General features: G+C 42.1%; 2 long non-coding RNA genes across 2 annotated transcripts; both read left to right on the top strand.

The window, feature by feature from the left end:
• Positions 1 to 11632: 11632 nt before the first annotated feature.
• LOC308482138 lies at positions 11633 to 28079 on the top strand. Its single transcript, XR_013989076.1, has 2 exons — positions 11633 to 11677; positions 27865 to 28079. It is a non-coding gene; the product is annotated as an uncharacterized lncRNA (long non-coding RNA).
• Positions 28080 to 30580: 2501 nt separating this feature from the next.
• LOC308482108 lies at positions 30581 to 40996 on the top strand. Its single transcript, XR_013989032.1, has 5 exons — positions 30581 to 30705; positions 30976 to 31098; positions 36203 to 36872; positions 38399 to 38747; positions 40418 to 40996. It is a non-coding gene; the product is annotated as an uncharacterized lncRNA (long non-coding RNA).
• Positions 40997 to 72089: the final 31093 nt, after the last annotated feature.

Genomic DNA, 72089 nt, shown 5'->3' with positions numbered 1-72089 from the left:
CCCAGCATGTACAGAGCTCTTGTGCATGGCCATCATACTGAAAAAAATTGAACTACCATCCCCATTCTATCATCTTGCAAATCTCGTTTTTAGTAAGATTGTTATTAAATTTCAAGTTAAGCTGAGTTCTTTAAATAACAGCAACCCACCTCTCTCTGTCTCTGTCTCCCACCCCTGTATTAGTCTCCCAGGCCCTCATGAATAAAGCTTCCTAATTTGTAACTTACCATTTGATTGCTTTCCTCTCTACTGCATAACTATTACGCTTCCAACCAAAGCCTCTATATCCAGAGTCATTAGTGATTGCTGGGTATTATCTGTGAAATTCTCAAGGAAGTCATCAATCTTTATTGTGCAACTCTTTTTAATCAGTCCACTTGTTTTCTAACAAGAAAGAAACAAAAACGCTAGTTCAGTATAATGACCAATCTTATGCACTGCCCCCTTTCCTGTAGCCACCACACCTGCCTTTAAGTTACACTTCTTAAGCCATATGGGTTTGGGTTTTTTTGTGCTACTTAATGAGAACTATTTTTTTTAGAAAAAAGCATTGAGGAAGTCATTGTTTAAATGCCACAGGTTTCCCACTACTGCTGTAAAAGAAGGCCCTAAACACAAAAGTGCATGCTAGAGCAGTGATGGAGAACTGGCATCCCTCCAGATGTTACTGGACTTCAACTCTGTTTATTCTGGAAAATTGGTCCAGCAAGATCTGGAGGACCACATGTCCCACACGGCTCAAGTTTCGAGTCTTTCTAATGCACTCTGTTCGAAGGCATTTTGGAAACTGCAGCTAGTAAAAAAACAACAAGGCAGACTGATTTAATATCTTACATTAGCTGCAGATAAAACACATGCCACCTGTTCTTCATGAGTTCTGGTGGTTGCTGATTGGTTTCTAAATTCAAGGTGTTGGTACTCAGTTCAAAAGCTCTTTATGGTCTAGGCACAAGATACCAGGGACAGTTTCTCCTTCCTTACATAACTTCCCAAATGGGAATGAAAACTGTTTGGAAATTCCACCATCCATTAGAATGCTGCCCCAAGATGACTTTTTTGGGGGTTCCCCCTTCAGTTTTAGAATCAGCTTCCTAACAGAAGCTTGCTGCTTTTACGTATGCAGTGTCTTCCTTTGCAGATTGTATTTTTACAATGTGTTCTTTTTTTTTTTAAGTCGGCTCAGATTTCAGCTTGTGTGTCCATCATCCGTTTTCTTCTTCAGAGTCCTATGATTTTACCTGTACTGTATAAATTTAAATTTTCCTTGTTTTGAGAACCGTTGGGATTGAAAACCAGGATTCAAATAAATGAATGAAACTGAATCCAAGTGGAGGTTAATGGGGGGTTTAAAATAGTGCAAAACATTTGACATGAGAGTTAAATGGTTTTCCTAAGGTAAAGATGGGGAACTTGTGAACCTTAAATTGTTAAAGAGCATCTTTCCCATCAACCCCAACCAGAATGGCCAATGGCCAGTAATGATGGCAGTTGATGATGGCAACATCTGGAGGGCACAAGATTTCCGATTCCTGCCTTATGGGCTCAGAGTGCACATGGAAGGAGGTTTGATCTGGTCATCTCTGTAGACCAAGGGATGCTCTTCCAACCTGGCGTGGGCAGATTTTCCAAGCAAGTAGAGAAAAATGGTATCATCTTTAGAGGACCAGGGCTATTTCTGCACATCCATTAATTGTCAGGAGAACACTGAAGTCAAATTACAGCTTATAAGGGTATGACCTGCAATCAACTCAATCACACAATAACAGTAAGATGTAAAAATAGCTAACACCAATTCAGGAAGACACACACTCTTTCCCCCTCTGTAGATTCTAAAGCGTTGGTAAAAGTGATTGCGCTCTTTCACAGCATTGGTTTTATGTCCTTCACGTTCATTGTAGATTTATTGGATACCTTATTTGGGTCACTTTTTCTTCCCGATTTATGAGCCTGCTGGTAAAGGATCAAGGGTGCAGATATATATTGCTAGATATGAATGTTATTAAGGTTCAAGGGGGCAGATATGCATTGCTATTATATTAATGCTACTAAAACCAATTGTACAAAATAGTCCATTTCACATTCTAGTAGATAGAATGGGAGAGCATGGAAATACCATTAATACCAAAATGTCATTTTTTAAAATGTATTGAACTTTTCCCCCTATAGTATTCCAATCTGTGTGAGTTTTATTTTGGGCAGGACGTGTGTACATGTTTCACTAAAGTGTTTGGAGATACACAAAAATAAGTGTGGTATGGGACGCAAGTAAGGCAGTAATGAGGGGCCTTTTTATTCAACAAAATGTGTGGAAAAGAAATAACAAAGAAAAAAGGATAAAAGAGATTCTGAGACAGATTATGGACAATGAACAAAAATTGATTAAAAAACCGAACAATGAAAGGATAATGCAGGAAATAAAGTCCATCCAAACTCAATTTGCTATGTTAATAAATAAAGAGGTTGAGTGGAACATCAAAAGGTTAAGACAGAAAAACTTTGAATTCGCCAATAAGTCAGGAAGATGGCTTGCTTGGCAAGTTAAAAGGAGGAACGAACAAAATACAATCAGCAAAATACAAATAAACGGAGAAGAAACAACTGACCCGAAAGGAATTAGAAAAGGATTCGTGGATTTTTATGAGCAACTATATAGGAATAAAGAAAGGAACAATAAAAAAAAAATAGAAAGATATTTAAAAGAAAAGATGGTGAGGAAGATTTCGATAGATCAAAAGGAACAGCTAAATGCCCCAATATATAGAGAAGAGGTAGAAGAAGTGATAAAAGAATTGAAAAGAGGGAAAGCACCGGGCCCAGACGGGTTTACATCGAGTTATTATAAAGAAATGAAAGACACATTGATGACTCCGTTAATTGACGTGATGAATAACATCCTAAAGGAAAGAGATATCCCAGGCACATGGAAGGAGGCATTTATCACAATAATTCCAAAGCAAGATTCGGATCTAACCCAAGTTAAGAATTACAGACCCATCTCTTTATTAAATACGGACTATAAGATATTTGCCGGAATCCTAGCCAAAAGACTAAAAAAGATACTAACAAAAATTATACACGAAGACCAAGCGGGTTTTTTACCGGGCAGGCAAATAAGAAATAACACAAGAAGTATAGTTAATCTAATTGAATATCTTTCTGATAGATGTGATAAACCAGCCAGCCTAATCTTCGTAGATGCGGAGAAAGCCTTCGATAATGTAGTCTGGGATTTCATGTTGAAAAATTTGGAAATTATGGAGGTGGGCCAAGAGTTTTTAAATGGTATAAAGGCAATTTATACAGAACAGAAGGCGAGACTGATAATTAATAATGTCATCACTGAAGATATAAAAATATCCAAAGGAACAAGACAGGGATGTCCGCTTTCGCCGTTGCTCTTTATTGTGGTTTTGGAAGTCTTACTAAATGCAATAAGACAAAATAAACAAATTAAAGGGGTAACATTAGGTTCAAATGAGTACAAAGTTAAAGCCTACGCAGATGATGTGGTCTTAACAGTGGAAGAACCTATAGAGAGTATAAGGGAGATTTTGGAAGAGATGGAGAAATTTGGGAAGTTAGCAGGATTTAAATTGAATAAGAGTAAGACAAAAATGATTGTTAAAAACTTAGATCAGGATAAGATTGAATTAGTACAGCAACGAACTGAAATTGAGGTTGTTAAAAAGGTTAAATACTTGGGACTCTGGCTTACCAACAAAAACATCGATTTATACCAAAATAACTACACCCCGGTTTGGAATGGAATTAAAAAAGATCTGGAGGTCTGGGCCAGGATGAAATTATCATTCTGGGGAAGAATATCTATGGTCAAAATGATGGTGCTCCCAAAGTTGTTATTTTTATTCCAAACGATACCCATAATAAAAGGTACAAAAAACTTTAAAGAATGGCAAAAGGTGATCTCTAGATACGTCTGGGAAGGAAAGAAGCCCAGAATTAAGTTTAAGTTATTAACAGATGTAACAGAAAGAGGGGGCTTCGCCCTACCAGACATGAGACTGTATTACGAAGCAGCATGTCTGTGTTGGATAAAAGAATGGGTAAAGTTGGAGAATAAAGAATTACTAGATCTGGAAGGGCACAATAACAGATTTGGGTGGCATGCGTATCTATGGAGGGATAAAAAGAGAGTGCATAAGGAATTTTGTAGCCACATCTTTAAAGGTCCACTAATAGAGGTCTGGGACAGATATAAAAATATATTAGAACCGAAAACCCCACATTGGCTATCCCCGTTGGAGATAATAAGTGTAAAGAAAGTTAACATGAGAGAAAAGTGGGGAAAGTATGGAGAAATGGTTACTAATGAAGGAGGGAAGTGGAAAGTAAAATCATACGATCAGGTTAAAGTATTCACATATGACTGGCTGCATTATTTTCAGATAAATGAAATGTTTAAAAAAGAGGTGAAGGAAAGGGGTTACGAGGAAAAGGAATCGGCATTCCAAAAAGAGATAATAAACAACGAATATAAAAACCTGTCAAAAATGTATAAAATATTGTTAGAGTGGAATACGAAGGATGAGGAAGTAAAATCAGTGATGGTACAATGGGCAAGGGATTTCGGCTACAACATTCAACTGGAGGATTGGGAAAAGTTATGGAGAGTGAACATAAAATTTACGGCATGCACGTTACTGAGGGAAAATGTGATGAAGATGCTCTACAGGTGGTATATGACACCTGTAAAACTGGCTAAGATGTATAAGGCAGATAACAAATGCTGGAAATGTAAACAAAAGGAAGGGACTTTCTATCATCAATGGTGGGAGTGTAAGAAAGTTAAAAGCTTTTGGGATGAAATTTATAACGAAATGAAAAAGATGTTAAGTTATACTTTTGTAAAAAAGCCAGAAGCCTTTTTATTAGGTATTGTGGGAAAGGATATCAGAAGAAAGGATTGCAAACTCTTCCAGTATGCGGTAACGGCAGCCAGAATTGTGATAGCTCAGAAGTGGAAGCAGGAAGAAATCCCAACGGTAGCAGAGTGGAGAGTAAAACTGACAGAATACGCCGAGTTGGATAAATTAACAGGGAAAATCAGATATATTAAGGATCAAAGGTTTATTGAGGACTGGGGGAAATTTGTGGGTTATCTGGAGAATAAATGTTTTGTAAATACAACGCTAGTGGGATTTAAAGAGGCACTGTAAAGAACTAATAAGTATTGTTTAATAGAAATAATGTATGAAGGGAGGAACGAATGGCAATATGAAAGAATGGAATGTGTTTTAAAGATATAAATACGAATGAATGTCAATGACGCTGAAGGAAGTTCAAAATGTACGAGATGTATTGAAATATGGATATAATGTATAAATAATGGGAAATCAATAAAATTTTAAAATGCAAAAAAGAAAAAAGAAAAAAAGAAAGAAAACTGTTTGGAAATTCCACCATCCATTAGAATGCTGCCCCAAGATGACTTTTTTGGGGGTTCCCCCTTCAGTTTTAGAATCAGCTTCCTAACAGAAGCTTGCTGCTTTTACGTATGCAGTGTCTTCCTTTGCAGATTGTATTTTTACAATGTGTTCTTTTTTTTTTTAAGTCGGCTCAGATTTCAGCTTTTGTGTCCATCATCCGTTTTCTTCTTCAGAGTCCTATGATTTTACCTGTACTGTATAAATTTAAATTTTCCTTGTTTTGAGAACCGTTGGGATTGAAAACCAGGATTCAAATAAATGAATGAAACTGAATCCAAGTGGAGGTTAATGGGGGGTTTAAAATAGTGCAAAACATTTGACATGAGAGTTAAATGGTTTTCCTAAGGTAAAGATGGGGAACTTGTGAACCTTAAATTGTTAAAGAGCATCTTTCCCATCAACCCCAACCAGAATGGCCAATGGCCAGTAATGATGGCAGTTGATGATGGCAACATCTGGAGGGCACAAGATTTCCGATTCCTGCCTTATGGGCTCAGAGTGCACATGGAAGGAGGTTTGATCTGGTCATCTCTGTAGACCAAGGGATGCTCTTCCAACCTGGCGTGGGCAGATTTTCCAAGCAAGTAGAGAAAAATGGTATCATCTTTAGAGGACCAGGGCTATTTCTGCACATCCATTAATTGTCAGGGGAACACTGAAGTCAAATTACAGCTTATAAGGGTATGACCTGCAATCAACTCAATCACACAATAACAGTAAGATGTAAAAATAGCTAACACCAATTCAGGAAGACACACACTCTTTCCCCCTCTGTAGATTCTAAAGCGTTGGTAAAAGTGATTGCGCTCTTTCACAGCATTGGTTTTATGTCCTTCACGTTCATTGTAGATTTATTGGATACCTTATTTGGGTCACTTTTTCTTCCCGATTTATGAGCCTGCTGGTAAAGGATCAAGGGTGCAGATATATATTGCTAGATATGAATGTTATTAAGGTTCAAGGGGGCAGATATGCATTGCTATTATATTAATGCTACTAAAACCAATTGTACAAAATAGTCCATTTCACATTCTAGTAGATAGAATGGGAGAGCATGGAAATACCATTAATACCAAAATGTCATTTTTTAAAACGTATTGAACTTTTCCCCCTATAGTATTCCAATCTGTGTGAGTTTTATTTTGGGCAGGACGTGTGTACATGTTTCACTAAAGTGTTTGGAGATACACAAAACACTTTAGGTTGGGGGCTTGTGCCCATTTCAGTTGCCCCATTGAACCCAAACCCCTTTGATGTTATATACCTCAAACCATCTAGAGTCCAGTTCAATCATTCTCTCCCTACACCAAGGATGAGGAAGCCTTTGGCCTTCCAGATGCTACTCAACTCCATGTCAGGATGCTGTCAGCAGCTCCCGGCTGGTTGCCCTGGAAAGTATAAAGACAAGGAAAAGTTTCTTTTTTATTTCAATCTTTACAGAGAGAGGCTATAGAACCCAGCCTCGACTTCCGGGGTGGCGCCATCGGTAATGGCGGACTCCCTCTGATCTGAAGGGACCAGCTCCACGGGAAATGGGTCTTTTCCGCTACGGCGAAGCGGGGACCCTTTCAAAAATCACAGGCAGATGAAGCCTGTGACCATGGGACTCGGCGGGCACCTTTAGCACCCCCCCAACCCGCAAAGGAACCCACTAACGGGCTCCGGAGCGAAGAGGGGGAAGTGGCGCGGTGCTGAGAGTCAACTGCTTCTTCTGTGGAGCGAAGCCGCACAGCAGTTGCCGGAGAGCGCTGCCTTTTTCCTGGGACAATTTGGCTTTTAAAACAATCACCCGTGAGTACTTAAATTTCGGACAATTGGACTCTAAATAAGGACTTGCGAGTAGAAAGGAAAATTGGACTTAAAAGTTTATTTCAATTTGGCACCGAAACGGGAAGGTCTAAACAGGAAGTCAGCCTTCCGTTTCTTTGTAGATAGATTAAAGCAAAGGCATGGCAAACTAGAGTTCAGAAAATCGCTTGTAAAGGATTAACTTTCATCATTTAAAATTGTTAAACCCCCTTCGGAAGCAGGAGAAGAGGGGGGACTTTTTCCGGACTGTTTAAATCTGCAAAAGTGAGTGTAAAGCAAAGTAACTTTCCACCGTCTTGATCCTGGAGCGGGGTGTCAGGACTGACTTTTTTGAAGCTCATTGACCAGAGACAAACATTTTTGACAGATAGCTAAAAGAAGAGAAACATAGTGATTCCATTGTTCCCCTTCGCATTTTAAAGGAACAAATGTTGACAAAATATCTGAAAAAGGAAACTTTGTTGCTAGATCTGTTTTTAAAAGAAAAGAACAAATAGAAGTTTTTCCCCTAGAGGGAGCCTGTGAAACTGTAACCAATTCTGAATCGGGGAGCTCGCAGCTGTTACAGATTACGATCGTGGGAATAGACTTTTGACCTTGCAGGACAATGTATTCAGAAGCTCTGCTGTGTGCTGTCTGTAAAACAAGTCCCCTACTGGAACAGCTACATGAGAAGACAGACTTGATGACTGGTGCGATCAGAAATTTTGAACAGGCAGTTGGAAATTATATGGAGCCCACCCAGGAATTAAATCAGGAGTGTGCCCTGACAGAACAGATGAGGGAAGAGGATGTTGCTGAATCTTGGGTGCCAGAGATGGAGGGAGCTGTGGCCCAGCAGGAACATGAGCTTTTGGATTTGACAAATGAACTTTGAAAAAGCCAGATTTGGAAAGATAAAGTTTGGTTTGGTTTGGAAATGGGGGGTTGGATAGACCCCCCCTATGCAGGGATGTTTGGACTTTGCAAGTCTGGCAATGGGCCTTGAGATGTTTGGGGTTGTGGAGGCTCTTAATTCTGGAGGGACTTTGAAACATGTTTTTAAATACCACATGGAGTTTAGTGTGGAATATGGAAAAGGGACTGATTTGTCGAGAAGGGTCAAAAACATTGTTAAGCTGGAGTTCCCACGAGTGAAAGGAGCAGGAGACAAAGGAAAATACAGCTATACATTTGAAGAAGAGCCGCGGAAGGGACATGGAAGGGACTTAAGGGCCTCGGATATAAGATTACCAGGTTGATGCGCTAGATTGACTGTATAGAAAGGACTGACAAAACCCGGGACCAGGAGGAAGAGACGCTGGATGAAGATTGGATTGTTTTTTATTTTTATGTTAGGATTGCTTTATAAAATTGATGAATGTTAGAAAAATGTTGGAACGAAATTATTTGGCTTTAGCAAAAATGTTTAAAGAATTATGTAAGAATAATATGGTTATGAGAAATTGGTAAAAATAAGATTTAAGTTTTAAGCTTTAAGGTTTTTTATAGTAAGATAAGATTAAAATAGATTAAGGTAATGTAATGACAGAATATTATGAAATATGGAAAGGATTTGCTGCGACAATTAATAACTAGGATACAAAAAAAAGGGGGGGAGGAGGAGGAGGTCAAAGAAAGAAGTTAAGGATTTAAAAATATTGGATTTGTTTTTAAATGTTTGTGGTACATTTTTGTCTTTTGATCGTGTTGTGCTATTTTTTGATTCTGATTTTTATTAATTTGTATTGTTTGATGTGGTTTGCTTTTTCTTTGCTTTTTCTTTCTTTTTTTCTACTTTGTTTTCTTTTGTAATTCTAAAAAATTTTCAATAAATATCATTAAAAAATATATATATATCGAACCCAGCCTCTTGGATAACGGTGGTGTCCCAATTGAATCTTCACCCCCTATCTCTCCCACTTCTTCATTCGTCTCTTCCACAGATGCTCTCTGCCTTTGAGCTCTTTGCTCTCCTACTTTTAAGGCCAGGTTCTGAGCGATGGAGGGGCTGGAATGCTTTCTAATGACAACGTGTCAGCTGGGTGTTGTTCTGGCTCATCCATGATTTCCCAACTTTTCACCTCATCTGCCTCTGAGCTGCTACCTCCCTCAACCCCCTGTTGTAAATCTATACTGTCTTCCTCTTCCTCCTCCCTGGAAGTGTCAGGATGGGGAGGAGGTCTCCACCATTCCCCCTCTGCCCAGTCCTTAACAATTAGTTTTCTTTAACAGTGGAAGCAGGTTTTCAGAATATACACAGCTCTTCTCCAGGCTTTGATTATGAGAGCAAAAATTAAACATCCAATAGTCTCGATAAGAACTGGGTAGTGAGGTTGATGGTTACTTGGTTGCAGAAGTTTACTGGCCATTGCTGTTGGCATGGAGATAGTCTAGGTTGAATGCAAACATGTCATTCTGATGTCATGTGTGATGTCATAAAGAGGATATGCTTGAAGTCTTAGCAAAGCCAGAAACAGTTAACAGTCAGACTGCATCTCAGCCCTGTCAAGATGGATCTCCATAACAGCTGATGAATAGTTTTATTTGGGGGATATATTAACTTTTACTACTGGGAAAAAGTTTTAGATTGGTTTGCCAGTTTGTAACCCATCAAGTTGAGGCCAATAGATATACATTCACAGCTCTGTATACATCAAATAATCAACTTTATGTGTGACTTTGGGACGGATTCATACATACCACATTTCCTTTCTCAAGAAAAGTTGGAAGGTGTGTAATTTGAATGGCAATTGCTCTCTGCTCCCTGCTGTCAGGGTGCTGTCAGCAGATCCTGGCTAATTGCCCAGGAAAGTATAAAGACAAGGAAAAGTTTCATAGTCCTTTTTAATTTCAATCTTTACAGAGAGAGGCTATAGAACCCAACCTCTTGGATGACAGTGGTGTCCCAAGTAAATCTCCACTCCCCATCTCTCCCACTTCCTCATTTGTCACTTCTATGGGTGCCCTCTGTCTTTGAGCTCTTTGCTCTCCTACTTTTAAGGCTCACCGGGTTCTGGGAGATGGAGGGTCTGGAATGATTTCTAATGATAACACCTCAGCCAGGTGTTGTCTGCCTTTCTCATGATTTCCCAACTTCCCCCCTCATCTGCCTCCAAGCTGCAACCTTCCTTAACCCCTTGTTGTAAATCCTCCTCCTCCCTGGAAGGGTCAGGATGGGAAGGCGGTCTCCACCATTCCTCCTCTGCCTAGTCCCTGACACTCCAATATCATCACCCTTGATATATATAAACTGTGCGGCTGAGAGAAAAAGAAATTTCTTAATCCAAACCCCCTTTGGTTAGACTGTAGCAACATGAGACGTGTATATAAGACAATTTGCATATGGGGAATTATTCCATATAAATAACAACCCTAAATGCATCTGTGCAGCAGGTTCTATTGATTGCAGTGAGATTTACTCATGAGTAAGAGGATTTCAGCCTGAAACTAGTTAGTCAATTTTATTAGAAGCTATACAATCCAGTTTCCCGCCCCGACTGCAGTAGCACAGTCAGAAGGTGAATGACAGTGCTGGTATATTGCACTATAAATAAATAATAATGTTAATCTTAAAGAGAGGGGGAGAGTGGCAATTATAGCTTAGCCTTTACATTTAGCGTGCATAGCCTGTGGCATTTTAGAATCCATTGGTGTATGAAGGATAAATTGCATTCTAAAGCTGTTGTTCTTAGCTTATAATTTAGGCGAGAGTCACATATACGTTAAATAAAACGGAAAGGGGGGGAGCGTACATGCAGGACCAGATTAAAACAACTGGAGGCTCTGGGCTGGGAGACAATGGGAGGCCCAAACTTAATAGCATCTGACCGTGAGAAACAAAACTTTCTTCTTTTCTTTATCTACTCAACAAAAGTAGAACATTGCTGGGAAAAAAATTGTTTATAAATTTATAACCTTTACTATATTTGCAAAAGTATGGAATTATTGAAGACACATATAGGGGAATCATATCTTTGTTATGACATTATGTCATGTACGAAGTCGGAACAATTTCTTTCAAGCACTTTTGGATGCTAAACTATCAATTATATTATTAAAATCAGTTAAGTCACAGGTTATCATTTTCTGTGCAGAGAATGCTTAGTGCAGACAACCGATCTTGGAAATTGTTACTCTGGAAATTGATATCATGCCAGTACAGTTTGTAACCATTAAACACAGGAGCAATCTGGGTCCCCCCCCCAAAAAAAAAAAAATTCTCCTGGAATTTTATTTGTTACACACCTTGGGGGCTGAAATTTTCTTTTTCAGGTGACCTTGTTTGACTTACAGGTGGAAGTGCAAGAGTTAATTGACTAGACTAAGGTCAACATCCTTTGGATACTCTGGCTCAACATCACAACACCATTGTGAATCTGTTCCTTGGTTGCTTGCAGGTTCACCATGTTGAAGAAGGTTTATTTTTGCCCAGGAAAAATGTAAGTGCCGATTGCTTCCACCTGGCCAGATCTCCATGGTAGCTGCTGAACCTGTAACTGGTATCCGGCCAGGATGTGATTGTCTTGGCTATATAAGGAGGGCTAGACCAGCAACGTCTGTCTGCTGCTCAAAATTTCTGCTGTGTGATTCCTACCTCCTGGTTACTGCTGGACTATGTGTTGTGCATGGAACTACATTTGAACATGCAGTCTAGATGTGGACTTTGCTGTGAGTTTTGCTGTGCAGGACAGGAAGGTGCCAAGTCTCTATCTAAAGGAGTACAGTGGTATCTTGATTCTCAAATGCCTTGGTACTCAAACGCCTTGGTTCCAAAACACTGAAAACCCGGAAGTAAGTGTTCTGGTTTTCAAACGTTTTTCAGAAGCCAAACATCCAATGTGGCTGTCGGCTATTGTTTCTGGGGCGCCTGCACCAATCAGAAGCTGGGCCTTGTTTTTCGAACATTTCAGAAGTCAAACAGACTTCCAGAACAGATTAAATTTGGCACTTTTGTTTTTGCTATTTATCTTGCGTTTTTGTTTTTGAGGCTTTTTAGGTTAATTTGTTTTTGTGACTGTGTGGAACCCTGTTCAGCTACTGTTTGTTTGTTTGTTTGTTTGTTTGTTTGATTGAGTGACTGCAGAAATGGATAAAACCCCCTTCATCCAAACAATAACTATCATCAGTGCAGGTAATGAATTATTATTTTTTTAAAAAAATTATCATATACAATACTGTCTTATCTTGTCTTGTGAAATAAAATAAAATACTTCCTGCTTAAGTAGTTGCACGCATAGGCTGTTTTACCATCAAACATTGCTTTGAGTGAAGCCCGTTATTCTTTTCATACCTTTCAAAACTAGTTCATTGTGTTTGGACTTGGACTTGCAGTTATGCATCTTACCATCATTCTTCATTTTCCATAAAACTAAGACACTATTTCCCTGTATGAAAGCCTAGTTGTCCATCAGCACTTTTACTGTCCAAGTATTTTATCTGACTTGATTGACTTGCTACATCTCTCTCTCTCTCTCTCTCTCTCTCTCTCTCTCTCTCTCTCTCTCTCTCTCTGAAACATAAAAAATGACCTCTTCTCCATCCCTCTGGGAAGATCTGGTGAATCTGAAGCACACATGCATTAGCAATTCAGTCCATTACTTTCAATATTGCTTTTCGGGGGTGAACATTAATATCCTGTGAATAAAATAAATGAAGTCCCTTATTCTCTAGTTCAGTACTTAATGCTGTTTTTAAAAATTAAATAACTTTTGCACATGTGGTTCTTCTGCACTTACACAAATACCAACCGCAGGGAAAATGCAGTATATCATTCTAAATGAGAAAACATAAAAGGTACCTGGAATGCTAAGAACATTACTAAACAAGAAGGATTCTTCACAGTTCTCTTAAAGAGCCATGAATTTTAATCTATATATCCATATCAGTAAAGGGAAATTATGAAACTGATAAATTCATGCTGTCTTTTATCAGGGACGAAAAGGAGCCACGTTAGACAGCCATACATCTTCTGGAGTTGCCGGCAGTCTCATTAGTGTGCTGTGATATTCATTATATAGAACATCATAAAGATGAAAGCTTTTAAATGAGAAAGTAGCTTTCAGTTCTATCACCATAAAGCAACTATGATTTATTATTCAAATTGATATAAGTACTACGAAGGGTAAGTCAGGATGCTGACTTGCAAGGAGGACTTGAAGGTACTAAGCTAGAACCCAAACAGTTTGCTTGATTGACAGGAACATTGGTGCAATTCCAGGTCTTACTGTGCCATTAACACATTTGCTGACTGTGGCAAGCAATATATTCCCTGTCAAAGAAAAGAACAGGTGAACAACTGGCAATAAATCCCAGTATAAGGGAATACCCTATGACTGGTCTTTTAAAGGATAGAAGATCACAGAACATTCAATAAGAATAAACTCTGGAAAACCACATCACCATTAATATTTCTTTTGACCAAGGTGCATAGGACATCCTCATGATTCTCTTTCTCTCCAATACTGCTGTACCCATGCTGTGTTCTCGATTAAAAGAGAGCAGGGGACTTTATTATTAGGGCATTGTAAGATGTACGGTATGACAGACTCACATTATTGGAGAGGGACGCGGGCAGCGCTGTGGTCTAAGCCACCAAGCCTCTTGGGCTTGCCGATCGGAAGGTCGGGAGTTCGAATCCAGGGTGAGCTCCCGTTGCCTTGTCCCAGCTCCTGCCAACCCAGCAGTTCAAAAGCATACCAGCACATATAGATAAATAGGTGCCACTGCGGCACAAAGTTAAACGGCGTTTCCATGCTCTCTGACACTCATCATGGTGTACTGTTGTGCCAGAAGCAGTTTAGTCATGCTGGCCACATGACCCAGAAAGCTGTCTGTGGACAAACGCCGGCTCCCTCAGCCTGAAGCGAGATGAGCGCCGCACCCCATAGTCAAGTTTGACTGGACTTAACCATCCAGGGATCCTTCGACTTATTGGAGAAGTCATAACATAAAAATATCATGCAGAACTTTATATAGTAAAACCTTTCAAAGCATACGGAGGCTTACTTGCTAATATTGCTAATGCTGCAGTTTCTTCCATTCCTCTTAATTAAGGGCTATGCTTAATTAATGAAGGACAAGGGTTTATTTCTCTCTCTTGCCTTTGTACCAGGCTTTTATATCCCCCTCCCTGGATCCTCTTCATTAAGCCTCTGCTGATGCAGCAGTGCAGCTGATGATGTCATTAGCATGCATAAATGTGGACTGGGCTTGGGCCTAGTGAGATGTGCCACTGCCATCTTTTTGGAACCCACTGCTTGGGATGGGTACATCAGTTCATTTTGGTTCATCTCCATTTCTCATTTGCCTCCATACCCTCCAACATCCTGCTGATCAAAATTGGGACACTTGGGGGTTTTTTTATCCCAATCTCTGGCAGGAGCCAACTGATTTTGCTTAATTTTGTGCCCAACTATTTAAGGTTTACAATCTTGCCATTCTCTGGGTCTGATCACCTGAGCACCTGGTGGTGTTTAACGTTACATATTATGATGCTGTCTCTGTTACCTGCATCAGTCAACTTTCTGAAGGCACATCTTTCCCCCCGTCTTTCCTTGATTATTAAAAATAGACACTGTCTTGTGTACATTATAATGCTTTGTTGCATTTCTGTACCTTTCATTGCTGTTCTTAGTAGTTGGTATCGACGGTTTAATTGTCTATTTTGTGATATTTGTGCTTTTAAAATGTGCTATACACAACTTAGATATTATATATATATTAAGCGGTATCAAGATAGTCTTAAATAAAGGAATACATTATTATGATATCATTGATCTACATCATCAAGCCACAAATACATTTGAAGTTATTAAGGGGTCCCCTTTACTTTGAAATAGCCTTCTATATATTCCACCCCAGCGTTGAAGTGGTTTTGCTCACCAATACTTGGGGCATTTTGCCTAAATGGCTATGATGGTGCTCCATCTATGAACACCATCAGTCTAGTGTGATCCATCAGGAGCTGCTACATGGAGAGTCATGACATAGCAGACAGAGTGTTGGACTAGGACCTGGGAGACCATGGTTCAAATATCCACTTGGCTGTGAAGCTCACTGGGTGTCAGGAATGAGCCAGTTCCAAGCGAAGGTTTGCAGCCAACTGCAGCAAGCAGCCAGGAACAGAGAGTCTTTGATATTAGTCAGGCAGGGGAGAGCCGGCAGCTGCAGACTTCAGCTCTTCCTGACCTTGATATTCCAGCTGATAAGACAGTAGCTGAGAGCAGGCTAGAACGCAGTCAAAGCTCACCAGAAGCACAAATAGGCACGAAAGAATTCAGAGACAGCCTGTCGGAAAAGGAAGTGGTGGGAGACGATCCATTAATTCTGAGAAGTCGACGAATGGGAGGGTTGCAAGATAGGAAGCAAAACAAAAGACGTACGGTTCATAAGTTCAGTATCTTCTGTCGACCTCATAAGGAGTCTTCAGAAGGCTCATCTTGAGTAATGGTGCCAGAGGCTTTGTTAGAGCCGTCCGGAGCTATCTGTTTGTTTTTTGCAATAAAGCCATCCTTTTAACTAGCTATGCTTACTGTGTTATCAAGCTGGGAACCTGGACTCCTGACACTGGGTGACCATAGGCCAGGCATAGGCAAACTTGGCCCTCCAGATGTTTTGGGACTACAACTCCCATCATCCCTAGCTAACAGGACCAGTGGTCAGGGGTGATGGGAGTTGTAGTCCCAAAACATCTGGAGGGCTGAGTTTGCCTATGCCTGCCTTAGGCCAACCACTGCCTCTTAGCCTAAACTACCTCACAGTTGTTGTGGGCATTAAATGAGGGGGGAAACCATGTATGTTGCCTTGAGCTCCTTGGAGAAAAAGGGGGGATATAAATGTAACCAATCAATATTTTCAAGAAGTGTCAAGATGGGCAGGGTATAAATAATAAAATTATTATTATTATTATTATTATTATTATTATTATTATTGGGTTTCACAGATACCAATAAGAAGGTGATTCACCCTATGAAGGAAACAGGTCTCCACAATCTAACCTTGGTATAAAGAGGAGAAGCCCCATCACATCTTTCCGAATCTGGGCAGCTGAATTATACCAATGATGACTCAATATCAATCGGATTACATGAAACACATAGGCTCCAATATCACAGCTATGTTCAAAGAACAAAGCTGAAAGGAGGTTGAAAAACTGAAGGTCTGGCTGATTTCAACTGCAGGGGAGTGAACACAAATTAGGAATTGGTCCAATAAGATCTTTATAGCCACTCCTCGCCAAGTAATCAAGAGCTTATATGCTTAAAATCTCTGTTCCACTTCCCAATTAGAAAAGAGGTAATTTTATTCTAAATCTTACTCTAAAATTGGTTCATATTACAAAATCTCATTTTTGCAGCAGCACTATATGAATAGTAATATCACATTGCCACAACCTACAAAATCACAGTAGTTTTCCAGCACAGAAATATGGTTAACATTCCTCTTACCTAGGGTCACCTCTCTCACATATGCCATTTTCATACAAATTGCTTATAAAACAAGTGAGGGAATAAGTGAATTTTAACTAAACCCAACAGTAAAGTTTGCCCTCGCAAGAAAACTATAGCAAAAAGTCTGTAAGTGGGCAGGATCCATAACCCCTTGGTTCTCAAGCCTGAAATTTAATCAAATCCTGTCTTTTTTTAAAAAAAAAAAAGAGAGAGAGAAATCCTTTTGGGGGTATGGGGGAGGGTCTCAAATTTTAAAGCTGCCCAGCACAAAAATCCAATTTGGCAGATGATATCCATTGTGTGCCAAGGCTCCGTGACCTGCAGTTCCCTAGTGGATAATAAACACACGGACAAAAGTATTTAGGTTTATAGGTTCAAATAGGCCACAACTTTATTGGTTACAAATGTGTGTGGTTTGGCTTAGGCACTGGGTGAAGCCAGGCTATATCTCGACTCCCACCCATCTGCAGGGAGTCCATCTAAGCGTAAACCACCAGTAGGGGGATCCCTATGACTTACATCAAATAGGGTCACCCTGAGAGGTCCCTGTTGGGGTTGTGGCATGGCCCTAGCCCATGTCTGGGCATCAGACAGAATCCACACCCCTAGATCCCTTTAATATGATACCCTTATTAAGGAAGGGCAGGCGGAGACTACAACCTCCCCTCCATCCAAACAAAGGCTTACCCCATGCCTAACCTCACTCAAGTTGTGACAATTGCTACAAGGTAGGCGAAAACCCAATGGCTGGTGTCAATTTGCCAAGTGGGAAAAAACCCAACAATATGGCAGCCGTCAATTGTCCATAGCAAGGTCATATCAGAGCAAAGTATGAAAAGAGGGTGGGTGGGTTGGGAGATCCAGCGAAGGGTGCAAGACGAAGGCTCCACAACCACACTGCGGTTTAAGATTCCTGTGGCCACACCTCCCACCGGCGCTGATTGGGCAGCAGGGCTACCCCTGGGCAGGGTGATGGCGACGTGGCCTGGACAGTGATGCTGGCTTGTCAATCTCCACCCACCCCACACCGGATCACTGCAGGGGCCCTGACGCCTGGCTGCAACACCGCCCACCCAAAAACGTGAGCGGACCTGGTGCCGACAGAACTGTGGAAGGTACAAACCACAGAAAGAGCAGGGTGAATAATTGTTTCTGTACACTCATAGTTCTCTCTATAACAGAACAGGCAGCAATGATATGTATTGGTGACAATGTATTGTTGATGCTGTAAAGGCAGCTCAACAGCAAGGGTGAACCCAGAGTGATTCTACCTTACCTTTCCTAGGTATCTGTTATGCTCTAAGGGAGCAATCCTGAACACAAGAACCTGGCTTGGAAATCCACTCCACTTCCCAGTGGGGAGGAGTTGTGGTGGAACACGTGGCCACGCACTTCCCTCTGGGGGTGCGGGGACGAAGTCCCATGTACCCCGGAGGTTCCCAGCCATGTCATTCACCTGCCAGCCAATCCGCTGGTTGGGGGGGGGCATGGCCGGGCCCCATTTAAATAGAGCTGGAGAGCTTCCTTTTGGCTCACTTCCTTGTTTGCCTAAGCCAATACTGCTCACATTCTGTAACCAATAAAGTTGTGGCCTAAATTTGTCCAATAACATTAACCTAATATCTGTGTCCTTGTGTCTTATTCATCAACAAGGGGGTGGTCTCGGGGTCCCCACATGCAGAAAGCAGGCATAAATTAAGCCAACACAAAGTTACAACAGATCCAAATTCCATTGCAGAGAAAGGGTGCTGCTAGCTGATCTGGCCCACACCTGTCTGAGGGAATGCAAGCCTTTAAAATATAGTTTGACTTACACCACTCCTGTTGCTGGCTTCTCCTAAAACTTAAGTTCCCAGATCACGTGCTCATTACTTTTTAAAAAAGCAATGCAGAGGAGACACATTTTATGAGATGAATATGATAAGATGGAGATCAATCAAAGTGCAGACTCGAGAGTAGAACCTAATCTGATCCGTGAACTGGTTGAGATGGTGCAGATCAGGTGATTCTGCATTGCTTTTTGTCAAACTGGCACTCTGTCCCTACTGAGATTGCAAGCTAAATAAGCCATGACTGCATCATTCCAAATTGTGAAGATTGTCCATCACGCTAATAGCTGGGGAAAAAATGCTTTCTGTGATGAGGATGGAAAGAAAGGGGAAAGCAATTACTACTGCAGGAGACTGCACATCACATTGAAACATAGAAGCCCAGAGTTAAAGGAAGCAGTCATTCCAGAGGCCGTCAATGTAGCTATTCTTGTGCTCATAGTGAGGTGTGTGCTTAAGTACCTTTGTGATCTGTGGCCATAAATTGGACAAGAACTGTAGAATTACTGTCTTTGTTTAAATAGTTGATTGTTACTCAAAAAGCATTAACTGCATTTTTATGCTGATGGCAAAAGACTTTATAGAGATAATTAAAGAGAAGCTTCAATTTTCATTATCTCCTTAAGCATTCTCTTTCTGCAATCCAGATTAGATTTAATAGAGCTATTTGCATGCACATTTGATTGATTTGAAGTTTTCAACCTAGAAACAAATTGCCATTGTTAAAAGTTATTGACATGCATGTCCAATCATCAAAGAGCACCAAAGGAATGCTCTGGTTGAAGCTAATGGGCCAACCATTGGTGGGGAAGCTGTGAGGATTACACGTCTCCCTTCCATGGTTTCCCTCCATTTGCTGACCTATTGAAATACCATTAGCATTCTAACAAGACTCTCCCCCTCTGAGCTTTAAAGTCGAATCAATAGCTTTACTCCTGTACTAGTCACAGATTGACTCAACTAAGTAGTGCTAAAGGGATTTTCATTGAGCTTATGAATTGCTACACATTTCAGCAGAGGAACGGCCAGACTGGTTCCAGACATTATCACAATCAAATAAAAAACAAACTGATGGGTTCAAATCATTCTTGCCAGACTTGTGACACACCAACACAAATGTAGCCTGCTGGTTGAGTATTGTTGACTTGCCTGACTCTACCTCCACCCTTTTGCCCCCTCAAGGAGGCAGAATAATGGGAATCTTGTTGGGCCAGTCGTAAGCCATGCCTGTTTCTTTCCAGTTCAAAATATAATTTCCAAGGTCACCATCCTTCATCTGTTTACCTCCCACATTTCCTCTTCAGGGTCTTTCTTTTATGTTACCAATCAATCACCTCTGTCACTCTTGTTGGCAGTAGATCTAAGCCTCTGTCAGATCTCACAGCACATTTTAGAGTAGGGAGGGTGGTGTGGGGAAAGGAAGCAACAGACAACTGCCTGTTTTCTCATCTACTTCCCCATTGGCTCCCCTACTCGGACCTTTGACCCCAGTTTCCACAGAAAAGTGTAGTGCTGTGAAATGGTACATATGATCCCCCCATGGTATTTGATCTGTGTTAGTTCATGGATATATGAAAGTCACCTGAGGTCGTCCTCATCAGTCACCCTCATCAGCTGAGGAGCATGCATGTGTAGACTAACCCACAGACTAACAGGAGATAACTCTGGTTTGAAGGACATACAAAATGCAAGCCTCTTCCTGGAATCTTTCTTTCCCACTTATCACAGACATTTGAAGTTCTGGCTGTGATTACTCCTCTTGTGGTGAGGTCTTTCTTGACCTTCTGAGGAGTCTGTGGTCTAGTCATTGGAGACTGATGACAGAGTTGTCTCTTTGGAGTCCAGGGGATGAGAGGCAGGTGCTGGTGCCAGTGGATCCACATAGGGAAGATCTCCTCCTCCCTGGATCTACTTTGCATCTCAGAATTCCTGGTCAAGACAATGTGCAGGGTTCTAATTGCACAAGGAGCTGTACTCCTTGATACAGATGCTTGCTTGCTGATGTGTGGAGCAGCATAGATTTAAGGGAGGAAGTGTAGCTAGTGAGAGTGGTTCTGCTTTTGTCCTTTTCACACGAGAGAAAAATATCTAAACTAGGATTCAGTTGCCCTGATTATTTAAATATAGATAAAATAAAGATTTTTAAAAACAAACAGACATGATAAAATGTCATTTTTCTTAAGCAAAAAAGTTTTAGACACCAAAAACAGGATCCACATGAAACATTAAAAACATATCCAACACATATTTCAAGCACATGTCTATATTTTAAGGGTGTTGAGGAGGAAAGTACAGTTTCCAGGAAGGCATGTGCTTTACAGGAAGTTTACAGGAAGTCATGTGCTTTGGATATGCATTCAGTACAGTGGTGCCTCAGGTTACATATGCTTCAGGTTACATACACTTCAGGTTACAGACTCCACTAACCCAGAAATAGTGCTTCAGGTTAAGAACTTTGCTTCAGGATGAGAACAGAAATCGTGCTCTGGCGGTGCAGTGGCAGCGGGAAGCCCCATTAGCTAAAGTGGTGTTTCAGGTTAAGAACAGTTTCAGGTTAAGAACGAACCTCCGGAACGAATTAAGTACTTAACCCACGGTACCACTGTATATGGTGTGGATTCATCCCAACCTGGACAATGCCACTGACGTGTAGCATGCCAAGCCAATGGCTTCAAGTAGGACCTGAGCCAATGGCTTCAAGTCACAAGAAATCGAGTCCTCCTCACAGAGGGCATGCATTGCTGTGAGCTCATTAGGACTGACCTCACTGTTTGAGTGGGTGGGAGTGATTGGATAGCCACAACAACCCAATTGGTGGTCCCTCAGTTGCTGGGCAGATCTGGCCAATGAGGAGTTTTGTGTGTTAACCGAGGGACCTTTACATTCTGCTGCATGATGCATTGAGCTTCCTCTTTTCACCTTGTGCATTGGATCACCCACCCATCCTCCCTATACTTAGGGTCTTGCTAATACCTTGCTATGCCATCGTGGGTCATCTGCTGTTGGGACAGGGTCCCGGTAGGAATTTTCCCATTTGGCTGATTGACCGATGCCACTTGGGTTTCACCTACCACGTAGCAAATCGTCACAACTTTGTAAGCTTTGGTGTTTAGGCATTGGTTCAAGGTGGTCTGGAGCCTCCAATGCGCAAAAGTATTCTGTTAAAGGAATCCAGGGATTCGCCATGCTTTTCTCGACCCCTTTCGGAGGGTAGGGCCACACAAGAGTCCCTGGGAGCATTTGGGGTGAGCTTGAGTCTGATTCTGGACCATTGCTCCTTCACGGTGTTTACCTGTACTGATGATATGGTGGGGCCCAGTCGTCAGTGCTGCCTTGCAGGTGCAGCTAGTCAGGAACCAATGCCTAAACAAACCACTAATCAATAAAATATTGGCCAAAATTATGCCAATAACCTAAAACTAAATTCCATGTCAATTGTGTCTTTATTTATTGGGAAGCTCCTGGGGATTTTAACACGCAAAGGAAATTCCAACTAAACATGAGGAAGACCTTTCTGATGGTAAGAGCTGTTCAACAGTGGGACAGACTCCCTCAGAAGGTAGTGGACTCTCCTTCATTGGAGGTTTTTAAGTAGAGGTTTGGTGGCCATCTGTCATGGATGCTTTAGTTGAGATTCCTTCATTGGAACCCTTGAAGCCTCTTCCAACTCTTCAGTTCTATGATTCTATACTTCTAAGTATGATAATTTCCGATCCCATCCCAAACACCCCTTCAAGCACTGGGTTCCCTGCTGTCTTAAGTTACTCTGTCCACTCATCCTTACTGTTCCCTCTGAAACTACCTTCCTGGACATGAATGCAGAACACTGTTATTCATTTCCTTCAAAATCTTTTCCCGTTGCCAAAAAGCCAAGCTGCCGATCTGTCTTAAAAGCCGCTTGTTTCTTTGGCATCCGAAAATACTGCAAAGGAAAACACCAAGCCATTTTTGGCTGTCTGCATAGTTTCTTCCAAAACACACTCACACGCCGTTGTGGATCACAGAAATGCTGTATTTGGACTATATGGATGTTTAAATATTAAAAAGAGTCCCAGGGCACCTTGCAATAACCAAACGAAAAGTAATAAAATCCACACTACTGTGAAAGAAGTTATTAAAGGGTCACGGTCCTTCTGTATGCAGTCATAGCTACCTAATGCAAATACTGCAATTCTGTGTGTGTTTATGCAGTGTGGGGACTAGAGCTTACTCTCAGGAAAGTGTGCATATGACTGTAGCATGATTTTGGACTAAGGTTGTACAGTCATATATATATATGTTCTTCGGGTTAAGTACTTAATTCGTTCCGGAGGTCTGTTCTTAACCTGAAGCACCACTTTAGCTAGTGGGGCCTCCTGCTGCTGCCGTGCTGCTGGAGCACAATTTCTCTTCTCATCCTGAAGCAAAGTTCTTAACCCGAGGTACTATTTCTGGGTTAGCGAGGTCTGTAACCTGAAGCATCTGTAACTGAAGCGTATGTAACCCGAGGTACCACTGTATATTTCTTTTTTACTTCTGTTGAAAATTTATCTTTCTTTTAGTGGAATTCAGATTTTGGTGTAAGTGCTGCTATACTATGGCAAGGAATTGGTCAACTTTGGTTTATCTCAGCTTCTCATTTTTTCCCAATCCTAAATTCAGTTCTCCATGTTTCAAACAAGAGTTTCCGTTTTTAAAAAGACGCCCCCATGAAAATTCTTCCACATTTTAGTTGTGAATTTCTCCTAACACACACATTTTCCCAAAGCAACTTCCCCTGATATAATGTATTTTAATGTCATTTATTTGTGATGTGTGAGTCTTTGTGCCCACTTTAGCCTAGTATACGCATTTTTGTCCACGTTACTTAGCTGCAGAACTGCAATGCAAAAATCAGAGAAGTGTGAATTAGGTATGTTTTAAATGCAAACGGAATCCAGTTTCTTCTCCATTCCTAGCCATGGCCTTTTCTCAAGCTGCCCAGTAATGGTGGAATTCGCATGACGGAAGTCCCCACATTGGTTTCTTCTAAGAGAATTCCATTTAGGCTGCATATTAAAATGAAGAAACTTAATTCATAAATCCTTGACCAGAAGTGGCCCATCCCAATTTGCAAAGTGGGAACATGGTGCCCTCTGCCCTCTCTGTGCCCTCTGCCACCACACAATTCCACTGGAAAGTTCCCCGTCTTGCTGAACTCAGTGAGATGGGGGAAGCATTCTGCAAGGTGTGGAAATGGTGGGGCAGGTGGGTTCCCACCTCTTGCACTTCCACTACCTGAGGTGGACAAATACACAGACTAGAAATTTAACTATCATCCGGCTCTTGCATGTCTCTGAACAAGGCACTACACTGTGTCCAAAATGCAGCCTTTGGGAAATAATACATTAAGAAACGCAGATTTAACATATCTAAATACATAAAATATTTAGCCACATAAAGTACATTTAGAAATTCATAGACTGAGATATAAGAAAATACATATTTAAATACAAACGTTTAATGTGGGCATGGGAGAGACTTATGAATGAACTGACAGAAAGAATAAATTGGCAATCTGTCCATCCCTATGTTCTCCACAGTATTCCTCCTGTCAGAAACTGGAGTCACATTGTAATAGGCTCCTCTCCCAAGATCACAGACTTACAACATTACCAGGTAGCAGAGAAAGAAGCTGCCATTCAGCTAATTCTGTACTGCTAAAGCCAATGCTAAAAATGGTCCCTCAGTCTAATGGAGCAGACAAGATCTAATACGAGATGAATCTCTCTGATGCTATGCTTCCCAGAAAGGCTGAAACCTTCCAATCAATCAGGATTACACAGTTTAATAATGACCCCTGTATATTTCCTGGCAGTCTTTCATCCCATGCTAATAAGAAAATATGTTCATCAGATTTATAAAAACAACAACAACAAGCTATTAAGAAATATTGAAGGATTTTGTCTCCAGCAAAACAAGAAGCAATCGGTTAGCAGGCAATCAATAATTTATTGGAAGAAAATCCTAACCCCCCCCCCCAAAAAAAAATCCATAATGCGCTAGCTTGGATGTTGGCAATCTCTGCTCATTATGGTCCCAGGTTCTTATTTAATGTGTTTTTAGCAGTCTGACAAATTAATCACTGAGACCATATTTTTGACAATGCCATAATCACATTCAATACAAATGTGTCTTTTGGTCATAGCTGCATCCTCTCAACTATCTTTTGCAGGCAGCACATGAAAGTAATGACAAAAAGGGTTCTTATTCAGTGAAGTCATTTTTAGTTACTTTCTTTGTGGCCTAAGGGCTGGGGAGGGGAATCTGGTTCATTCAGTTAGCATTCATATAGATTGCTTGGATTTCTAATTTTCGGAAAACTCTGCTAATGTCAAAACATAACCAGGATGCCCTAATTAACCAAGCCTTGGATCTGATGCTATTATATTAGAATTCCCATCTATTTGATGCTGCAGATGATTGACCAGCCAATAAATTGATCTGAACAAATAGTGGAATAGAAGTGCCTAGTAGCAGTGATCCTCAAATCACACAACCAAAATATTAAAGGTAGTCCTGTTCAGAGCTTCAAAAGTCTGTTTTCAAAAGCAACTATTTCAAGTTTGACACATCCAAAAAGGAACTAATTCAAGTTCATGTTTACCCTGAGTTTGGTTCACTTTAGTTCACGGTTTAGTTCAGAACTTCATCTGAATGATATTTGGCAAATACCGTATTTTTCGCCCTATAGGGCGCACTGGCCCATAGGGCGCACCTAGTTTTTTTTGGGGGGGAGGGGGAATAAAGAAAAAAAAAATATTTCGCCCCCAGGCGCGTGGCTGGGGGAAGCCCGAGCTTGCCCCGACCCCAGCCCCCAGAACAGGCTGCTATCTGCAAGCCTTGGGAGCCCGGCAGGAACTCCCGCCCGGCTCCCCAGGCTTGCGGATATCTGCCCGAAGCCCGGGGTGCGCTCTGCTGCGCTCCCCGGGTTTCAGGCTGCAGGCTGCTGTCCGCAAGCCTTGGGAGCCCGGCGGGAACTCCCGCAGGCTCCCAAGGCTTGCGGATAGCTTCCTGAAGCCTGGAGAGCGAGAGGGGTCGGTATATAAAAAAATAAACAGCATATTATTTGCTTAAAAATATTAATGTAAAAAGTGTGAGTGGAAAATGTGTACAGTGGGATGGAACAGCACACAACAGGACAGGATGGACCTATGATCAAGTGCCGGCAAGGCCAAAATGAGAACTTTTGCTCTGCAAGTTTGCAATCACATACGAGAATAAGGCCTACATAAAGGCAATTGTGCCAAAATGTGTCAGTTGTACTGAACAGTAACACCGATCATGGTTTTGGCATCCTCGAGTCATATTTCTCCTTTTTCATTCTACCACATTTAGCCATGCAGCTAGGCCAGTATATCTATTAGTTGCTACAAGATTTTGTGTGTGGATAGAGTACTAAGGTTTTGATCTGAGAAACGTTGTTCAAGGTACTTACCAGTTTCCCCCCTTTTCTCCCAATAATACCATGTGTGATGTGATTGCATAGCATTTTGTGTCCCCCTTCAGTTTATATTATGCATTGTTGCTGGGGCAGAGGAGCACACAACCCAATCCCACCACACTGTGAGTTTACCTGACTAAATGTTATGGGAAGAGAAAGCAGAACTGGATGCTGGGCTGCTGCTTTCAGCAGGTGCCCCGTGGTCCTAAGAAAAAAATAATACAATGCAATCTTCTTCTCTTTGGCGATCACTCGTAGCCAAGTAAGATTGTCTTCCATAAACACGGTTTTAACAATGAGTCCATAAATGACTGTGGAGGCCAATTCTGGACCCACACGTCCTTCCACAGTGGGGACATTGGTTCCTGGGCAGGAGTTGATCACGGTGTGGATTTGCCAAGCATGCCTTCCTCATAACACCTTTCTCCCTTGCATTCTGAGTTTGAGTGTCTTGAAAGTCCAAGACACCTTTGGTAAAGGCTGTTCTCCAACTGGAGTGTTCGCAGGCTAGTGTTTCCCCATTGTCAGTGTTTATACTACATTTTATAGGGAAATCCCCTTTAAGAGTATTATAAGGAAAGTGGGAGCAATATGTAGATGCCAGAATCATTATCTTTTACATCTACAGGAGGCTTTATCATAATACTGGAACTTGGCACCATCCACTGAAACTAAATAATGGAAGATTCAGGACAGACAAAATACTCCATGTAGTGCATAGTTAAAACTTTAGAATCTGCTCCCCCAAGAGGTTGTGATGACCAACAGCTTGGCTTGAAAGAGGATTATACAAATTCATGGAGGCAGGGCCTCAGTTTCCAGTGGCACCCTGTGCAGTGCCAGAATTTGGCACCCCCTGACTCTCACTCTCCATTCTAAATCATAGCTGTGGCATCCCCTGTGGAGCCCCTAGGGATCCGCCTGTGCCCAGTGAGATTGAACCAATCACACTTCTCTAAATCCACCTCTGATGGAGGACAATCTTATCAATGGCTGCTAGCCATGACAGCCATGTTATAACTCTATCTACTGTTGGAGGCAGTATGCCTCTGAATAGGGGCTGCAGGTGGCGCTGTGGTCTAAACTACTGAGCCTCTTGGGATTGCCAATCGGAAGGTCAGCGGTTCAAATCCCCATGACGGGGTGAGCTCCCGATGCTCTGTCCCAGCTCCTGCCAACCTAGTAGTTCGAAAGCACACCAGTGCAATTTGATAAATAGGCACTGCTGCGGCAGGAAGGTAAACGGTGTTTGCTTGCGCCCTGACTTCCGTCACTGTGTTCCATTGTGCCAGAAGCGGTTTAGTCATGCTGGCCACATGACCCAGAAAGCTGTCAGTAGAGAAACACCAGCTCCCTCGGCCTGAAAACAAGATGAGCGTTGCAACCCCATAGTCACCTTTGACTGGTCTTAACCATCCATGGGTCCTTTGCCTTAACCTTTGCCTCTGAATACCTGCTGCTGGGAATCACAAGTGGAGATGGTTCTGTTGCTTGTGGGTTTCCCATGAGCATTGGGTTGGCCAGTGTGGGAACAGGATGTTGGACGAGATGAGGCTTAGATCTGATCCAATAGGGCTCACTACTTACATTCTTACATTTGTTTCCTGGTAAGAAGCAACTTTGAAAGGCCAGAAGAGTGCAAATTCTCACTTATTTTACAGTTTACATGCCTGGATGAATTTACAATGCCAAGTCTATCCAAAGTCCAAAGGTTAAGACCATGTTAAGACCTTTATCGCCATTTGCATATTTTATAATGGCTATCATTAGCTGATAATGAGCTGTTAGCTTTCATTAGCTCTTCAAATTATTGCCATTAGCTTACTCCAAGTCCTTCCCATTCCAATGTAAATCACTATTTTTGGATCCCCTTTCCTACTTTACAGGTCACTCCCAGGAATATTTGAGTCCCTGCTTGCTGCCACCCTGGGAGGATTCCCACTTCATGCCAAAATGGATCGGCAATATAATATGCTGGCAAAATAGAACGATGACGTTCTCTCTTGGTCCAGAAAAATTATCTTCAAATTAAATCACATTTGCAGTGCATGCCAGGAAGACAAATGGAGAGCAAAATAGGAATAAAATGGTGAACAATCAATCCTGCCTCTCCCTACTGCACAGTTCTGGGGTGGGGTGGGGAGTCTCCTATCAAGCCAATTTGGAAAGGAGTGTGGGAAGAAGAGGGAAGGATAGCCCGTCACACAAGTGGAAGACCTTGCATTGCTACTGTTAAAGGGACTTGTTAGCAGATCCTACAAGTGTCCCATTTTTCAGGGACAGTCCAAGAATTACAGAAGCCATATTGGTTTCTGATTTGATCCCAGAATGTCCTGCTTTTGCTTTGGATATCTCTATTTTCATCACAGGGTATATAGTTATGTGACTCCTGAGCCAATGGGATACGTAACTATGCAACCTTTAGAAGATATCTGAAGGCAGCCCTGAATAAGAAGTTTTTTAAAAAAATGTTTAATGCTTTATTATGTTTTTATATATGTTGGAAGCTGCCCAGAGTGGCTGGGGCAACCCAGTTAGATGGGTGGGGTATGAATAAAACTATTATTATTATATGATTATTATTATTACTAGCATAGAATAGGACGTCCCTATTTTCATCAGAGAAATGTTGGAGGGTATCTGTTAGGTCAATCTGGTTATAGGAAGCAGTCATAGCTCAAGCTATTTTTTTCATTTAGCCCTGTCCACTCTGAGTGGCAGGACCTCTTTGGTGCTTCAGATAGGAGCTTTTTATATCACCTACTCTCTGGGTCTCTTGTAAATGCAGATGCCAGGGACAGAACCTGGGACTTCTTGCATGCCACTGAGCTGTGGTACCTCTTGATGGCATTCATGAGGACCAACATTTCACCATGTAATATATTTTTCAGTGCACGTGAAGCAAAAGTACTAAGTACAAAAGCCTACATAAATATGAGCCTGCTGGATCAACCCAATGGCCCATTTAGTCCAGCATCATGTTCTTACAGTGGCCAACCAAATGCCTGTGGGAGGCCATCATCATAGCCATCATGGTTAGGAGATTATTCAATAATCTAAGATAGCCAATATTTTTGTAAATCAAATTTGAGTGATTCTAATCAGTTAGACAGCATCTTAAAAAGCAGAGACATCACCTTGCTGACAAAGGTCCGTATAGTTAATGCTATGGTTTTCCCAGTAGTGATGTATGGAAGTGAGAGCTGGACCATAAAGAAGGCTGATCACCAAAGAATTGATGCTTTTGAATTATGGTGCTGGAGGAGACTCCTGAGAGTCCCATGGACTGCAAGAAGATCAAACCTATCCATTCAGAAGGAAATCAGCCCTGAGTGCTCACTGGAAGGACAGATCCTGAAGCTGAGGATCCAATACTTTCGCCATCTCATAAGAAGAGAAGACTCCCTGGAAAAGACCCTGATGTTGGGAAAGATTGAGGGCACAAGGAGAAGGGGACGACAGAGGACGAGATGGTTGGACAGTGTTCTCGAAGCTACCAGCATGAGTTTGACCAAGCTGCGGGAGGCAGTGGAAGACAGGAGTGCCTGCCATGCTCTGGTCCATGGGGTCACGAAGAGCTGGACACGACTAAACGACTAAACAACAATAAAACCAATAGTACAAAATAGTCCATTTCACATTCTAGTAGATAATTGTTGCTTATGGGAGAGCATGGAAATACCATTAATACCAAGAGGTCATTTAAAAAAATGTATTAAACTTTCTTTTTTCTATAGTATTCCAATCTGTGTGAATTTTATTTGGGCGGGATGTGTGTAAATGTTTCACTAAAGTGTTTGGAGATACACAAAACACTTTAGGATGGGGGCTTGTGCCCCGTTGAACCCAAACCCCTTTGATGTTATATACCTCAAACCATCTAGAGTCCAGTTCAATCATTCTCTCCCTACACCAAGGATGAGGAAGCCTTTGGCCTTCCAGATGCTACTGAACTCCATGTCAGGATGCTGTCAGCAGCTCCCGGCTGGTTGCCCAGGAAAGTATAAAGACAAGGAAAAGCTTCTTTTTTATTTCAATCTTTACAGAGAGAGGCTATAGAACCCAGCCTTTTGGATAATGGTGGTGTCACAAGTGAATCTCCACCCCCTATCTCTCTCACTTCTTCATTCGTCTCTTCTACAGGAGTTCTCTGTCTTTGAGCTCTTTGCTCTCCTACTTTTAAGGCCAGGTTCTGAGAGATGGAGGGTCTGGAATGCTTTCTAATGACAACATGTCAGCCCGGTGTTGTTCTGGCTCATCCATGATTTTCCAACTTTTCCCCTCATCTGCCTCTGAGCTGCTACCTCCCTCAACCCCCTATTGTAAATCTATACTATCTTCCTCTTCCTCCCTGGAAGTGTCAGGATGGGGAGGAGGTCTCCACCATTCCTCCTCTGACCAGGCCCTGACAATTAGTTTTCTTTAACAGTGGAAGCAGGTTTTCAGAATATACACAGCTCTTCTCCAGGCTTTGATTATGAGAGCAAAAATTAAACATCCAATAGTCTAGATCTGAACAACTGGGTAGTCAGGCTGATGGTTACTTGGCTGCAGAAGTTTACTGGCCATTGCTGTTGGCATGGAGATAGTTTAGGTTGAATGCAAACATGCCATTCTGATGTTATGTGTGATGTCACAAAGAGGATATGCTTTAAGTCTTGGTAAAGCCAGAAACAGTTAACAGTCAGACTGCATCTCAGCCCTGTCAAGACGGATCTCCATAGCAGGTGATGAATAGTTTTATTTGGGGGATATATTAACTTTTACTATTGGGGAAAAGTTTTAGATTGGTTTGCCAGTTTGTAACCCATCAAGTTGAGGCCAATAAATATGCATTCACAACTCTGTACACATCAAACAATCAACTTTATGTGTGGCTTTGGGACGGATTCATACAACCACATGAAGAGTCGGACATGACTAATCAACTAAACAACAACAACAACAAATCAGTTGTGTGCATTTCTGATCTTACCTAATAACCAATCTGTTGACAGGTATATACACACTTAGTTGTGAGAGACAAACATGGACATTTGCTGGTTCATCTCTAGATAATGATGATGATGATGATGATGATGATGATGATGATGATTGTAGGGCACCAAATACTAGATAAGGTGAGCTGCAAGTGTGCACTATTGCTTGTGATATTTTGTTCAGCATGGTATATTTTTCCATTGAACATATTTATGAGAAAGTGGTTGATACGGAGATCATCTTGGTAGGGATGGTGCAATGTGCACTTCGAGTTTCTGAAAGACTCTGACATTAAAAACTTGTACATAGTATGCCATTTCTGTAATCGTAATGCTGTATTTCAGGAATGTTCAGCCCCCTGTAGAAAACTACAGCAAAATATAAAGAAAGTTGCAAGAGCTATTTATATTTTCCTCCAAGTCATTTGCAAAGCTTAATTAAAAGAAATCCATCAAGCCCTCTTCACTCTTTAAAAAGTGATTAACTACAACTCCAACCTAGTATAATTATGTCCTTCAGACTGTCTTCTTGGTGATTGAGACTTCTCTGAAATATATTAGAGAGAGAAAAAATCTCAAAATCCCTAAAAGATTTAAGGAACATTTAGCTCACAGATTGATTAATCAGAGTTCAATTCCACTGGTTTACACATATTTGAGAAGGTTCCCTTTTTTTGTTGATGATGATTCCATTGATTTTTGTGGCGCTTCACGGAATAATATATATGGGATCTGTTTGTTTCAAATGATTCTATCCTTCAAACATACGTCCTTGGAACAAGAAATAGGACAGTGACCCTACCCTGCACATTTTTTTAATTATATGCAGAAGATAGGAGCTTTGATTCCCATCATTATGTGGCTGAGATGCCTACAGAGCTACCATTTCCAGTTTAGTTTAAGAGTAAATCATTCTCCCCAGGGAATTCTGGCAATTGTAAGTCTGTGAGGGCAATAGAGGTTTCCTAACAACCGGCAGCACTCTCAACAAACTACAGTTCCCAAGATGATCTGGGGGAAACCATGGCTGTTTAACATGGTATGGCATTGCATTCGATGTATAGTGCTGATGGGGCCTTAGGCTAAGGTGGGAGCAGATGGCGCTGTGGTCTAAACCACCGAGCCTCTTGGGCTTGCTGATTGGAAGGCTGGCGGTTGAAATCCCCATGATGGGGTGAGCTCCCATTGCTCTGTCCCATGCACTCTAACACGCATCACGGTGTCCCGTTGCCCCAGAAGCAGATTAGTCCTGCTGGCCACATGACCTGGAAAGCTGTCTGTGGACAAATGCTGGCTCCCTCGCCCTGAAGCAAGATGAATTCTGCACCCCATAGTCACCTTTGACTGGACTTAACTGTCCAGGGGTCCTTTACCTTTCTTAGCTTTAACTAGACTAAGGCATTTTTTTTTATTTATACAAGGTATGTGATAAGTTTACAGGATAATATTAATCCTCCAAGCACTGTGAGAAGTACACATAAGAACAAAATAGCTTTAGAAGTTTGCAGGGGAAATAGAAGAGAGAGAGAGAGAGAAAGAGAATGTCAGCAGTATTGCTCCTACTACAATTTACCTCTCTTACTGCATTATGTTGGATAGAGTCCAGACTCAGCAATATGTCTTGGAAAAAATGTTCCACATTTTGTCTTTAAGCTAACTGTGAAAGCAGCAAGTTTCTCAAGGCCTTTATCCCTCCTCTTGTGCTGTACTTTTAAAAGTGTCTTTGCTGTTTTGGTGCACCCCAGTGCACCAATCTGATGTTATTATCAAAGTCTCAAAATAAAAGCTGCATCAGTCTGCACACAGGAGATTTGATCTCTGACAAATAAGTTTGTGTCACCACACTTAAAAAAACACACATCTCTTTCTTCTCTGGTCAGCTCTTGGTAGGCTTATTTTCTGATTTCTGGAGAATGGTTGCGAGCTATGAAGATGTGAAGAAGTATTGTAAACAACATACACGGAAACTTGTGGGCCATATTTTGCTTTAAAAAGCACCGTTCATTTTTATTTTTTTTTATCCTCCACAAATTTGTCTAACCCCCTTTTAAAGCCATCTGGGTTGGTGTCTATCATCTCATCTTGAGATAGCAAATTCCACATTTTAACTATGTGCTGTATGGAAAAGCACTTTCTTTTGACTTTCCAAAATCTCCTATCATCCTTAGATTGCCCCATAGAAGGTACCATTTGCAGCACCCTGAAAAAAATGTTCACCACCACCACTGTCAATTGCAGGGGTCAGCAAACATTTTCAGCGGGGGCCGGTCCACTGTCCCTCAGACCTTGTGGGGGGCTGGATTATATTTTGGAGGGGGGGAAAGTAACAATTTTTGCCCACCCCCAAGAGGCCTGAAGATGCTTCGCTTTACCTGTCCCAGTTGTCATCCCAATAGCCACAGTTGGGCTTCTCCAGCCAGCCAGGTGCCATGGCAGGGTAGGAGGCTGCATTGGCTGGCGAAGAAAGAAGAAGCAGCCCTGGCGGAGGAGCCATGGACAGACGTAGGGGAACCGGGGCATCGACAGAGCTTTTACCCACCACCTGCTGCTGCTGCTTCCCAAGAGGGACCATGGAGAAGAAGACTGTTATATACTGAAGTTCTCAGCCTGGGCCAGCAGGGGGATACTGTAGATAGTTTTTACTCAGGTCCACATATGCAAATAAGGGATTGAAAGTGACGTTCAGTGATTGGCTAGTTACAGGAAGTTGCTACTGTTGCATTGTGGTGGAGCTCTATATAAGCAGGCTGGCTGAACCCTTCAGTTCAGTTCTGTTCTGGCCTGTGAATAAACAAGAGCTGTTTGAAGAATCACTGTGTCGTCTGATATGTCGTCTGACAACTTAACAAAGACAGAGTCATCTGCCAACCCACAAGCGGCTGCCGTGGCCTCCGCAACAGCCCACCTGAACGCCATGTCATGGGTGGAATGAAGGAGAGAGGCAGGCAGGTGGTGACGAAGAAAGCGTGCAAGGAAGTGGCATGGAGAAGGGGCGCAGAGAAGGAAGGAAGGGCAGACTGAGGGAGAGGGAGAAGGAGCAGGAGCAGCCAGCAGCCAGCATCACACACCCCCTTCACAGCACCACCCTGCTGAGGCAAGCAGGTGGACGAGCCGACTCCTGCCGTTGACAGCACCAGGCGTGGGACAAGATTGCTCCGTCCCTGAGGAGAAAAGTGCCGCAGTGTGAGGGAGAGGGAGGGAGAGGGAAAGAAAGTGTGCGCTGGTGATCCACACGCTGGTGATCCACACTGTGATTCCTGGACTGTCCGCTGGCCGGATCTAGAAGGCAATTGGGCCTGATCTGGCCCGTGGACCTTAGTGTGCTGACCCATGGTCTATTGGAACAGTTTCCCTGCCTCTGCCAGCAGAAACTACTGGTACTACTGCTTTCTCCTTGTTGCTTTTGTTATGTATTTTGTGCTTTTAATTTTGTATTTTTATGCTGTGAACTGCCCTGAGAACTTTGGTTGAAGGGTTGTATACAAACTTAGTAAATAAATAAATACCGTATTGGCCTGAATATAAGCCACACTCCCCCCCCCCCAAATTCCAACCATGAAAAGTTAAAGTGCGGCTTATATTCACAACTTTACGACATCACTTCTGAAACAGCTGCTCTAGGTCTGTGGCCCTGCCTTGCCCTCCAAGGCCGGAATGGAAAGCGCCATCCCCCTGCCCAGGATGCCACCACAGGGCTGGGGGGGGACAACGGTGCCCATCCTGCCCATTGCTCCCAAGCCTCCCCAGAGCCATGAGAAAGAAGGGAGGGGGGAAGGCTGCCAGCAAAGCAGTGCCTTTCCCCCCTCCCCAGGAAGCAGCCCGGGAGCGTGAGTGCCTGCAGAATTTTAAGGGAGCGGCTTATATTCGGGTATTGTCTCTCCCCCCCTTCCCCCCCCCCCCGATTTTTTAAAGTTGTGGCTTATATTCGGGTGCAGCTTATATTTGGGCCAATACGGTAAATAAATAAAAATTCAAAAGTCATTGCACGGTGGCACTGTCTCACTGGGTGAGTTCTAACAGATTATTTATTTAGCAAATTTTATATAGCCCCTGGTTGTTAATACAACTGCTAAGTGGGTTGCAAAGTCAACAAACAAATGTTAAAATTGTCTATGAAAGTCAAAGTTGCAATTTAATTAAAATCAACAGTTAAGATAAGAACAGATTAAAGCACCCGTCAACTTCTGTATGTCTGGATAGGCTTCCATAAACAAAAGGAAAAATTAGTGGGTGCCTGCTTGATGCCAATAGGTGTCAAGGACTGGAATGAAGAGGCAGGGGAATGGTGGAGATTGCCTCCCCATTCTCCTGTATCTGACAGGGGAGAGAGAAACAGCATTGAATTGCAGCCAAGCCAAGAGGGAGATAATGAGGCAGAGATGGGCAAGCAGCCAAGCTATGCGGAGTTAGGAGAAGTGAAGGGGGGGGGGGGAGACAGAATAGCCAGGGAACACTTCATTAGACAGCATAGAGGATCCCCCATCCCCTAAAACACGACTGTCTTAAAGGGTACAAGAGCAATGTATGCAGAGGCGTTTGTCAATGGGAGGCTTCCATAGGGGCCATTGCTGTTGGAGAAGGGGAAAGGAGGAGGAGCCAGAGTGAGCAACTTCATTATGGAGGAAAGACTGGGATTCTTTGCCTGTTACCGCAGTGACTGAATAAATCATAAGGAAAAGCTTTCTTGTTTCCTCCTGGCTCCTTGAAACCATCGGGAGGGGAGGGGGAGAATTCTGACAATAGGCTGGGTATTCTAAAGTTTCTTCCATAGCCACAGCCTCAACTCAAACAATGCTCTCAAACATTGCCCTGGCTCTCTCTCCAGTTTGTAGCTTTACCTTTAGGTCACATCCCTGCTACCTTTGCTCCAAACTCTAGCCTTTTCCATGGAGGGAGAGGGACCCACATATTTACTGTCTCTCATGGAGCCCATTAATCCTCTTTAAAGCCTCGTCACCCGGGCTACCATCTCACCAGAAGGCTAGCCTGGCTATTCCAATAATGAAAAGCCTTCTAAAACTTGCTAGATAGAGGGATCAGATGGGTCTGGTACCTAGCTTAACATCCCAAACTCATAACATTATCTTTAAGTGTCAGGCAGAAACATTAGTTTATAACCAGGCCTTTGGGTTGATTAAATAATCTATGGCCTATTAAATGTGTTTGAGGGAGAGGGGTTATTGATTTATCTTTGTTTTTCGTTATGTATTTTGTGTTTTGTATTTTTATGTTGTGAACTGCTCAGTGATCTTCAGATGAAGGGCACTATACAAAATTAAGAAGAAAGAAGGAAGGAAGGAAGGAAGGAAGGAAGGAAGGAAGGAAGGAAGGAAGGAAAGAAAGAAAGAAAGAAAGAAAGAAAGAAAGAAAGAAAGAGTTTGTGCCTAGGAGAGGAGAAGGAATAAAATATTGAGTTGTATGGAGATCTCCTTTCATGAACATTACCCTGTGGGCTCCCTATTTGTGAATTTATTGTGCCTACCATTAGTTACTTTCAAAAATTACACCATATAAATAACATTCCCCACACAATGGGGTTGGGAACCATTGCAAAGTTGAGATTATTTGGAGGGAATGCACTAGCTTGTCAAGTGAATTTCTTAGAGTATCTCCAACGGAATAATTTGAATTGGCCCAGCTTTTGTCTTTGGGAGTTAGGAACAACTTGACATCTAGCTTAAACTATAGAGACAAATGAAAAAGAACAGTGAAGCATGTCACAGGTTTACAGATTCTGGACCATCAAAATGATGTTCAGAAATATTTCAGCCTACCTGGATCCCTTTGCAGTTATTTTTATCTATGTTTGTAGATGCTTCTGATGTGAACATGTAAGCTGAGCACAGTATTTTCTCCCTGTGGTATAGAACCTAAGTAAAGATCTAAGTCCATCCAAACCATTCTCCTTATCTCAGGTATATTATGATAGTTAACTAGATGTTTGCCCACAGAAAGAGCAAAGAAACACTATTTCCTCATGCAAGAGGCTGAACAAATAGCAAGATCTTTCTTTCATCTCAGTAACTATTTGAAGTCAATGTGGAAGACGTTAGAGCTACATTTAAGGATGTAAGAAGGCAACATCTTCCATTCCACGCTGAAATTGTGGCATGAAGCCCTGTTTCTTTTCTGCTGCAGTTCATCTTCCATAAAAAAACCTGATCAGCTAGATACTAAACTTGCTGTCTGCTGTGGCAAAATTATGTAACATGTAATTCATTGCGTAAAATACATTATTATTTTTATTCCACTCCATTCATTTCAGTGCAAAGGAAATGTACCTGTTGGACTGATTTTTGTTCCAGACATGGCAATTTCCACTCTTGTTTCTGGCAGAATTTTCTGATATCCCTTACACATCATGAATGCATAGCCTTCTACCTATTATATAACTCTTTGCTTTACATTTCATTACTTTAGCCAGACAGTCCACATACCCTTGTGTCAGATTTCTAATTATCATGTGCTCATGATGATAACCTGGAGCACTCTGAAGACATGCAATGTTAGGGTGACTGAATAAGGTCATTTTCAGTGAAACAAAAAGCTACCTGAGTGATTTTTAATTTCTCTACATTGTGATACTCTCCAAATGCCTTTTGACTGGCCGGTGTTACACATGCTCTGGTTGCTTTTGCCATGATCCAGCACATAGGTTAAGAGCATGGATCTCTCTATGAATTGGACCTCATACATAACAAAAGATATTGGCTCAGGGGGGAATTCCATTCAAAACCCAAGATGCATTTTGGTCAGCATTGTCATGGGGCCATCCACTTTACCCATTGCTCAGCACCAGCAACATAGGGACATAAAATGATCCTGCAGGATCAGGCAAATGGCATATCCAGTCTAGCATCTTGCTCTCACAGTGGCCAGCCAGATGTCTGTGAGATGTCTGCAAGCTGGAAATTAACCCAATAGCACTCTGCCTACCTGAAACTCCCAACACTAGTATTCAGAGCCACACTGTCAAATCCAGCAACCCACAACAATCTCACTTCCAAGCACAATTCAAAGTGTTGGTGCTGACCTTTAAAGCCCTAAATGGCCTCAGCCCAGTACACCTGAAGGAGCATCTCCACCCCCATTGTTCCAGCCCGGACACTGAAGTCCAGCACCGAGGGCCTTCTGGTGGTTCTCTCATTGCGAGAAGTGAAATTACAGCGAACCAGGCAGAGGGCCTTCTTGGTAGTGGCGCCCGCCCTGTGTAATGCCCTCCCATCAGATGTCAAAGAAATAAACAACTATCTGATATTTAGAAGACATCTGAAGGCAGCCCTGTTTAGGGAAGTTTTTAATGACTGATGTTTTAATGTATTTTTAATATTTTGTTGGAAGCCGCCCAGAGTGGCTGGGGAAACCCAGCATGATGGGCGGGGTAGATATTGTTGTTGTTGTTGTTGTTGTTGTTGTTGTTGTTGTTGTATCTCACAAACAGGGGAGATCTTCTCACGTTGCAACAAGACTGCAAAAAACGGTTACACATGAGGCCTTTATCTCTTCACTGGCATTTATTTATCTGCTTCCATAATGAAGAGTAATCAGGAGAAGAAGAAAGAAACAGTAGGAAGAAAGACAATTATCTTGCTGCTAGAAACTCCTGAGTCTTCAGGCTGTATTAAACTTGCTGCCTCTAATTAGTATCAGTCATACTTCTTAGATTCCTTTGTAGATCTTCAAAAAGAGCCCCTACTTCATGTTGCAGTTCCATCTCTCTGAGAAGCTTCAGGTGGTTCTGGGAAAGGTACATCTCAATTGATATGACAGGAGGTTTTACAAAAGGAGAGGTAAGTATCATAAACCAGCTTGAAAAAGGAGGAGAAGAATGGGGTGGATGGTTATGTAGTTGGATGCAAGAAAATGAGAGAGATGGGGAGGAAATAAGAAAGAATAATAGGCAGGTAGCTAAAAAGTAAATGAAAGGCAAATGAGTACTTGCTGCTTCCTGATAAATGCACAATAGAAATGTCTCCAAAATAAGAGCAGTTTTTATGATATCAGTATAAAGTCCCCTATTAAGTCAGACTTTTTGGCTAACCTTTATTATCCTATTTCCAAAGCATCTTTCTGCTTTTCCCATCCAAATTGCCCTCAAATGAAATTTCAAAAAACAGGTATATTACTACACCTATTTGTGAGGGTATAGCTGTTCTGTTTTTTTGTGGTTTTTTTTCTCACTTTTGGAAGTTTATGACATGTCACAAATGGGTGTAGAGCTGACTTATAGCATGTTCAAATATTATCCTGCTTCCTTTCTGTTTTCATGATGGATGATTTCAGTAGTGTGTGTGTTTCCTTTTTTTGTAAAGCATTGTCAATGTAAAGCAGGAGCATATTTTGTGTGTGAAGACAAAACAATACCTCTACTCAGTTGCTCTGGACCAGGATGCTGTGATTGAAGGATCTTAGGTGCCCAAGTGGTTTCTAGCAAGCTTAAAAACCCGAAGCACTTCCTTATTTAAAAATGACATCTTAAAGGGTCTGTCAAACTGCTCCAGGCATTCTATTCCACAGTACACGCTGAGTTACTTCCCTGTCTTTTCATCTTGAAACCAGTCAGAATTTTTTGAAGCATATTCTGCAAACAAACACATGTGTTCTTGCCCTTGATCTTAACGGGGGGCGGGGGGGACAGGACGACAATGAAGATGACTGCAACAGAGTACTGTGGATTTACAAGCAGTTGATAAATAAAAATTTAAAATAATATTGGACCCACACCCTAGGCCAATCCCAACCGCTCTCACCACCAAAGGAACACATGTGAATAGCAAAGAACCTGTACAAGTGACGCTGCCACAAACCCCCACATATATTAAGTAAAATAGAAACATCGTTACCCGACCCCATCCCCACTCACCTCTCCCCCCTTCACCTCTCTCCCGCTTTTCTTCCTAATGTCTCAACAAGCAAAACTGATCTGTAAAAATGTTACTTGAAAAAAAGAGAGAGGTATACATTGTACATACTTTTGTAGACCAAGAAAATCTTTAATAAAAATGCATTTAAAAAAGATAAGAAAATAATAATAATAATAGTAATAATAATAATATAGTGGTACCTCGGGTTACAGACGCTTCAGGTTACAGATGCTTCAGGTTACAGACTCTGCTAACCCAGAAATAGTACCTTGGGTTAAGAACTTTGCTTCAGGATGAGAACAGAAATCGTGCTCCGGCGGCGTGGCAGCAGAGGGAGGCCCCATTAGCTAAAGTGGTACCTCAGGTTAAGAATGGTTTAAGGTTAAAAACGGACCTCCAGAATGAATTAAGTTCTTAACCCGAGGTACCACTGTAACAAATAATAATAATAATAATAATAATAATAATAATAATAATATTGGACCAAAGAGAAACAACTACAGCCTTATGTGTGTGCTGTTGAGATGGTCATATCTGTATTTTCATCAACTGTGGTGCTTGTTTAGGATGGAATGTCTGAATGCCTCTTTCAACAGCTATCAAAACATGCAGCCCTCAAGGGCCAGTCACTGCTGTGTGTGACTCCTTCTTGGTCATCTATCAGCAATAGATAGGAATGCAAGAAGGCATTGTTCCTTATCCCATCCTGTATTCCTTGCACTGTTGCCATTCTGTTGCAGCTTGTCTTCCACCGAAAGCTATATTATTCATCTCACTATCTATTGGGGCAAAGTTATATAAGTTATGTTGTCATTATGTTGTTCTACCTCATTCATTTCAAATCAAAGACAATGAAAATGGGGTGTAGTCAGTTGCATATCATTTGTGTACTGATAGCAGCAGCAGCAGCAACAACAACAACAACAAAAAACAATTGCATTTGCTGGACTGATTTCTGTCCCAGATATGGGACAAACAAACAAATCTTTAATTGCTTTTTAATGATTCTTTTTTCAATGTTTTTAGTTGTTTCAGTTTAATCTGCAAGCCACCTTGGGTTCTTCTCTTGGAAAGAGGAGGGGTATAAATATCAACAAGAACAACAAGAATGATGTATAGATGGTACTTAACTCCTGTAAAATTAGCAAAGATTTATCACAATAATGATAATTTCTGCTAGAAATGTAAAGAAAAAGAAGGTACCTTTTTCCATATGTGGTGGAAAAGGTGAAAGACTCCTGGGAGAAGATTTCTAATGAACTGAAAAAAATGTTGAAATATACATTTATTAAGAAACCAGAGGCCTTTCTTCTTGGAATAACAGGTTTGGAACTGCCCAAGAAAGAAGTTAAATTGTTTTTGTATGCCACATTTGCTGCTCGAATTTTATTAGCAAAGAATTGGAAAACACAAGAAGTACCAACTGTGGAAGATTGGTAGATGAAGATGATGGACTTTTCGGAGCTAGCCGACCTGACTGGAAGAGTCCACGACCAGAAGGAGGAAGACTACCAGGAAGAATGGATGAAATTTAAAGACTATTTAGTTAAATATGCTAAATTAACCTAATTGGAAAGCTTGCAAATACCAGATAGGCTTAGGATTAAAATTTATAATGTGATGAATTAATATGTTTAAAGTTCAATTGTTAAGAAAGAAAGATGTTAAGTCATTAAGTTAAACTTTTAAGAATTTAGGTTTTGGAAAACCGTTAAAATGATATATACTGAAATTCAACCGGGGGATGCAAGGAAGCCACTTAACAATGTTATGAAGTTTGATTTAATTACAGTGGAGATGTATGTTTTTCTGTTTGTTTGTCTGTTTGTTTGTTTGTTTGTTTGTTTGTTTTAAAGAAAAATTCTGGAAAATCAATAATTTTTTTGAAAAAAAAACCCAAGAACAACAAGAGGTAAGAGCTGTTCAACAGTGGGATGAACTCCCCCAGAGGGTGGTGGATTCTCCTTCCTTTGAGATTTTAAAGCAGAGGTTGGGTGGCCATCTGACTTGGATACCTTAGCTGAGATTCCTGCAATGCAGAGGGTTGGACTTGATGACCCTCAGGGTCCCTTTCAACTCTATGATTCTGTGACTCAAACTGGAGAGAAGCAGCTTTAAATGTGCACTCAGCAATGAAGATTACTGAGGGCTTGTCCACAATTCCACTTGTCTCTTGCCTGGACAGCATGGGTCTGAGCAGGTTTCTACATAGGTCTAAGCGGTTTTCTGTTAGCTGCACAAGCAATTCTGGCTTAAAACAGGACGAGCATTTTCCACTTTAAAACATCCAGTCTAGAGAACAGCATCGGATTCCTTATTATAAATCTTTCACCGTCTTATTTAGCTTTTCTGTTTGCAGGTTTGGTTCCCTCTCCCCACTGCAAATCAACTCCACCCCCACCCCTCGCCAGGCTTGATTTTTCACAAATTGGACAGGTCTATCCAAATATATTCAGTGGCGTAGCGTGGGGGGTGCCAGGGGGGCCAGCCGCACCGGGCGCAACATCTGGGGGGGCGCGCTCACTGCCTCCGGAGTCGCCGAAGAGCCTCGGGCGCAGGCTGTAGCAGAGCCCCATGTCTCGTGGAACCGACGAGCTGTGCGCGCGCCCGGGCTGAAGGCGTCCGGCAGGCAGCGGCTCTCAGCCCCGCGCGTCAGGGCCGCGGAGGACGTGCCAGGCAGCCCCTCCTCACAGCCCCGCCTCCGCTGCTGCTGCTGCAGCTGCTGGGCCATGTTGCATTTTCCTCGCCTCTCTGCCCCCCTCCTCCTCCGGGCAAGCGGCGTGGTTTGGGCGGCAGCGCCAGCAGCAACTCGACTCAGATCGGCAGGTTAGGGGTTGGGGGGGCGCAAATTACTTGCCTTGCCCCGGGTTAGGGGGCGCAAATTACTTGCCTTGCCCCGGGTGCTGACAACTCACGCTACGCCGCTGAATATATTAAATATATTTACAAGGGGATGATGGAGAAAAGCATTTTAAAATACAGTGCGTTACCCAGGAGTAACATTCAGCTCTTTGACTCGTTTCTTATAAGCTTGGAATTCCTCATTCTGTCTTTTGAATTCTCTAAGCCTATTGCTGGTTGGAACAACTAAAGCCTTCTGGGCGAAATCACCAAATGTAATCTATGATTGCCGTCTTGCTTTCCAATTCACTTTGTTGATGTCCTGCAGTGGAAGCATCATCCAATTTATATTCATGCATCAGTTTATCATACCTTTCTCTCATTTACTGGGATGCCGTGAATGTGAAATGAATACTTGGTAGGTGTTCTATCCGGCGTACCTTTTTCCTGCTCTGTTTAGGCTTCTGGGATGCTGAAACCAGATGAAATTTATATTACATTTCCTCCTTGGATATTCTGAATTATGCAGCCCACTTTAACATCAGGATGAAAGAAGAACTTTAACAGAGTGGATCGTTCTAAATAGAAAGGACTTGGGCTGGTTTTTGTCACCGTTGTTGTTACGTAACAAATATATATCCTGCCCCATGTCAAATTAAATCCACAGGGTGACGCACAATACAATAATCTGAACACCCAAATGACCATTAAAGTTTGATTTGTTTTAAGATCCATCATTGACAAACAAACAAACAAACAAACACAAAACCCTGCCATAAATGCAAACAAAGGGCCAAGGCTCCACCTCAAAGGCCCTTTTCCCATTTTCAATGTGCCAGGAATCTATAGGTTAGACTGCTGTAACACACTTTAGATGAGTCTGCCTTTGAAATTCCAGAGGAAAAGCATGGCAAGTGTCTCTAAAGCAGGGGTCAGCAAGGTTAACCTCGCCTGGGCCAGTTCACTCCAGCGGAGATCCCTTTGTGGGCCGGATTGCACACATGCATTAGCATGTGTGATTTCCATCTCTGCGCAGATGCGATTTTCAGCACTGCAAAAGCCAGTCCCCGCACCGCACTGTGCTGGTTTAGTGCAGCACGGGGGGGGGGGGACTCGCTGAGCAAGCAGCTTGGTTCAGGGGTGGCTCATGGGCTGGTTAAATGACCCCCGTGGGCCGCTTGTGGCCCATGGGCCTTGGGTTGCTGACCCCTGCTCTAAAGAATAGGGTGACCATGTGTCCTACTTTGCAGGGAACAATCCTATACAGTGGTACCTCGAGTTACAAAGTGGGTTCTCCTTCATGGAGAGCACATGTTGCAGTGGGGGCAACCATGACATCCCCTGTTGCTGGGCGGGTTAGTGTGGATGGCCACAAATTTGATAGGGCACCTCCAATTGTTGCTGGGGAGAATTTAATGTTGCAAAATTGTTTGATTGATGGGGGTGCTATTTATTCCCTGTGCGCAGCATTGAGCTTCCTCTTTTTGCTGCGCACATCGGATTACCTGCCCACCCTCCCTATATTTAGGGTTTCTTTGTGCTGACATTGCTATGCCTGTCATGGGGTCATCTGCTTTGGAGCAGGGGCCTGGTAGGAATGTGGTCCATTTGGCTGATTGGCAGGTGCCATATGGTTTTTTGCCTACTGCGTAGCAAATCGTCACAACTTGTAAGGCTGCCGTTAGTCATTGGTTAATTTTGGTTGGTGGAGGGGATGTGGTTGGCTGTGCCTGCCCTCCAATGCTGCTGCTAAAGCAATCCTGGGGCTTGCCATGCTCTTGTCTGAACCCCTGGCAAGGGGCTAGGGCCACACAAGAGCCCCTGGGAACATTTGGGAAGAGATGAGAGCCTGGCACCCAGCTCTATTCTCTCCACAAAATGTTTACGCTAACTGACTTCTGCAGGCTTGTGGTTGTCAGTTCTGTTCCTACCTCTATGTGGGAATAGATAGTCGTTAACCAATGCCTAAGCAACCACTCACATACTGTAATTCAATAAAGTTGTGTCCAAAATTATGCCAAAAACCAAAACAAAAATGTTGTGTGAACTGTGTCTTTAACTGGGGGTGTCCTGGGGGGGGGGGGCTTGACAGGTGAATGCCTCAGGCTACAAACTCTGCTAACCTGGAAGAGTTACCTCGAGTTGAGAACTTTGCCCCAGGATGAGAATGAAAATCGTGAGTCGGCGGCGCAGCGGCAGCAAGAGGCCCCATTAGTGAAAGCACACCTCTAGCTAAGAACAGTTTCAGGTTAAGAACGGACCTCCGGAACGAATTAAGTTCGTACCTAGAGGTACCACTATATTTGAATGAGTCCTCAGTTTGAAGAACTATCCATCCAAATCTGTTTTAAAAACAAAGAAGACTTATAAGAAGGAGAGCAGAGGTCCTGACACTGCCCATCAACAGTTAGCACCAGGGACATCAGATTAAACAAGCACACAAGTCATCCGGTCAGAGTTTTCCCTACAATGATGAGATGTGTTGTATTCTTATCAAATGCACATGCATGTCTTTGCTTTGGGGAAGTTACAATCTCTCAGCCCAATGGTGGTTGAGAGGATAAAATACATTAATTGTGTGCAGGACTCTTCTGTGAGATCTTCAACACAAGGCAGGATAAAATACAACCAACAATTTACTTTATAGCTTGCCTTATGTCCTCTCCCCTTGCATGTATGTGGTTCCTCGGATGACACAGTTGTTGCTACATGGAAAAGCAAAATAAACTGGCATGGCAAGTTGGAATTCAAAACCATCAGACAGGGAACAGTTTTGGCACCCCTCCCTCACCGCCTCTCCATTTTAAACTCGTTATATTTCTTTTTAAAAATCCATCAGAGCTTCCTTAGTTACATTTTCATGCAATGCATTTGTTGCTTTTTAGATAACGCAGTGACTTTGCAGTTGGTATATACTGACTCATCAGTCAACAACAATACTTGGTCATGCCCCAATTATATTTATAATTATAAGATATAATATAATTTCGAGCATCTCTCTCTGGTGACAGAAAAGGTCAGTCAAAATATATGGTGCAGTCAGATTTCTCACACATTCCATTTTTAATTTCGTTTATCATTTATTCAAAGACAAAAAGACAACTACTTTCTTGTCTCGGCACTCTTCAGAAATAACTTTTGCTTTTAGGCCGACCAACTTCTTCCATCTCTCTTTCAGATTGGGGATGATGAACTGTTTCAGGTATGCATTAAAAAGAGAGTTAAAGAGTATGCATATATTCTGTTTAATTCATCACTCTCTTCTCAGCGGAGTAAAACGTAAGAGGATGAATGCTCTGTCGAAATCAAACGTAGCATAATTTACAAAAGTTCCTTCACCTTATATTGTGAGTCACGACACTTATAGTCGAAGCCTACATTTGATAAAATCTCAAAATTTCAAAAGCACAGCCACATGCAAGTCCATACACGCCAACATTTCTCTGATGAAAATAGGGACGGCCCATTCCATAATGATAATTTTACTATTTATGCCCCCCAACATCTTACTGGGCTGCCCCAGCCATTCTGCACAGCTTCTGACACATATAAAAACATAATTAAACATTTAAAAACTTCCCCATACAGAATTGCCTTCAGGAGGCTCAGGGGTCGGAAAACTTCATACCCTCCAACATTTCTCCAATGAAAATAGGGACGTCCTAAGGAAAAGTGGGACATGCTGGGTTCAAATCAGAAAGTGGGGCGGCTTCTCAAAATCCAGGGCATCCCTGGAAAATAGGGACACTTGGAGGGTCTGTAAGTCTCATAAAACATTGAACTCATTTCAATGTGCACAGTAGTTTATTCCACTATTCTGGCATTCCCTTAACTGTTAATTTCAGCATTACCAGCATATTTGCACTTTCAAACAATGCAAAAGCCAACATGAATAACACAAGTTTAGCACTCATTTTCGTGTTATTTGTAAACTCCCCGCCCCCCTCCGGAAGCAAATAATGCCGAAATGACCACTAAACTTTCCCTACTTCTGCTGTGTTTCCAGAAGTGGCTTTTACATCATGTGAAAACTCAGGTACAATGTGGGAATTAACAGTTATGGAAATGTTATGGAATTGGAACACCTGGCTATGTGAATGCAGCTCTACACATTAGGCATTGAGACTAATAAGATTTATGACCAAGTAGGGCAGTGTGGGGTGCTGGAGAGATTGCAAAAGATCAGATAGAGGGGCTTGGGGTGGAGGGGTATTGTTCAGTCTCTGCATAGCTTTTGTGTGTTCACACCCAAAGACCTCCCCCCTAAATAAAGTCACACTTGACTCAAATTTTAGTTTTGGCTTTTGGCAGAATTTAGGCCACAACTTTATTGATTACAGTAGGTGAGTGGTTGCATAGGCTCTGGTTCGACTAGCTCCCTGCACCCTTGCAGGCAGCGCTGACCCAGAGCTCTATCATAGGGCAGCCAAGGGTGAACACCTGGGTAGGCAAAAGCCAGGAGCAGACTATGTTCACCTCCCAGATGACCCCCTGGACTCAGACACAGGCACAACCTCCTCTTGGGGGTTGACCAAACCAGGTGAGTCCCTGGATTTATTTAAGGGAATATCCTTCACATAGGGATGGCGAGACCGTTCTCCCATCCCTATCACCTGAGTCAGTGCCTATCCGCAACCTTACAAGTTGTGACGATTTGCTATGCGGCAGGTGAAACCCAAATGGCAACAGCCAATCAGCCAAGTGGGGAAATTCCTGCCGTGCTCCTGTCCCAATTACAGACAACACACGACGGCATAGCAAGGTCAAGCGCACAATGCCCTAAAAGTAGGGAGAGGTGGGCGGGTGTTCCGAATGCACGGCCGAAAGAGAAGCTCTGGGTCACGTGCATGGGTATATATAGGTCCCTCCACCCATTTAGACTGTGCCCCATTGGCCAGATTGAACCCAACATTGAGGGACCTACCAATCGGGTGTTGTGGCTGACCAGTCTTACCCACCCACAACACAGGTGGTCAGTCTCCAGGTCTCACCGCAATCATGTCCTTTAGGGAGGACACAATTTAACTATACATAGTGCCTATAGGTAAATCCAAAGCTAGCCTGTTGCCGTTTACTTAATGTTTTTTGAATAAGCATGCTAGACCTTAAAAATAAGCCAGAATAAAGCTGGCATGTTTCCTTTCTTAATCAGGAAGAGTTTTAATTTAAAAACAACAACAAAAAGCAGATGGTGGATACCCAAAGGGGAAGGAAGGGGGGGGGAGAGATAATCTTCTTGCCATCCTACTAGATTTAAATAGAGCAGTTGGCTGGCAGCAGTTGCAGAAGGAAAATATGTTGTTTCTTGGGCTGTGTAGCATATGTTCTTTTTAAGGCAAAACATCATTCCAGAAGTGGGAAAACAAGGATCCATTATCCTACTACCTAAGTTAAAGAGGCGACAGTCCATAGGGACATATACTAACACTTTCTAAATACGTCCCAGTATACATATCCAAGAATATTCCCTCTCCCTGTATATGGAATTTCTCTGGACCAGTTCTATAAAAGTACTCATTCTTTTGGAAGCTTCACATGCCATGAAATCAGTTGCTGCTCAAGCATCAGGGAAATTGAAAAATGACAGGGATGAGGAACTTGTGATCTTCCCTGTGTTGTTGGACTGTGTCTCATATAATCCCTGACCATTTTCATGGCGGTCTAGGTTCACTCCAAAAAGATATTGAAGTCTTACTTTGGTAGGGAGGAGATTTTTTGGGGGGGGGGCAATTACTCCTGACACCATATTTATGATCATAAATAAAGACACATATAGCAATATGGAGTGATACATATCGACAGTACAGTGGTACCTCGGGTTAAGTACTTAATTCGTTCTGGAGGTCCGTTCTTAACTTGAAACTGTTCTTAACCTGAAGCACCACTTTAGCTAATGGGGCCTCCTGTTGCTGCTGCGCTGCCAGAGAACGATTTCTGTTCTCATGCTGAAGCAAAGTTCTTAACCCGAGGTACTATTTCTGGGTTAGCGGAGTCTGTAACCTGAAGCATATGTAACCTGAAGCGTATGTAACCCGAGGTACCACTGTACTCCGTTACATTCCCTACCCCCTACTTTTCTGTCTCCCCCCGCCCCACATCACCCTAATTTCCACTCCTGTCTTTGATTTCTCTAACATAACTAATGCAAATTAAAAAATGGCAATCATAAAGAGAGCATGGCGAAGAGAAAAATTAGTATATAAAAAAGTGCAAGATATTTGTATATGAGAGATTTAGGAATGTCAGGAATGAACATGGCGGATGAAACATTGTCATATAGATTTAGGGGATTTGAAAAGCATCTTTGCCTGTGTGTTAAAATGGTTTCTAATAAACTCATCCCACAGGCCCTGCAAATATGGACATTTGCCCGGCATTTTATTTGATGAGTGCTTATATTGAGTGAGGCAACATCTTGTAAGTATGCTGTTTTATGGAAATGGAACGGAGTGAAAAAAGTCTGCTATAAAACTAGCATTTTACTGCCACGATGAATACTGCCTACCTGTTTGAAAACTCAACTTTCTTGAGGTACATTTGCATATTTGCTTTGAAAATTTGGGATTGGAATTCAACAGCATGCTAAATTAAATGTTGCTTAGTGATGAGCTAGTTACCCTAGCAGTATCTGTTGTGCAACTAATTGTGCAACTAGACACAAGGGTTTGTTTTGTTTTGTTTTTTAAAAAATAGCACATCAGTCGGGAAAGGAAAGAAACATCATGCATACACAAACACATGGAATACCTTGATGACCCACAATAAACAATGCTTCTGGTTGTGCAAGCTGTTGCACAATGAAATCTGCTAGCAAAACTGTTGCACTGAATTTCACTTTGCCCAACCTCTTTTTGCATCTTTGTGCTAGAACAAAAGCCTTTGCACAGGTGGTCCAAGAACACTGAATTTACGTACCGCTGAAGAGACAAGCTGAAGAGACAAGCTTAAAAAAAGAAGTTTGCCTCTTCCGCACTGAATTTCTCTTTGCACAACCTCTTTTTGCATCTTTGTGCTGGAACAAAAGCCCTTGCACAGGTGATCCAAGAACACTGAATCTGTGGCACTGATTTTATGTACTGCTGAAGAGACAAGCCACTGTGAAGCTTATAACAACAACAACTTATTATTTATACCCCGCCCATCTGGCTAGGTTTCCCCAGCCACTCTGGGTGGCTTCCAACAAAACATTAAAAAACAATAGTCCAACAAACATTAAAAGCTTCCCTTAACAGGGCTGTCTTCAGATGCCTTCTAAAAGTCTGGTAGTTGTTTTTTCTCTTTGACATCTGGTAGGAGGGGGTTCCACAGGGCGGGTGCCACTACCGAGAAGGCCCTCTGCCTGGTTCCCTGTAACTTGGCTTCTCGTAGTGAGGGAACCACCAGAAGGCCCTTGGCACTGGGCCTCAGTGTCCCGGCAGAACGATGGGGGTGGAGATGCTCCTTCAGGTATACTGGACCGAGGCCATTTAGGACTTCAAAGGTCAGCACCAACACTTTGAATTGTGTTCGGAAATGTACTGGGAGCCAATGTAGGTCTTTCAAGACTGGTGTTATGCTGTCTCGGTGGCCACTCCCAGTCACCAGTCCAGCTGCCACATTCTGGATTAGTTGTAGTTTTCGGGTCACCTTCAAAGGTCTCCCCACGCAGAGCACATTGCAATTGTCCAAGTGAGAAATAACTAGAGCATGCACCACTCTGGCGAGACAGTCTGCGGGCAGATAGGGTCTTAGCCTGTGTACCAGGTGGAGCTGGTAAACAGCTGCCCTGGACACAGAATTGACCTGTGCCTTCATAGACAGCTGCGAGTCCAAAATGATTCCCAGGCTGCGCACCTGGTCCTTCAGGGGCACAGTTACCCCATTCAGGACCAGGGAGTCCTCCACACCTGCCCACCTCCTGTCCCCAAAAAACAGTACTTCAGTCTTGTCAGGATTCAACCTCAATCTGTTAGCCACATCCATCCTCCAACCACCTCCAGACCCTCACACAGGACCTTCACCACCTTCACTGGTTCTGATTTGAAAGAGAGGTAGAGCTGAGTACCATCCGCATACTGATGAACACCCAGCCCAAACCCCCTGATGATCTCTCCCAGCGGCTGCATGTAGATGTTGAAAAGCATGGGGGAGAGGACAGAACCTTGGGTCACCCTACAAGTGAGAGCCCAGGGGTCTGAACACTCATCCCCCCCACCACTTTCTGAACACAGCCCAGGAGAAAGGAGCGGAACCACTGTATAACAGTGCCCCCAGCTCCCAGCCCCTCTAGATGGTCCAGAAGGATGTTATTGTTATGGTTTGCCTCTCCTGCAGTGGGGACTGCACCAATGTTCATGTCACCACATGCATGGAGGACTTTAGAGCACTTGTACAAAGATGTTTCCTCCACCTGCAGTCTGCAGTGCTACAGTCAAAAGTTTTAATGCTATAGTCTACCACCCTATTTTAAAAGTGCACTGCAGAACACTCCTATTTTGCCCCTTAGACTTCAAGTTTCATTGGATGGTGAGTAATTGTGGGCAAAGTGCCTTTCAGGGCAGTGGGTCTACCATAAACTCAGCTTCTCATTGAGAAATCACTGATAAGCTTCCTAGGGATTCCATTCTTTCCTGGAACATAGCTTGAGAACTATTGGTCCACACAAGGTCCTTATCTGTAAATTTGTAAAAGAGGTATATTCTACTCCTGCAAAATATTATTAATTCACATTTCTCTCCCTTAAGATAGAAAGCTGTTTTATGCAGGAAAGTGATGGACTCCCAGTATCTGTTGTTACCGTGAACTTGCTTTTTTCAATATGAAGAGATAAGAAGCACATCTTCCATATTTAGAACTTGGAACACAGTAGATTGGTACTCAGAGCTCAGAGTTTGATACAGCCAAGATAGTGATTAATAGCACCTACCAAACCAGTCTCTCAAATCAATATAACATAGATGCTAATCAGAGCGTTTATTTAACCACTACTGCACATAAAAGTGCAGAAGAATGAGTTGATGCAGGGTGAGCTTCATTAGTAAGATTTATTTTATATTATATCGGCATTTTCTATCTTGAGATTGTTTAATATAGCATTTTCCAATATTTTAGCAAAAATATTTTTTCCCCTGTACTTAATTAGCTTCATTCCAGAATTTCTGAATGAGCTTGGGGACTGATACAGGGAGTCCAGAAAATATGAAAGATTACAATGTAGATGGTCCAGATTCAGACCTTAAGGTATTTCTGTATGGGCGTTTCCCATATTGCTGGTTTGATACCTTGTTGCTAAATCAGACATGCCAGAAATATTACCTGTTAAAAGGATTATGTGCTGTGGAATTTCAACACCACCTCACCATGTGAAGTAACAACAACAAGAAGAAGAACAAACCAGAAACTAGGCATACCTCAAATAGATGTCATTTTATTTCTTGGTCCACAGAAAAAGAAAATGGCAGCTGGATGTACAAGCCAACTGAGCATGCAGTGTGTTACAATGAGTCTAAGCATGCTTACATGGAAATAAATCTTACCAACTTCAGTCAGAGTTACACGGATTGTTGTCTGTGTTTCGAGTGAAGATTTTGATATGCAGTTAAGTGAATTTTGTGAATTGTGCACAGGGGAAGGAAAGCAATGATTTTACAATGGAAACAAAAATTGCACAGGGTTATGAGGCAAGGCCTTTGGTCTGATCAAGAAAGGCACACCCTCTTCTCATACCTGTGTAACCCAACTGAATAAGCCACCTATCAAGGATGCAGCCCTGTTGAGTGTAGGCAGTGGCATAGCGTGGGTTGTCAGCACCCGGGGCAAGGCAAGTAATTTGCGCCCCCTAACCTGGTAGGGGCAGAGAGCTGCGAGTACGAGCGCGCCCCCCCAGATGTTGCGCCCAGTGCGGCCGGCCCCCCCTGCACCCCCCACGCTATGCCACTGAGTGTAGGCATCTTCTTCACCGGCATATTCCTCTCAGGGTCTCTGAGACCAAAGAACAGTGTTTTTGTTTTTGTTTAGATACAAATGGATTCCATTTTGAATCTAGGGGTCAGACTGAACCTTTCAAGACTGCTCTGATTTTAACTAGTGATTTCAAAATTGCAGTGAGGTTTTTTTGCTTCGGAGAATTCCAAGGAATGCTGGACAGTGACTTATATGCAGTAAGCCTGTAATTTAAAAAAGGTAAAGATAAAGGACCCCTGACAGTTAAGTCCAGTCGCAGATGACTCTGGGGTTGCGGCGCTCATCTTGCTTTACTGGCTGAGGGAGCCGACGTTTGTCTGCAGACAGTTTTTCTGGGTCATGTGGCCAGCATGACTAAGCTGCTTCTGGCAAAACCAGAGCAGTGCAAGGAAATGCTGTTTACCTTCCCGCCGGAGCGGTACCTATTCATCTACTTGCACTTTTTGGCGTGCTTTCAAACTGCTAGGTTGGCAGGAGCTGGGACCGAGTTACGGGAGCCTACCCCATTGTAGGGATTCGAACCGCCAACCTTCTGATCGGCAAGCCCAAGAGGCTCAGTGGTTTAGACCACAGCGCCACTGGCATCCCAAGCCTGCAACTTACACACATTTAACTTGTGCACATTCAGCTTTATGTGCTTGGCAAACTTTTTTAAAAAATAAAAGATTAAAGGGGGGGGGAGGTTTGGCAAGCCCACCCATCATTGCATCCAATGTGTTTTGACTATATACAATTTTGCTTTTAGGCACGATCCCCGGAACATACCCCCAGTTAAGTTGTGGTGTTAATGTACAGTGGTGCCTCAGGTTAAGAACTTAATTCATTCTGGAGGTTCGTTCTTAACCTGAAACTGTTCCTAACCTGAGGTACCACTTTAGCTAATGGGGCTTCCCGCTGCTGCCGCGCTGCTGCTGTGCGATTTTTGTTCCCATCCTGAAGCAAAGTTCTTAACCCGAGGTACTATTTCTGGGTTAGCGGAGTCTGTAACCTGAAACGTCTGTAACCTCAGGTACCACTGTACTGCTTTTCATGAGAAAGGCAGTTGAGAGAGAGAGAGAGAGAGAGAGAGAGAGAGAGAGAGAGAGCATGCAATAAAAAGCCAGTGACAATAAATTAAAATATCCAAAAAAATTCAGAGCTTCATGAAAAGCATAAAAATCCCTGAATAAATTTTCAACACCAGCACTGTAGGTGCCTGCCACACCCCTGTGAAGCTGATGAATGTTGCAATTCCGGCTGTTCCTTGGCTGTTCCTGTGGTGTCCCTGGAAACATATGCAGCTTCCCCTTAGGATGAAAGCTCAGGCAGATTGTGTGATTACATGTCATTCTAAGGACACATTCCCCTAGTGGGGTCAGCATCATTAGCATGGTGTATAGCTGTGCAATCTGCCCTAGCTAGAGCTGTTAGCAAATGGCCTTTCAAAAATTCTCCACTCTATTAATAAGCAGAGAAAGTGGGATGGAAGATTTTATTGAATTTATTCTGGGGGCAGAAACATTCTCCAACATCTTCTTGGATGTTGGGGGTGGGGAGAGGGGCCATTAGCAGGGAGTTAGCACAGATTCTTAATTTGTTTCCCAATGTTTATTGTTGCCAGTGTGAGTGATAACAGTAGCACTTCCATCGGCAGCCAGGCTGCCATTTTGCATCGCCAATGATATACTGCCCTCAATCTAGAATCATCCTATGGAATGGGAGTGGAGGGAATTGGGAAGGCAGAACACCACCCACCTACACCTGGGCAAGATTTGTAGAAACTATGCAAAATTCTTCTTTTTCTTGGAGAGTGCGAAAAAGAGAGCAAAAATCTCAGACGTTTGCTCACGAAAAGAAAGACTTCTGAGAAATTTTGGCTCAGCTTTAGCTTTAGCCGCGTGTATAGAAAGTGACTTTGTTATCAGATGTGGCATGGGGGCAGCTTTGTGATGGTGGTCAAAGTGAAACTCAAGTGGAACTTACCATTGCTCCCCCCCCCCGAAGAAAAGATGGTATGAATTCATATTGGGCTATATGTCATTTTAACAAGTAAGCAATCAGCTATCTGGGCTGGGGACCAAATCCCCAGTGTCCATTATTTTTTGCTATCCACTGATGATCTGATGTCAAGTTTATCTGAAATACGATGGCATCACTGCTGTCTACCCATTGTTTCCCCAAAGACAATGTATATATTAGGGTAGGAGTGATAGCTGCCTTGAAACTCGAGACAAATTTGTTACACATAGAGACAGACAAACACAAAAGGAGCTCCAGATCAAATGCAAATAAATGAAATATTCAACTGGCTCAGGTTATATGTGTGTTTGTGTTAAAAGCTCTGATTTGCAAAATCTAAAGACACTTTCTTTCAGCAGCCGTCTCTCCCTCCCGTGTGCCCAAATAAATGGAGATTTCCATATCTGAAGAATCTGATACTTCCTGCTGCCATGGAAACAAAAAGAATAAATCCCATGCAAGCCCTTACAATGCATGCTGATGACAGCAGGGATGAAGAGTGAGCTAAGAACAAGCCTAAGAATATAAAAACCAACAAGTACGGAACAAAGGAGAAGTTACCTGTTGTATACAAGGTTCTATATTTTGGAGGAAGCGTGTCTTATTCTATTGTGAGGTGAGGAAGAAGAATGAGTAGATGGGTGATATAGATGCTCCAGGATTCTCAAAAGTGAGCAGCTATCCTAAGCAGAATTGCCTCTGGATCAACAGAAATGTCTTCACACCTTCCATTGCTCTGATGACTCTTCCATCATGAGTAGTAAGGCCCAATAACAAGGCAAGTACCTTATTTCTTGCCTGACTTCCGATGGCTGCCATAAATCTGTGCTGTTATTACAAGGCTTCTGTTCTCACCTGGCACTAGAGGAGAATGAAAGAGCCTCAGCTTCCTTAGGAAGCTGATTCAGTTACAATTTCTTATGAGCCCCCCCCCCAAGTAGATAGAAGAAGAGGAAGAGTTGGATTTGATATCCCATTTTATCACTACCCGAAGGAGTCTCAAAGCAGCTAACATTCTCCTTTCCCTTCCTCCCCCACAACAAACACTCTGTGAGGTGAGTGAGGCTGAGAGACTTTAGAGAAGTGTGACTAGCCCAAGATGACCCAGCAGCTGCATGTGGAGGAGTGGGGAAGCGAACCCGGTTCACCAGATTATGACTCCACTGCTCTTAACCGCTACACCACACTGGCTCTCATCTTGATCATCTGTATCATCTGGTTCAAAAGTGAGAAGGGTGTTACCTCACATAATCAGATGCAGCTGTACAGTAAAATCAGATGCAGCTGTACAGTAAAAAAGCTGTACAGTATCTATCTATTCCACAGTTTTCAGAGGAACATTAGATTGAGGGATAGCATAATATTCGTTGAAAACTCTTACAAGTCCATTGTGGACATGCCAGTATTGAGTCAGTGGCTCATGTGAGGGCCAGATTTAGGTTTGATGGGGCCCTAAGCTACTGAAGGTAATGGGGCCCTTTATATGTCCAGCTGTCCTTTGTCAACAACAAATTGTCGCTGTTTTTTGTGTTGAATATATGCTAGACGGTAATTTATGGACCTAATAGGTCCATACACAAAACAAAACACTGTTGCTGTGTGTAGATTTTATTTTACTGTATTTATTTTTTATCTTATTTTTTGGAAATGTACACCCAGGTTTTTTCCTTTAATTTTTTGGGGGCCCGCAAGAGTGGGGCCCTAAGCTGTAGCTTGTTTAGCTTATACGTAAATCCGGCACTGGCTCATGTGCTCCTGGCTTGCACTCTTTATAAAGATTTGAGGAGTGAGATTATTGCCCCTCTGTTATTGTCCATGCCAGGTCGCTCAACCATTGCTACTGTGTGCTTTCTTTTGGCACAGCCTTTCTCAACCTGTGAGTCCCCAGATGTTGTTGAACTACAACTCCCATCACCCCTAGCTAGCAAGGCCAGAGCTTAGGGATGATGGGAGTTGTAGTCCAACAACATCTGGGGACCCACAGGTTGAGAACCGCTGTTTTAGCAGATCAAGATGATCAGCAAAAACTGCAAGGTTTTTAGCGGGGGCGATTAAAATAAGATCTATTTTTTGATTATTGATGTAAACCCCAAAATGTATTTTCTATAGTTAAGTTTTTACCTCTATCTTCAGTACATTCTACTTTATTTTATTGCTATGGCTTCTTCTTCTTCTTCTTCTTCTTCTTCTTCTTCTTCTTCTTCTTTTTCTTCTTCTTCTTCTCCTCCTCCTCCTCCTCCTCCAAAGTAACTACAGGAAAGAAGGTTAAAACTTTGAACTTTAGAAAATCCTAGTGTGCTAGGTGGCTAGCCAGCCACCAAGAGCATCTCATTCAAATAAATGAACAAACAAACAAAGAGAATTGAAAGGCATACAATTCTACAGGGTGGAAATGTTAATGGTATAGGTGGGAAGATCAACTGAGTTGATAGAATAATGAGTTTTGAGTGTCTCTAATGAAATGCAATGGGGGAGTGGGGGCGGTAGCTAGCAACAAAGGATCCTGTCATGGCAAGAATTCAAGGCACTGTTCCCTTTCCATGGACAAGGAAATTGTAAAGTCATTCTTGACTACCATTCCTGACTACTCAAATGATTGGAAAATGTTCCCAAAAACAAGAATGTGTGTGCGTACATGCTCACTTGCATATAATCTCTAAGGGCTGCTACAGCCGTATCAAATCCATTAGCTCATGCACTGCTGAAACAGAATTTGGTGTGTGATCTCCCCTAAAACTAGATCAGTTTTAGAAAAGGCAGGTAATTATGGAATTTGCACTTTCCCAATGAAGTCTAACACCATTCAAGAGATTTACCTAATTAGCGACCTTTAAAGACATCTTTGTAGAGCTGTAATTCTGCTCCAATTTATGCCCAGGGAAGATTGATGCGTTTCAGCTGGCAGCAGACCTTGGAATAATTATTTTTTTTTTATAATATGTTACTTCCTGTTAGCTCATATGCTAGAGATGCTCTCATGGGACAACCCCAGATTTATTACAACTTCTACATGTAAATGCGTATCGGTGTTGCCATCTTTTTGTGTATGACAGGGATCCTATGTCCTAGAGCAGTGGTACAAAATTCAGGAGATGGTTGTAAGCATTTTCTTTGTATTCCTATGCTGAAGAAAACTTTCAGATCTAGAATCTGTGCCCATTGAGAAGCTGTTGAAAGTACATTAACTCCCCTTGGGAAGGAGGGTGGGCAATGACAGACCCAGTGTGCATGTGTGCAATTGAGAACATTGAACCAATTCGAAAGGAAAATGGCTCACATATGTTGATTTATTAAAGGAACATGATGGAAAATGGAAATTAAGAGATTATGATGAGATCAAAGACCACTTTCAGAGTTGGTTGCATTATCAACAACTATATGAAACACATAAAGAAGACAGCAAGAAAGGATTTAGTTATACTAGATCTAGATCTAAGAGTGTTCTCCATTGCAGTTTTCTCCATTGCAGCCTCTTTCCCCTGCTCCTAAATGATTAGAATGAGGATAAGGACCTGCTGTTTTGGCTCCATCATATTTTCATCTCATTACTACACTGTTTTGTCAATTGTACAGGGTCTTGGTTCATTACAGGGCCAAATCCCAAAGTACTAACTTAGAATTGCCTGCACTGCTTACTCAGATGAGTCAACAGTGCATAAGAATATTTGCCAAAACTTTTTAAAGGCATCACATTCAATACCATTTGCAAGGGACCATGACCTCTGTGTTGCCCTTTAAATAAAACTCTTCATAATGTGGGACCAGTGTCCCTGACAACCTGCCTATTCCTACATAGGGATGGATGAATATGCCAGTTCTGGTTTCTCAACATTCCTCATTTTTCCCACTTTTAAATTCAGTGTGCCTAATTTCTGCATTGGTCATATTTTCATACGAAGGTTCTCACACATTTTCACACACATTTCTCCTGATATAAACATTTTTCCTATGCAATTTTACCTTATATGTCATTTTGCTGGCAAATTACACTAATATAATAATATTTTGCCCCTTTTGTAGATTATTTTCACTAATGTGTGCTCTAATCTATATGTGATTTATTTCTCCTAATAAATGCATTTTATATACCAGTTTTGTTTAGGGAACTGCATCCCATTTAGAGAAATACAAATTTCAAACGACAGCTGTGTTTAAATTTGTGTATTAGTTTGGGAAGTGCTAATTTGAACTGCACTAAACTGCAAACCAAATAAATTTACCCCCATCCTATCCTGACGTGTGCTTGCCTATATACTGCAATATTAAACAGCTCCTTCTTCTATTATCATCTGTGCTAGCTGAAGTTTCTAATTATGAAATGGTCTCCTAAGAAAGATCCACCTGGCACCTTCTGATGGGGGGGGGCTATTTTATTGTATTTTCTCTTATTTTTCTAAACAGGTATTCAATTAACTCAATAGGGTATAACCAGAACATAAGAGCCAACAAATGAAACAAAAACACACACACACATGCTAATTTCCAGGAAGGGGTGGAAGGTTCTATCAGTTTCAATTCTCTCAGTCTCTCATTTTCCCAATCTTAAATTCTGTTCTCTATATTCTACAGGAATTCTTTTTTAAAAAACAAATTTTTAAAAAAAAATATTTGTAAAATTCTCAGGAAAAGGCATCAGCATTTTAATGCAAATTTCACCTGATTTATAGGTCATTTGGTTGAATGTTCTTGTTGGATCTTTCAGTACCTGGGACAGATCCTTTTTTATTTTTCCCAGACCTTTAGATCTCTGCTTCTTTTACTTCTGCTGAAGGCTTTGATGCAATCTTTAGATTTTGCTGTGCCTATTTTCTCCCATATGTTTTGTATTTAATTGATTTGCTGCATTTTTGTTCCTCCGCCTCTCTATTTTATGCATCATTCTGGGAACACCTTTGAAGGGCAGAGTAAACTCACACTGAGGAATAAATGAACAAATAAAGTCAGAGGAAGCATGAAAAGTGCCTCGCACTTCCTGCCCTTCAGGCTTCTGGATCCTGATATCTCCTCATTCATTGGCGTTTGTGGGAAGTAAACAACTACACTACTCTCTCTAGGACTTTAGCTTAGTACCTCTTGAATTCTGTTGTCCCAAGCACTTACCTGCCCTGTCTACTGAGCTGTGCTAACCCTGTATAAAAATATTCCTGCCCCCCCCCCCGCAAGACATTGCATCCCATAACATTCATCCGAGTCCATGACCTCCGATTGCCCTTTTAATACACACCTTTGAAAATGGGACTATAAAGCAAACATACATACAAGAGAGAAATAAAAGTTGACCTGACATCAGCCACAAAATTTGTTCTAAGACGAAAGACAAACATTTCTGGCACTGCCTTTGCTCTGTGTAAATCTTCATGGCCAGAAGTAGGTAGACTTTTACGTTACCCTTCTGATGTTTCTGAGCTTCTGAAATTTATGCTTTCCAAACAACAGTCAGCACACACAGCTATGAGCACGCAGTAAATAACCAGTCTGACTGTGGATAGGAGTGCTACATTTTAAAACTGTCATGTTCAAGTGACCCTCTCCCCATTCACCTTTTATGCTGCACTTAATATGCTCTTTCCAGCTTTCTGTCTGGATAGCGTGTCTGAAAATGAAATGTGAAAAGGCACTTTAAAGGTCTGCAAAACACTTTATTACCTGACCAGTCATAGCAAAGCTATTAATTTGTCACAAATTGAATTGAGAAACAAAAGGGAAGGGGGGATGGGGAGAGGAGAGGGGAGAAAGGAAATGTAATTCCAGATCTAACATTAGCTCCAAACCCTGGTTTGCAAATTAGGAGCCAGCCTCAAGTGAGTGCATTGCCTTTTCTTCCCTCCTCTGCTTTCTGAAACAAATTGCATTGGGCCAACTTCAGTATCGCGTGGAATCCACAGTATCAATGATGGCCCCATGTTCTGGACCCTGAACCTTTCATTAATTGGACTGGTGGGTTCAAGGCGAGAGCTTTGGTTTTCCAACAGTAGTTGTGATGCTCCTCCATCTCCTCCTCCTTGCTTCTCAGTGAGTTTAGAGTAAAGGGAATGCTGCCATCAGTTAAGTATGCATGCATGTACTCCCAAAACTAATTTTTTAAAATGGCGCTATCTAGCTGAAATTTTGAAGGCTCTTGTTTTGACATGTTGTTTTGACAGGATGACATCTTCCATTTTCTAGCTAGGATTTAACCATGTACTGCTTAACTGATGCACTGATGCAAACTATGGCTAATGCTAGCCATTCTTCCCTCAATACCTATGATTTGAAAAGCCACACTCAATTTCTTTAGAATTACAGGGGGCATTAAAGGGAGATGGAACATGCCTTCCTGAGCTCAGCTCCTGATTTGCCATGATATGCAGGAAACCAGTATTTCATCAGCTTTGAAACGAAGTCAAAAACCTGCTGTTTATGCATTTCCCCCAAATTTATTTCAGTGCATAACAGCAAAAATTCATGCTTGTTTTCTCAGGCATTAGTCATATTTTCAATGGGGCTCATTCCCAAGTCAATGGACATAGGATTGCAGTGCCTGATGTGCAATTTATGCATCCAAGTCATACCTGCTGTCTCCAAAGGATAATGATTTGGAAGTCCATTTTGTTCCTTCCTACAAATAACTCAATGGGACTGAAATGGAGAGGCGTTAAGAGGCAGCAGGCTGAAATGAGGATGAAGATGCAATAGTAGATAGTGACAAAGATCTAGCTATGCTTAAGAAATTTGATCTTTATGAATTCCAATACAAACTGACTTTATTCTCACTTTCTGCACTGATATACAGATTGGAATATAGTTATGTCCTGGATTTCATACATCCTCCCACCATTTTTTATTTGTTTTGCAGATTAATATGGAACTGGGAGGAACAGATGAGTGGACACATGTAAAACCCTGAATAGGTGCAAGGCAGGCATAGGGAACCTGCAGTCCTCCAGATGTAAAATGTGGGCTGCATCAGGCTACTGTTAGGTAGATTTCCACCTGGTTGACTGACCGAACCCAAAGAATACTCACTAATGGTTCCTCACCATCTTGGAAAAAAGTGACAAGTGGGGTGCTGCAGGGTTCTGTCCTGGGCCCGTTGCTGTTCAACATTTTTATAAACAACTTGGATGAAGGCATTGAGGGGATGGCCATCAAATTTTCAGATGATACCAAACTGGGGTGGGTAGCTAATGCCACAGAAGACAGAATTGGGATTCATGATGACCTTAACGGATTGGAGAACTGAGCCTAAACTAACAAAAAGGAATTTCACTAGGGACAAATGTCAGCTTCTACAATCAGGCAGGAATAACCAGCTTTACAAATATAAGACAGGCAACACCTGGCTTGCTAGTAGTACATGTGAAAAGAATCCAGGGGTCTTAGAAGACCACTGGCTTAACATGAGTAGACAGTGTGACGCAGAAGCAAAAAAACTAGGCTGCATCAACAGAAGTATAGTGTCCAGATCAAGGGAAGTAATAGGACCACTCTATCTGTCTTGTTCATACTATAACTGTAGTACTGTGTCTAGTTCTGGGCACCATGATTTGAAAAGGACAATGGCAAGCTGGAACATGTGCAGAAGAGGGCAACCAATATCATAAAGGGAATGAAACCCAAGCCTTATGAGGAATGGTTGAAGGAGCTGGGTATGTTTAGCCTGGAAAAGAAGAGCCTGAGATGAGATATGAGAGGTATCTTCAAACATCTAAGTTGGAAGATGGAGCAAGCTTATTATCTCCTACTACGGAGGGTAGGACTCAAACTGTGGCTTCAAGTTACAGAAAAGGAGATTCCAACAAAACATTAGGAAGACCTTGCTAATAGTAAGACTTGTTAGACCAGGCTTCCTCAACCTCAGCCCTCCAGATATTTTGAGACTACAATTCCCATCATCCCTGACCACTGGTCCTGCTAGCTAGGGATCATGGGAGTTGTAGGCCAAAAACATCAGGAAGGCCGAGGTTGAGGAAGCCTGTGAGAGAAGCAGTGGAATGGACTCCCTTGGAGCGTGGTGGAATCTCCTTCATTGGAGATTTTAAGCAGAGGTTGGATGGTCTTCTGTTATGGATGCTTTGGAAGAGATTCCTGCATTGCAGGGGGTTGAGATCAGATGTCGCTCAGGGTGTCTTCCAACTCTATGACTCTATTATTCTATGTGGTTTTGATTCTTTAATTTAGGCCATGCTGATTGAGGCCAACTACATTGGGGGTGGGGGATGTGTTCCTGCCACCCCACCCCACACCAGAAAAAAGGAGCAGCAGGAGCCAAAGGAAATCATTGTGGTAAAGCCATCTGGGAAGGCATGCTGAGCTGGCCCTTCTTCGCCCAGTCAAATGCCATGGATTTTTATGGACGAATTTCCACACATGTCCCAGCCATTTGGTGACCTTCTTGCTCGTATGCAGCAACATTATAAAATAATCTTATGCCTCCTGGCCTTACTGGCAGAACTCCCTGCAGTCATTTACTAGAATCCATTCTCTATCTGCTGCAAGCTTAATTTTCTTTCAGAACGAGTCTTCTCCTTTCTGTTTACTTGTTTTTCAGTTTATTTATATCTCTGCCAAGTCCTCATTTAACCTTTAAGTGACTTCAAGACATGCTGCTCCCTTTATTTACGTAGTGGTAGGGTACCAGAGGCCTTTTGCTTGGCTTAGCAGGACTGACCTTTACTTGAGTAGTCCTCACTTCACTGTTTCCAGCTACTGTGCTACCAAAGTGATTTACTACGTCAAACTGGAGGAAAAAAAGAATTCAGCCAGGCTGGCTTCTTCGTTTCTTGCTGGGTTCCCCTCCCATTTAAATGAGCACATGTGGATTAAGGCTCAGCCTACAAGGCCAAATGTATTTGGCTTGCCACAGAGTTTAATAGCTATAGAAAGCACAGCACACTAGCGGGAAATTCCAGCCAGTTTTGATGAGGTGCTGCTATGTAGCCACCTCTGTCTAAGCTTTGAAGCAAAACAGCAACAAAGGTTGTCCTTTACAAAACTTCCCCCCCCCTTTTTAACGAGACTTCTGTACAATGAAAAACAAAACAACCGACTCCACTCTTCCCTCCAGCATTTAATTGTGTGATGAAATCAGTTTAAACCCAACTAGGGAACCTAGAGGGATTTGATCTCCCTGAATGATTTTGATCTGCTGCACCTCCTGGCCTAATGTGCAGACTGAAATGGAGTTTTCAAGCGGTTTTCACACTTCCTGAATGTTCTGATGCAGTTCTTGGCTAAAAACACAAAACTGAAATATGTTTTTAAAATGATTGCTGGGACAAAGCAGGTGAGGGTTGTGCATGTTGAGAGACAATCCATTAAAATTATGTATTAAACTTATTTGTGGATTTCAGTGCAGACTTTAAATATGGGAATGGAATGGAATGGAATGAACTTACAAGTGAACACATGTGCAAGGAACAAAACTGGATATCAACAGAATCACCCATTCTAAATCCAAATATTTCATCCCTCTTAAATTGTCTGTATTTTAAAAATGTAAGATTCAGAATAATCTTTCTTATTTACTTTTCATCAAATTGATATATTTCGGCACACAGAGTTATGGATGCCACTAAGTTTTCACTATATTTGTGAATTTAAAAAGATGATTGCTCTATTCCTAATTATCATAAGCTAAGGAACTCTTGAAAATTTATGGCTTGAAGCTATGGCCACACGGTCTTTGGAATTTTCTAACTAGTCCTTTATCCCTCTTTGTGAAAGGAAAATCAAAACCCATTGAATATTCTGCTTAGAGTTCCAATATATGACTACAGTGGTGAGACTGTTATATGCACAAAGATGGAAAGATACAGCCCAACCTACTATGAAAGAACAGTTGATAAAATTATTGGACTTAGCTGTGATGGCAAAGTTAACATGTTTAATTAGAGAAAAATCATTACTGATATTTATTAAGGATTGGAAACTTATGGACTTTTTGCGTCAAAGAGAAAATGAACTTGTAATATCTGGATTTGAAGATGGGGGGAAGGTTTTTAGAAATAGAATGGGTGGAAGTTAATGAGTAAACACTATATTTAATTGCAAGACAGAGAAATGCCTGCTTATTTTTAGGAGTCTTTCCTATGTACCTATACAAAAGCTCCGGTAACCTTTAATGGTAGCCAGGTAGAAGTTATCTGAAGGAAGGAAACATTATTGGTTCCTGACAAACGCTCTTCTCACACATGGAGGTACTGACCCTCTGACTTGGCCTCAGAGGTAGAGATTTGATCTAAAATATAATAAGAAAACTCCCACTGAACCCAAGTCTGAAAATGTGCTTACTCACACACTTAGAGAGGTGAACTGATATTTTTCCCTTCAGAAATTAAAACCTTCAGGCAATTTCCTAAAGGCAGTCTTTGAAGTGGGAGGAAGTCTTTTTGAAATGCCCAGAATGGTGGTATAATACTTAGAACAAAACTGAAGAAGAAGAAGAAGAAGAAAACCCCAAAACCCCAAAAGGATTTTGACCTTCATTAAAACAAGTTAAAGCATCCCTTCATAATACATTGATGATTGCAACCTGTTCATTTACAAAAATGAAATATTGTGTCAATACAACACAGAGTAATGTTCCATGATGGAAGGCTGGCCTAGAGCTTTATATTTCCATGATATTATTTGACACATAAAGGAGTGAAAAATGAAGGGCAAGAACTGAACCAAGAAACCCTTTGAGAAGTCCTTTCATTTTCATTGACATGATCTCACAACGCTCAATAGGGGGCATTTACACCGCTGAAAAAGGACGGAAGGGTCAGCAACATCAGCACTACATGCCAGCTCACCCTGCCTGCCCCACACCAGTTCACCCTCTCTAAGAACCAAGATGTGAGAAAACGACTCCTTAACCCTCTTTTCTGTAGCCTGAACTGCAATATTTTGATCGAGCCCTTTTCTAAGGCAACTCAGCCACTTCTTAACTGAAGCAGGAGTGCAGCAGTGCTAGAGCTTTGCCAAAGCCTCTAAGCCTGACAAAACTGATTCTCTCACATGGCTAAGTCTGGTTTTGCTGCTGATTTCTGTTTGTTAAGTCGATATAGACAGCAGGGAATCACTTACTGGGGTGGAGCTGAAGGAAAAGCCTTCCAGCAGCAACCTGGCTGTTGCCTTCCAGGAAGAGGAGGAGAAGGGGCAGCAGCAGTGTAGCATGGGTTGCCTGTGCCCAGGGCAGGCAAGCCGCCAATGCCACCAGAGTGCTCCCCACTGGAGCCAAGTGAGGCCACACTGTAGTACCTACCTGCCTGTGCAGGGGTTGATGTGGCGATTCTCAAGCAAAGCTCCCTGACACCCACAGAGAGGAATGCCAGGCTGGGCCATAGTGGGGCTGTCCCTTGCCTGCTTCCCTCTGTCCCTGCTTGCTAGCCATGGGTCTGACCGTGGATCTGACCTGCTCTACCACCTTTGCCAGAGTAAGATGGGGATCCCTGCGGAAGCTAGTGTTGAGAATTCCATTCCACCTTAAGGAACAGATGTGTGGAATTGTTCCATGTCACATGTCTGTTTACATTCCAGCACAGTATCCTGGGAACTTCCATTTGTGTATAGCTTTTGCTTCTGCTGTTCTGAGACGACATGAGAGAGAGGCGACATGTTTCTTTGTTCTTATTTATGTTTAATAAATCTGTAGTTAGAGTATGACTTCACAAGCCTCACGCCTATTCTGTGTGCGCAGTACACTCTGCTAATTGCGTACCCTGGCTTTTGAAGTCTGGGTCACTGATTTACATCGGAGCACGGGCCGATGGAAGGAGACGGCACAGCTGGGGCTTGCCAGCTGGTCTCCCAGCCCTCTGCATGTCAACAGCTAGTGCCTGGGGGGGGGGTCTGGTTGCATCCCCCCAAAATTTTGTGCCTGGGGCCATGGCCCGTCTACCCCCTCCCACTATGCCACTGGAGGAGGAAAGTGGTGGCAAGATCAGGGCTGTGTGGGTGGACCTCAATCCCCACCCCCAATACAGTAGCCGTCTCAAGAGAAATGAGGGTATTTTAATGAACAATTCTTGCAAATGATGTGCATCATTATATGCATTATACACACAGTGTTATATGCATATTACACACACACACACACACACACACACACACATTCATTCCAGGTTTCCTAAAGTAACCAGTATAATAAATATACAATCAGTATAAACAAATATTCATGCATTAATCCATAAGAAACTATGCTGCTGTGATATAGTATTATATGGAAGTTTTTTTTGTATATAATTAGAATTTTTTAGTTCTATCTTTAAAAAAGACACACACCTTACAATCAGTGCTGGATTTACTTATAAGCTAAACAAGGTATAGCTTAGGGCCCCACTCTCTTGGCCCCCCAAAAAAACTAAAGAAAAAAACAACTGGGTGTACATTTCTAAAATATAAGGTAAAAAACAAATAAAATGAAACCTACATACAGCAACAGCATTTTGTGTTGTGTAGGCTCCTATGATGTAAGTAATTTAAGAAATTCAACACAAAAAAACAGTGACAATTTGTTGTTGACAGAGGACAGCTGGACATATAAAGGGCCCCATTATCTTTAGCAGCTTAGGGCCTCATCAAACCTAAATCCAGCCCTGCCTACAATACACAAGTGGCTAAGACATAAGTGGGTGTTCGAGACAAGAAGTGTCTGAGACAAGGAAAGCTCAATCAGGTCGCAACTGCCAAATTCGGTGGATAAATCCATTTACAACATATCCATCTCAACCCACCACCCACTGCACATGTCCACATGTTCAGTACATGTGGGAAGAGGATCATTGCACATACAATATATGTATGCCCAAATCAGAACCTCCCATCCCGTGGTGAATCTAAGCAAGCCTATGTCAATAAGCACATCTAGGCCTTTTTCAGGCATGCTGAATAGGCAGTGTCAGGAGTTCAGCCTAACTCGAGTAGGACTCTGGCAGAGACACATACCCAACTGGCATGTTCCCTCCCTCCTGGTCGATCGTTCAGGAGCTTCATAGGCTTTCTTCAGCCCGAACATCACAGCGACTGATGCCAACTGACACCGGCACACTTACGGATCTGCAGAGTTTGTGCAGTTGCGTAACAGACCTCAGCAACTCAGCATTTTGGCTAATCTACTTTATTCACAAATAAACACACACAGAGCACTGTGACATGGCTCCCTCTCTCTCTAGCATCAGACAGCAAAGGGAGGGGAAAAACAAAGGACAATAGTCCCACTTCACAGAACACAGTAACAGAAACATCCTGTCTCTGTCACTTCCCACTCTGTGGAGTCAAAACATATACCGCCATGTGAAAGACAAAAATTCCATGACACCAATCATGGAGCAGGAATTCTAACAGGGAGATGGGGATGGGGGTGGTTTGTCAGACACATCAACAATGTGCCCACACAGTGCCACAAACCTTTGAGCCACAGGGGGGTAAAGGAGGATTGCAGCCGTGTTGCTGTGATGTGCACCATCCCACTCTGGGGGGGAAATGTTGAAAAGAGGATGCTTTTCTCATTGGGTGAAAATGTTCATGAAAAAACATCAGCTTGGTCCTATTCTTAGAAAGGTTGAACTGTGGCCAGGTGATGCCCTTGTATTTTATTTTACCCATCACTACTGTGGCACACGGAGCTCTAACAAGAGATTCTAATGCACATATGGATGAGCTTCCGAGTCAGATGAGAATATTTTGGCAAGTCTCAAACTGTCCTGAAACTGTCAGTATGGTTACAATTGACAGTAAGTTCTCCTGAAACTGATGGGCTTTATTTCCAACAAATAAACCAATTCTATGCATATTTAAACCCATATTTAAACTTGCTTCTTGATAAGCGTGCATACGATTGAGCTACACATGTTTTTAGCTGTGGAATGTATAGGAATGCCATGTGTTCCCTTTTCATTTGAAAAGGGGGTTTTCATGGAAATGCTTAAGACTATTTTAGATGTCAAGCGGTTACTCAATTGCTGGGCATTGCGAGACTTTGCAGTACAACTTCCAGCATGTTTACTTAGAAGTAAATTCCACTGGGTTCCATGGAACTGATTCCCCAAAAGAGCTGCACTCATAAACACATTTGCTTGGGAGAAAGCCCAGCTAAACATAGTGAGCTTTAAGTAAACATGCATGGTTAAGTTAGGCAGCTAAGCTGAGAGCCAGTAACTGGATGAAAGTCACCCATTGGGCTTCATGGTTCAGTGGGGATTTGTTGTTGTTTTTTAAAGATATTTATTAAGGTTTCCCCAAAAAAGGTTACATATATAAAAAAAGAAAAATACAAAAGAGAAAATACAAAATACATAAAAAATAAAAAAAACTTAAAAAACAAATCAATCTTTCCATACCTTACATTTCATTTACTTGTTTCCCTGACCTCCTCTCGCCTCCCTTTTTTGTATTCCAGTTCAATTAATTAATTCAGCAATCCCTTTCCCTTTTTTTTATCTTAATCCTTTAACTTAATATATTATAGCTTTAAATTCTCAACTGTTAACAATCCATTTTTACATACACCTTTATAACATTACTACTAAAACCACTTAACTTCATTCTAACATCATTCTAACATTCATTAATTTTGCAGTATTTCTGTAAATAGTCTTTAAATTTCTTCCAATCTTCTTCCACCGACTCTTCTCCCTGGTCTCGGATTCTGCCAGTCATTTCCGCCAGTTCCATGTAGTCCATCACCTTCATCTGCCATTCTTCCAGAGTGGGTAAATCTTGTGTCTTCAAATACTTTGCAATAAGTATTCTTGCTGCTGTTGTGGCATACATAAATAAAGTTCTGTCCTTCTTTGGCACTGTTTGGCCGACCATGCCCAGGAGAAAGGCCTCTGGTTTCTTCAAGAAGGTATATTTAAATACCCTTTTCATTTCATTATAAATCATCTCCCAGAAGGCCTTAATCCTTGGGCACGTCCACCAAAGGTGAAAAAATGTACCTTCAGTTTCTTTACATTTCCAACATTTATTATCGGGCAAATGATAGATTTTTGCAAGCTTGACTGGTGTCATGTACCACCTGTAAATCATTTTCATAATATTCTCTCTTAAGGCATTACATGCCGTAAACTTCATACCTGTGGTCCATAACTGTTCCCAGTCAGCCATCATTATATTATGTCCAACATCTTGTGCCCAGGTTCAGTGGGGATTTGAACCCTGATCTTCTTCTAGGTCCTAGTCCAACACCCTAACCAATGCACCACGCTGCCAAATAGAGTTGTATCCAATGCTTAGTACACCTATTAACACAAATGAACCTTACTAACTCATGTCCATTAATTTCAATGGACCTACTCTGAGTATAACTGACATTGAGTATAACCCATAGCCATTGCTGTTCTCCTAAGAGTATTGCTAGGACACAGTGGGACTTACTTCTAAGTAAAAAATGCACAGGATCAGGCTGAACATCTCTCCTACTGAAACAAACGGAAAAGTATATAACTTTGGTTAGATTGTGTTGCGTATAATTAGGGAGGACTATTATCTGTTCAATTATATGTAAATAACTGTCCAATGTTTCTTGACATAGTTGCTTCAAACTTTTTTACACTTCTGCCAAGCTCTTATTATTATGTGACAAGAGACAACAAAAGAACAAAGGACAAAAACTGTCTGGGGGAAATGCATGAAAGATAAGACCGGGAGGCTAATTATTTTGTAAACACTCTAACTAGATTATTTTTTTTTCATTACTGATTGCATTTAGATGCTGAATTAAGTTTTCCTGCACCCTACTACTGCCTCACAATGTTTATGTGAATTATGGTTCGTTTCTTTTAAAAAAATTCTATTTATTTCTAACATTTGTATCCTACCTGTCATTACGAAATGATCTCAGAGGGGCAACAACACACACAAACATGAAAATGATCATAAAATCTATTAAAATGACAGCAATCAATAACTATATAAAATCTGGCCTGGTCCACCTTTCAGCTATCATATAGATTGTCCTGAGCTGTTCAGCGGGAAAGTCGACAGAAAAAGAAATATTTTTACTTGGTGCTGAAAACATAACTAATGTCAGTGCTAGTCTAACATCGGGGGGGGGGACTGGGGGTCACCACAAAGAAGGTCCTATTATGAAGTCCCAGAGAGCTCTGCAGAGAGAAGCTGCTTAAATATTACTGGAAATAAACTCACAAGAGTCATAGAAGTAGCTGACATAGTTGGATGGTGCTGGCCTCCTGACACCAGCATTGCTAGCATGTACTAGGATGACGTGGGGGTGAGAGAGGGTGGTGGTGAGGTTGGGGCTTTGCAGGCACACCAGCAAAGCCAATCCAGTGTTTTCCCTGGTGCACAGCCCCATCTTTGATGCCTCCCACCCCAGGATCCTAGCATGCACATCTTGACACCAATGTCCATCTGGTATGCAGGCTGAGACCCTACCTGCCTGCAGACTGTCTCTCCAGAGTGGTGCATGCTCTAGTTATCTCCCGCTTGGACTACTGCAATGTGCTCTACGTGGGGCTACCTTTGAAGGTGACCCGGAAAGCACAACTAATCCAGAATGCAGCAGCTAGACTGGTGACTGGGAGCAGCCGCTGAGACCATATAACCCTGGCCCTGAAAGACCTTCATTGACTCCCAGTATGTTTCAAAGAATAATTCAAAGTGCTGGTGCTGACCTTGAAAGCCCTTAACAGCCTTGGCCCAGTATACCTGAAAGAGCGTCTCCACCCCCATCATTCAACCCAGACACTGAGGTCCAGCTCCAAGGATCTTCTGGCAGTTCCCTCACTGCTAGAAGCCAAGTTACAGGGAACCAGGCAGAGGGCCTTCTCGGTAGTGGCACCCGCTCTGTGGAACGCCCTCCCACCAGATGTCAAGGAAATAAACAACTATCTCATTTTTAGAAGACATCTGAATGCAACCCTGTTTAGGGAAGTTTTTAATGTTTTATCGTGTTTTTAATATTCTGTTGGGAGCCACCAAGAGTGGCTGGGGAAACCCAACCAGATGGGTGGGGTATAAATAAATTATCATTATCATCATCATCATCAGGCATCATGACACCACTCCACTCACTCCTAGAGAGAAATTGGAAAAAAGGAGAAGGAATAGGAACCCAAAGAGCAGGTGTGTCTCTGGGAGGGAGAACCCTTGAAATGTTTCCAGATCTTACAATATATTTAGAATTTATGTTTTACGGAGCAGATTTGGACATGCTGTTTCATGCTGCAGAAGAAGAAATCCTTCGCCACAGACAAATTTCCATAAAGTTTGCCTATGCTAATTTATATGGTAAGATGCAAACTTAAAAATAATGATTATGATTTCAATGTATGTACAATATGTCTTGCCATAGTGGGGAAGACTGTGTGTCTGCTCAGTCTGGGGTGGGGTCTCTAGCTGTTGATGGGAAACTCGAAGGGCCCTACTCTTCCTTCTTAGGGTTCTTTATCTTGAAAAGAGACATGACTCAGACACTACTTCAACAAGAGGACATATGGCCACCCTCTTCTGCAATAATATCTTGAGTTTCTAGAAGCAAAGATGGAGAGAATTCCT

Source organism: Podarcis pityusensis (genome assembly GCF_964106645.2).
Source record: "Podarcis pityusensis genome assembly, chromosome: 7".
NCBI classification, from domain to species: domain Eukaryota; kingdom Metazoa; phylum Chordata; class Lepidosauria; order Squamata; family Lacertidae; genus Podarcis; species Podarcis pityusensis.
The sequence above is the reverse complement of the archived record's forward strand: the minus strand, read 5'-3'. Positions and strand labels throughout refer to the sequence as shown.